Source organism: Epinephelus lanceolatus, chromosome 4 (genome assembly GCF_041903045.1).
Source record: "Epinephelus lanceolatus isolate andai-2023 chromosome 4, ASM4190304v1, whole genome shotgun sequence".
Lineage (NCBI taxonomy): Eukaryota > Metazoa > Chordata > Actinopteri > Perciformes > Serranidae > Epinephelus > Epinephelus lanceolatus.
The window spans coordinates 49792488-49864576 of record NC_135737.1 but is presented as its reverse complement, the minus strand read 5'-3'; the positions used below and the strand labels follow the sequence as shown (position 1 = coordinate 49864576).

At 42.6% G+C, this 72089-nt stretch overlaps 3 protein-coding genes across 5 annotated transcripts in view; all 3 read left to right on the top strand.

Annotated features, from left to right (window-relative positions):
* Window positions 1-9386, top strand: part of nyap2a (neuronal tyrosine-phosphorylated phosphoinositide-3-kinase adaptor 2a) — a 24050-nt gene extending 14664 nt beyond the window's left edge. The window contains exons 4-8 of one of the 2 annotated variants that reach the window (XM_033636423.2): window positions 1-472; window positions 2625-2756; window positions 2888-3000; window positions 5085-8319; window positions 8376-9386. The exon at window positions 1-472 is cut by the window's left edge and continues 596 nt beyond it. In XM_033636423.2, the coding sequence (XP_033492314.1) occupies window positions 1-472; window positions 2625-2756; window positions 2888-3000; window positions 5085-5315 (948 nt within the window). In that variant the 3' untranslated portion in view covers window positions 5316-8319; window positions 8376-9386. Of the gene's footprint in view, window positions 473-2624; window positions 2757-2887; window positions 3001-3127; window positions 4250-5084; window positions 8320-8375 lie in introns of those variants that run through there. The other variant, XM_033636432.2, reaches the window with a different exon arrangement.
* A 3788-nt stretch (window positions 9387-13174) lies between these two features.
* Window positions 13175-66970, top strand: LOC117262189 (uncharacterized). Of its 2 annotated transcripts, none has more exons than XM_078167461.1 (6): window positions 13175-13417; window positions 35308-35515; window positions 45111-45520; window positions 45859-45952; window positions 46284-47049; window positions 65464-66970. In XM_078167461.1, exons 1-6 carry the CDS (start codon window positions 13307-13309, stop codon window positions 66254-66256), a joined length of 2382 nt encoding a protein of 793 aa, XP_078023587.1. In that variant the 5' UTR covers window positions 13175-13306; the 3' UTR covers window positions 66257-66970. The 2 variants fall into 2 exon arrangements, with proteins under 2 accessions (XP_078023587.1, XP_078023586.1); XM_078167460.1 differs by having other exon boundaries at window positions 45859-45964.
* Window positions 30297-34424, top strand: LOC144462781 (E3 SUMO-protein ligase ZBED1-like). Its single transcript, XM_078167459.1, has 2 exons — window positions 30297-32735; window positions 33036-34424. Exons 1-2 carry the CDS (start codon window positions 32031-32033, stop codon window positions 33648-33650), a joined length of 1320 nt encoding a protein of 439 aa, XP_078023585.1. The 5' UTR covers window positions 30297-32030; the 3' UTR covers window positions 33651-34424.
* Window positions 66971-72089: the final 5119 nt, after the last annotated feature.

Below are 72089 nucleotides of genomic sequence, written 5' to 3'. Positions count from 1 at the left end.
GACAGAGACCGAGATCGGGACCGGAACCGGGACCGGGATCTGCCCTCCACCCACACCATCACATCCTCTGGCCGTTCATCAGCTCCACCTCTCCCCTCCAATCTCTACAAGTCCTCTGGTTCCACCCACAGTGGTCATGGTTACCCTCGCAGCCAATCAGCATGTCCGTCTCCGGTCAGCATGGGTCGCTCTCTGACTCCTCTGAGCCTTAAGAGACCGCCACCATACGATGCTCTGATGGCAGGAGGAAGTATGCCTCGTTCATCCTCTTCCTCCTCTTCATCCTCACAGAGGGCTGGTGAGGGCGGGGCAAAACTAAGTAACTCCTCCTCCACCCACGGCTCCATGCAAAATGTTTCGATGAGATCACAGACTCCCACCAGCCCATTGGATGAACTCAACAACCTGTTTACCTCAAGTAGACAGGTGACGAAGAAAGGATCAGGAGGCAGGAAGAGCCGAGGGAGTGAAGGTAAGACCGGCACCAGTACTGTACCAGTCCTGCACCAGTACTCCATCTGTTCCACAGTACCACAACAGTACTCCATCCTTATTAAATCAATTTTACATCAGGCAGACAGGTGATGAAGAATGGATCAGAAGGCAGGAGGGGCAGTTTAATTTAATCCACTAACTACAGGCTGGTCCAAGAAAACCCTGAGCCAGCCTGACAGTCCTGACTATAAGAGTCAGTCCTAACTATTAGAGCCAGTCCTAACTATAAAAGTCAGTCTTAACCATAAGAGCCTGCTGTAACTATAAGAGTCAGTCCTAACTATAAGAGTCAGCTGTAATTATGAGTCAGTCCTAATTATAAGAGTCAGTCCTAACTATAAGAGCCAGTCCTAACCATAAGAGCCTGCCGTAACTATAAGAGTCAGTCCTAAATATAAGAGCCTGCCATAACTATAAGAGCCAGTCCTAACTATAAAACTCAGTCTTAACCATAACAGCCAGTCTTAACCATAAGAGCCAGTCCTAACTATAAGAGTCAGCTGTAATTATGAGTCAGTCCTAATTATAAGAGTCAGTCCTAACTATAAGAGCCAGTCCTAACCATAAGAGCCTGCCGTAACTATAAGAGTCAGTCCTAACTATAAGAGCCTGCCGTAACTATGAGAGCCAGTCCTAACTATAAAACTCAGTCTTGACCATAACAGCCAGTCTTAACCATAAGAGCCAGTCCTAACTATAAGAGTCAGCCATAATTATGAGTCAGTCCTAATTATAAGAGTCAGTCCTAACTATAAGAGTCAGTCTTAACCATAAGAGCCTACTGTAACTATAAGAGTCAGTCCTAACTATAAGAGCCTGCCGTAACTATAAGAGCCAGCCCTAACTGTAAAACTCAGTCTTGACCATAACAGCCAGTCCTAACTATAAGAGCCTGCCGTAACTATAAGAGCCAGTCCTAACTATAAAACTCAGTCTTGACCATAACAGCCAGTCCTAACTATAAGAGCCAGTCCTAACTATGAGTCTGTCCTAACTTTAAGAGTCAGCCGTAACTATAAGAGTCAGCTCTTACTATAAGAGTCAGCCGTAACTACAAGAGTCAGTCCTATCTATAGGAGCCAACCATTACTATAAGAACCAGTCCTAACTATAAGAGTCAGTCCTAACTATAAAAGGCAGTCCTGACTATAAGAGTCAGTCCTAAGAGCCAGTCCTAACTGTAAGAGCCAGCCCTAACTATAAGACTCAGCTCTAACTATAAGAGTCAGCCCTAACTATAAGACTCAGCTCTAACTATAAGAGTCAGCCCTAACTATAAGAGCCAGCCCCAACTTTAAGAGTCAGTCTTGACTCAAACTGATGAGTCCAGCACTCAAATACTTAAGGTCGGTCCAAACAGAGCGAACAGATGCAGACAGGAAGATGACAAAATTGAAAGATAAAACCAAGGTTAAGTCATGAACCATAGAGACCTTTGATGTGAGGTAGAACCAAGAACAGGGAGAACAATTCAATTCAGTCAATTTTTTTTATAAAGCCCAATATCACAAATAACAATTTGCCTCAGAGGCTTTACAGCATACGACATCCCTTTGTTTTTTGGACCCTCACAGCGGTACAGCAGCGAACAGGGGGAGTTTATATATACAGGGTTCACAGGAGGTAAAATCAAGAGCAGGTGAGTAACGAGCTCAGGTGGGAGTCATCAGGAGAGACACACTGAAATGACAGTATGCACAGAGAATAGGATATCAAACTCTCCTGCCAACAGGTTGGACTGATAAATCAGGTTCTCTGTGACTTCCTCCCTGCGTTTTGTCACTTCCTGTGGCAGCCTCAAACACGTTCTAGGAGAAAAGTTCACTTTGGTTCAAATGTTGTGAGGAAGAACCTGGAGAGTTCTTTAGGTTTGTCTTCTTCCTGTTTCTCACCAGTTCTCATACGTTCTTTATTATTTAAAGTTATATTTTTCTTTTCTCAGATTTGCTTTGGTTCTGCTGCTTCTCTGAATTTGAGGGTTTTATTGATATCTCTATTGTGTTGGACAAATAAATCCTCTGAAACCTCCGAGGAAACAAGGCAGATGGTTTTATTGTTTCATCATGTCTGTGTCTGTCCCCTGTCTCTGTTTCCTGTCTCTGTGTCTATCTCTGTCTCTGTCTCTGTAGGAGACTCCAGGTCTCTGCCCAGACATGGCAGTAAAGACAGAGATGGACAGTCCAGTCCAGGATCCAGCAGGATGGGAAGATCGTCTGTCAGTCCGACTATGATGCTGTCTGGAGGAGGAGGAGGAGGAGGAGGTGACTCAAGCAGTTACAACATGAACTTTAAATCAAATAGTTTATAATTTAATTTTACAGAGTGGTCTCACTGATGTCCCTCATACAATCTGAAGATTTTAACATTTTGATATAAATATTTTTGTCTGCAGAATCGAAGTCAGTGTGTAAACTAGGCCGTTCAGCCTCAACATCAGGAGTTCCTTCTCCAGGTGGAACGCCACAACGCCATCAGCATGAACCACATCACCCCGCCCTCAGCCAGGTACCACACCTGTAAAACTGTCTGTCTGTCTGTTACCTGTCTGTCTGTTACCTGTCTGTCTGCCAGAGGACGAACATCAGTCTAATTAAAACAATGAAATAAACACAGACTTTATATTTTCACGCAGGATTCACCGTCGATGAACGACAGAACGTAAAATGTTTTACAGACGGACAGAAGCTTCGATCCATCAGCTGACTCACTTCTGAACTGTAAACATGAAAACTAGTAAACAAGTCAACATGTAAACAAAGTGTTTTCTTTGTTCAAAGGATCAGTGGCTTAGTTTTGTGTAAAATATTTCAACTAAATGTTTTTTGTATTGAAAATGAATCTGTAAATATGAACTGTAAAGCTTTAATAATCAGACAAAGTTTAGTTACTAACATTAACCTAACATGTAATTAGTTTCATGCTAACATAAAACTAACTTTTAACTAGCTTCACGCTAACATCAACCTAACATGTAATTAGCTCTATGCTAACATTAACCTAACATGTAATTAGTTTCACGCTAACATTAACCTAACATGTAATTAGCTTCACGCTAACATTAACCTAACATGTAATTAGCTTCATGCTAACATTAACCTAACATGTAATTAGCTTCGCGCTAACATTTACCTAACATGTAATTAGCTTCACGCTAACATTAACCTAACATGTAATTAGCTTCATGCTAACATTAACCTAACATGAATTTAGCCTCACGCTAACATTAACCTAACATGTAATTAGCTTCATGCTAACATTGAACTCACACTGGAGCACTTTATTAATTTGAATTTCTTTTAAAATGTATTTTTTACATGTATTTACACTGATACAAACTCTATTCTCACCTTATTCTAACCCAACCCACCCCATACTAACTCCACCTACCATCATAAAGACGCACCCCTCTATGCCATGTAGAGAGAATTCATTCATATTCTGATGTCCTTCATTGTTTGTTGTTTGTTGTTCCACCTTGTAAAGGTGCAGTGTGTAATTCTGGACATTGATCATTAAGAGTCATTCACAGGTCGTCTGTTACCGACGCTTTGAGGTACGGTCCAACTACCAGCGGTCATCTATATCTGTCGACTGCAACTCAACAATCAGCCATCAGAATCACAAACTGCTCCTTCAAAATAAAACCACACATTTGTCTGTTTTTAAATCTTTCGGCTCGAAATGATGATAAATGTCTAAATAAAGTCTGGAACTGTGTGTTTGTTAATAAATGCTTATGAGTCCAAAAATAAAATACTTAATGTCATAAAACTTCAGACTCAAACTACAAACTCAAGCTACAGAGTAAAACTACAAACTCAAATTTCACACTCACACTTCAGACTCAAACTCAAACATCAGACTCAAATGACAGAGTCAAATTACAAACTCAAATTTCACACTCAAACTACAGACTCAAACTTCAGACTCAAACGTGATGATTTTTACTTCCTGCTGACGATCTGATTAAAATCTGTATTTACTGTTTTTTAAACCTGTCATCATCATCTGTCAATAAACCAGTGTGACACTGACATCATACTGACAACCTGTCTGTCTGTCTGTCTGTCTGTCTGTCTGTACCCTTCCGTCTGTCTGGCTGTCTGTCTGTCTGTACCTGTCTGTCTGTCTATCTGTCTGTCTGTCTGTCTGTCTACCTTTTGAGACTTTAGAGCCTTTAATGGCAGTAAGCCCCGCCCATCTGAGATGAAGTCACATGACATACTGACAGTCCTCGGCATCCAATCACTAGACAATAAATAACATCAACACATATTTCAAACATCATGAACTCGTATAAATTAACATGTTCATATATTCATATTAACAAGTTTCAGTGTCAGAAAAACATGAATCTTTTTGTTAATGACTTTAATTTTTTACTGTTCACAACAGAAAATCTGATTAAATGAAAATTTAATTTACAAACTGATCAATGAAAAGACATAAAACAAACATTCAGACACTTCATATGACAACAAAGTCACGATCAGCCACTGCGAGCAGTGGTGATGAGTGATCAATAACTGATCAGTAATTGATCAATAACAAATCAATAAGTGACGAGTAAGGACTTGTTGCTGTTGCAGATGCCGTGGCTGTGTGGAGACGCCACCATGATGGAGATGATAGAGAAGAAGAGGATTCTGTGTCGTGAGATCAAAGCTCGCCAGCGGCCCGAGAAGAATCTGTGTAAACAGGACAGCATGCCCATCCTGCCCAGCTGGAGGAGGAAGCAGCCGCCGCCATACTCTGCCCCTCCCACTTCCTCTGGCCCCGGACAGACCAGCACCACCGTGTTCTGGGACACTGCCATCTGAACCACAGAGAGACATGATGATGATGATGGTGATGGTGATGATGATGATGGTGATGATGGTGATGATGGTGGTGGTGATGGTGATGGTGATGATGGTGATGAAGATGGTGCTGATGGTGATGGTGATGATGGTGATGAAGATGGTGCTGATGGTGATGATGATGATGATGATGATGGTGATGGTGATGGTGATGATGGTGATGAAGATGGTGCTGATGGTGATGATGATGATAATGATGATAGTGATGATGGTGATGATGATGATGATGATGGTGATGATGATGATGATGATGATGGTGGTGGTGGTGGTGGTGATGATGATGATGATGATGATGATAGTGATGATGATGATAATGATGATGATGATGATGATGGTGATGATGATGATGATGGTGGTGGTGGTGACGATGATGATGATGATGATGACCATGATGATGATGATGATGATAATGATGATGATGATGATGACCATGATGGTGATGATGATGATGATGACCATGATGGTGATGATGGTGATGATAATGATGATGGTGATAATGATGATGATGATGATGATGGTGATGATGATGATGATGACCATGATGTTGGTGATAATCATTATGATGATGATGATGATGATGAGGTGTCCGCACAGGTGGCCAAACACGTTCAAGTGGTCATACAGGTATTTATGCAGGTGTCCGCACAGCTGTCTGTACAGGTGGCCGAACAGATACACGTGTTCGTATGGATGGCTGAACAGATGTCTGTACAGGTGTCCGCACAGGTGGCCGAACACGTACAGGTTGTCATACAGGTGGTTGAACAGGTGTGGGTACAGGTGTCCGTACAGGTGTCCGCACAGGTGGCCGAACAGGTACAGGTACAGGTGTTTGTACAGGTGTCCGAACAAGTACACGTGTTTGTACGGATGGCTGAACAGATGTCCGTACAGGTGGCCGAACAGGTACAGGTACAGGTGTTTGTACAGGTGTCTGAACAGATGTCTGTACAGGTGGCTGAACAGGTACACATGTTCGTACGGATGGCCGAACAGATGTCTTTACAGGTGGCTGTACAGGTACAGGTGTCCATACAGGTGGCCGAACAGGTGTCTTTGCAGGTGACCGAACAGATACAGGTGTCTGCACAGGTGGCCGAACAGGTACAAGTGTCCATACAGGTGTCTGTACAGGTTCAGGTGTCCATACAGGTACAGGTGTCTATACAGGTGTCTGTTCAGGTGGCTGAACAGGTACAGGTGTTCGTACAGGTGTCCATACAGGTACAAGTGTCCATACAGGTGGCCACACAGGTACAAGTGTCCATACAGGTGTCCATACAGGTACAGGTGTCCATACAGGTGTCTGTTCAGGTGGCTGAATAGGTACAGGTGTTTGTACAGGTGTCCGTACAGGTACAAGTGTCCATACAAGTGGCCAAACAGGTACAAGTGTCCATACAGGTGTCCATACAGGTACAGGTGCCCATACAGGTGTCTGTACAGGTGGCCGAACAGGTACATGTGTTCGTATGGATGGCTGAACAGATGTCCGTACAGGTGGCCGAACAGGTACAGGTGTTTGTACAGGTGTCTGAACAGATGTCTGTACAGGTGGCCAAACAGGTACACATGTTCGTACGGATTGCTGAACAGATGTCTTTACAGGTGGCTGTACAGGTACAGGTGTCCATACATGTGGACGAACAGGTGTCTGTGCAGGTGGCCGAACAGATACAGGTGTCTGCACAGGTGGCCGAACAGGTACAAGTGTCCATACAGGTGTCCATACAGGTACAAGTGTCCATACAGGTGTCCATACAGGTACAGGTGTCCATACAGGTGTCTGTTCAGGCGGCCAAACAGGTACAGGTGTTCGTACAGGTGTCCGTACAGGTGTCTGTGCAGGTGGCCGAACAGATACAGGTGTCTGCACAGGTGGCCGAACAGGTACAAGTGTCCATACAGGTGTCCGTACAGGTACAGGTGTCTATACAGTGTCCGTACAGGTACAGGTGTCCATACAGGTGTCTGTACAGGTGTCTGTTCAGGTGGCAGAACAGGTACAGGTGTTAGCACAGGTGTCCGTACAGGTGGCCGTACAGGTTGCCGTACATGTACAGGTGTCCATACAGGTGACCGAACAGGTACAGGCATCTGGTTGTACAGGTGGTCATCAGGTGCCTGTACAGGTGGTCGTACAGGTGGTCGTCAGGTGGCTGTACAAGTCCGCACAGGTGGTTGTCAGATGGCCATACAGGTGGTTGCAGGTGGCCGTACAGGTGATCATCAGGTGGCCGTACAGGTGGTCGTCAAGTGGCCGCACAGGTGGTCATCAGGTGGCCATACAGGTGGTTGTCAGGTGGTCGTTGTGTGGCCTTACAGGTGGTTGTCAGGTGGCTGTACAAGTCCGTACAGGTGGTTGTCAGGTGGCCATACAGGTGGTCTTCAGGTGGCTGCACAAGTCCGTACAGGTGGTTGTCAGGTGGTCGTCAGGTGGTGGTCAGGTGTTCATACAGGTGACCGAACAGGTACAGGCACCTGGTCGTACAGGTGGTCGTCAGGTGGCCGTACAGGTGGTCATCAGGTGGCTGTACAAGTCCGTACAGGTGGTTGTTAGATGGCTATACAGGTGGTTGCAGGTGGCCGTACAGGTGATCATCAGGTGGCTGTACAGGTGGTCGTCAAGTGGCCATACAGGTGGTTGCAGGTGGCCGTACAGGTGATCATCAGGTGGCTGTACAGGTGGTCGTCAAGTGGCTGTACAGGTGGTCGTCATGTGGCCATACAGGTGGTCATCAGGTGGTCGTCATGTGGCCTTACAGATGGTTGTCAGGTGGCCATACAGGTGGTCTTCAAGTGGTTGTCAGGTGGCTGTACAAGTCCATACAGGTGGTTGTCAGGTGGCTGTACAAGTCCGTACAGGTGGTTATCAGATGGTCGTCAGGTGGTCTTCAGGTGGTCGTCAGGTGGTCTTTTGGTGGCCGTACAGGTGGTCATCAGGTGGTCTTCAGGTGGTCGTCAGGTGGTCTTTTGGTGGCCGTACAGGTGGTCATCAGGTGGTCTTCAGGTGGTCGTCAGGTGGTCGTCAGGTGGTCTTTAGGTGGTCGTCAGGTGGCCATACAGGTGGTCGTCAGGTGGTCTTCAGGTGGTCGTCAGGTGGTCGTAAGGTGGCCGTACAGGTGGTCGTCAGGTGGCCGTACAGGTGGCCATACAGGTGGTCATCAGGTGGTCTTCAAGTGGTTGTCAGGTGGTCATCAGGTGGCCGAACAGGTGATTGTCAGGTGGCCATACAGGTGGTCATCACGTGGTCTTCAAGTGGTTGTCAGGTGGTCATCAGGTGGCCGTACAGGTGTAGCAGAGCTTTTTTTTTCTTTGTGTTTTTACTGGTTATTTTTGTACCTGACCGCTGTAAAAGATTCAGATGTTTTTTTAAAGTCTGACAGTCGTGTAGCAGAGCGCTGTAAAAAGAGAAAAATATTTATAAACTGTTCTTGATGTGAAAAAAAGACCAAAATCTGTCGATCAAATGTTTTTATATTTACAAAAAAAGAATCTCTGATGCTCATCTGTATGGAAGAAAAACAGGAAGTGATGTTTTTTATATTTTAAAGAAAAAAAAACTATTTTAAAACAAAAATATTTTGGCACGTTGGTGGTGATTGGATGGTTTCAGCCATCGTTCCATAACACTGACTGGACTCTAATTTAACTACAGTTTAACTCCAGTTAAACTCCAGTTGTTTGATTTCTAAACAGAACAGAAACAGCCAGTGAGGGACAGGATTGGTTTTCAATCCAACTTTAGATAATCAGCTCACTGATCAATAATCAGCTGTGTGATCAATAATCAGCTGTGTGATCCATTACCTGCCTTAATGTGTGAGGGTCACCTGGAGGTAGAGTGTTTTGGGCACGGTGGCTGACAGGTGTCTGCAGACAGAGATGATGTGATGAATGCACTGAATTGATTATCGATGGATGATGAGCTGATTGATTAGCATGATGTCAGAGCATTCTGGGACGTGTTGGTGAATCCTGTGTTTGTGAATCAGCTCAAAGCCAAGGCGAGATTAAATGTTTTAATATGAATACACTGAGTTCAGTTTATGAATTATATGTCTGGTTAAATTTTAGACTCTGAAAAATTAATTCTCTCTGAACATTGATCAATTTATACTGATAAAAGAGGACCAGGACCAGGACCAGGAGGAACCCAGGGCCCTCTGCACCAGGAGGAACCCAGGGCCCACTGCACCAGGAGGAACCCAGAGCCCTCTGCACCAGGAGGAACCCAGGGCCTTCTGCACCAGGAGGAACCCAGGGCCCACTGCACCAGGAGGAACCCAGGGCCCTCTGCACCAGGAGGAACCCAGGGCCCACTGCACCAGGAGGAACCCAGAGCCCTCTGCACCAGGAGGAACCCAGGGCCCACTGCACCAGGAGGAACCCAGGGCCCTCTGCACCAGGAGGAACCCAGGGCCCTCTGCACCAGGAGGAACCCAGGGCCCACTGTACCAGGAGGAACCCAGGGCCCACTGCACCAGGAGGAACCCAGGGCCCTCTGCACCAGGAGGAACCCAGGGCACACTGCACCAGGAGGAACCCAGAGCCCTCTGCACCGGGAGGAATCCAGGGCCCTCTGCACCAGTGTAAGGTCTGACAGTCACTCTGAGGATTTCATCCTGGTACCTAACAGCTGTCAAGGTACTGTTGGCTATGACATGGAGGTCTGTGTGACCGTCCAAGGATCTGCCTCCCCAGACCATCACTGACCCACCACCAAACCGGTCACTGGACATTTCCTCTGTTTTCTTTCCAGATTCACTCACAGAAAAAAGATGCTAAACTATCGCTGTAGACCATGAGCTGGCCTGCACTCTGGGCCGTGGGCGTTAGACGCTGGACGCTGGATGCTGGACGCTGGGCGTGGGCAGAGCTCCACAGAAGATCAACCCGGCGTCAGTCATTACGAAAGAGTCTTTCTGGCTGCAGGGCATAATGTAATGAAGCAGGAAGTTCTTTTTTTCTGTGACTAGACTTAAGACTTTCCTCTTTGATAAAGCTTATAGTTAGGGCTGGCTCAGGCTTGCCCTGTACCAGCCCCTAGTTAGGCTGACTTAGGCCTAGTCTGCTGGAGGACCCCCCCATAATACACCGGGCACCTTCTCTCCTTCTCTCTCTCTCGTATTCTATTACTGCATCTTGCTAACTCGGCCATTCTGGATGTCACTAACTCGGCTTCTTCTCCGGAGCCTTTGTGCTCCACTGTCTCTCAGATTAACTCATATACGTGTGTGGTTGTGCTGCTGCCGTGGTCCTGCCAGATGCCTCCTGCTGCTGCTGCCATCATTAGTCATTAGTCATACTTCTACTGTTATTATACACATATGACTATTGTCACACATGTATACTGTCAGATATTAATACATACTTTCAACATATTGTACCACAGTAGCCAGAACTATAACTATAATATTATTACCTTCAATAATGTTGTAAGCTACTGTCATTACCTGCATCTCTCTCTCTCTCTGTCTCTGTCTCTCTGTCTCTCTCTCTCTGTCTCTCTCTGTCTCTCTCTCTCTCTGTCTCTCTCTCTGTCTGTCTCTCTCTCTCTCTGTCTCTCTCTCTCTCTGTCTCATTGTGTCATACGGATTACTGTTAATTTATTATGCTGATCTGTTCTGTACAACATCTATTGCACGTCTGTCCGTCCTGGAAGAGGGATCCCTCCTCAGTTGCTCTTCCTGAGGTTTCTACTGTTTTTTTTCCCCGTTAAAGGGTTTTTTGGGGAGTTTTTCCTGATCAGCTGTGAGGGTCATAAGGACAGAGGGATGTCGTATGCTGTAAAGCCTGTGAGGCAAATTGTGATTTGTGATATTGGGCTTTATAAATAAAATTGATTGACTGATTGATTGAAGTTGTAATCACACTGTTTGGCCATTATGACAATTGTCTTCAAAGACGTTGTCCTGTCAGGAGTCACTGATGAATGATGGGAAAATGAAGGCGTCCACTGAGTTGTGGAGCGAATAAAACTGAGCTGCGTTCAGCCCCGATGAAATGTATCAGAATGTTTAAAGAGAAAAGGCAGCATGATGAACTATCTGTGTCTAATTAAAGTCTAAGTCTAATTAAAACTTTGATGATTTTAATTTATTTATTTTATTAAAACACAAACATGATTTAATTTATTTATTTTATTAAAAGACTTTCAATTTCAATTTATTTGAAGAGGACAGTGCATATTAATGAACAATCGGTACAAATACATGACGTCATGTAAATATGCCGGATTTAGCTAGAAGCTAATTTCCATCCGTAGTCCTCACATTAAAAGACAGACAGACATACCATAAATAACAGTTAAATCAACAACATATAAAGTGCAACAAATATGATTTAATTTATTCATTATATTAAAATACAAATATGATTTTAATTTATTTATTATATTAAAACACAAATAATATTTAATTTATTATATTAAAACACAAATATGATATAATTTATTCATTATATGAAAATGCAAATATGATTTTATTTTATTTATTGTATTAAAACACAAATATGATTTTAATTTATTTATTATATTAAAAGACAAATATGATTTTAATTTATTTATTATATTAAAACACAAATATGATTTAATTTATTTATTACATTAAAACACAAATATGATTTTAATTTATTTATTATATTAAAACACAAATATGATTTAATTTATTTATTATATTAAAACACAAATATGATTTTAATTTATTTATTATATTAAAACACAAATATGATTTAATTTATTCATTATATTAAAATACAAATATTATTTTAATTTATTTATTATATTAAAACACAAATATGATTTTAATTTATTTATTATATTAAAACACAAATATGATTTTAATTTATTTATTATATTAAAACACAAATATGATTTAATTTATTTATTATATTAAAATACAAATATTATTTTATTTATTATATTAAAACACAAATATGATTTAATTAATTATATTAAAAGACAAATATGACATCATTTATTTATTATATTAAAAGACAAATATGATTTTAATTTATTTATTATATTAAAAGACAAATATGATTTTAATTTATTTATTATATTAAAATACAAATATGATTTAATTTATTTATTACATTAAAACACAAATATGATTTTAATTTATTTATTATATTAAAAGACAAATATGATTTCATTTATTTATTATATTAAAACACAAATATGATTTAATTTATTTATTTCATTAAAACACAAATATGATTTTAATTTATTTATTTCATTAAAACACAAATATGATTTTAATTTATTTATTATATTAAAACACAAATATGATTTAATTTATTATATTAAAAGACAAATATGATTTTAATTTATTTATTATATTAAAAGACAAATGTGATTTAATTTATTTATTATATTAAAACACGAACATGATTTACATTTATTTATTATATAAAACACATTATATATTTATTTATTTTTAATATTTCTCTGACATTGATTTGTCTGCAGAACACCAGACTCAGATTCAGGGTCTGAGACCAGGGTCTGGTGCTTAGACCAGGGTCTGAGATCAGGGGCTGCGTCCGAAAGGCCCGCTGGCATACTGCATACTACTACTACGTACTACCACTAGATACTACATACTACTACGGACATACTACATACTAATTTGGTTTACTACAATCCATACTACTTGGCCTTTCGGACGCAGCCAGCGTCTGCGATCAGGGAATCTTTCCCCTGAATCTTTCCGGATATTTTATACTTTCGGTGAAGACCTTCAAAATAAAATATTCCAGCGGTCATCTCCCCACAGCACTTTACTTTGAAAAGTCGGTGCCTGGCGGTGAACCGGATGTGTATTTCGGCGCCATATTGGAGAGAAAGACAGAAGACAATCATCCGAACTTTGTCCCACAGTTAGAGACACTCAGCCGAAGTGGGACGGTGCAACGACCCGGTGTCTCGGTAACCCTTTGAGTTTACCGTCATGGAGCGGACACAGACCTTCCTGTGTCAGGCCGAGCTGATCATGGAGACGGCGGTGGAGTCAGCCGTGTCCGTGCTACACCAGGAGGGAGAGGACGGCGACCAGAGGAGGGTGAGGAGACACTGTCACAAACATATAAACATGTAAACATATATACACACACACGTATGTGTGTGTGTGTGTGTGTGTGTGTGTGTGTGTGTGTGTGTATGTGTGTATGTGTGTATGTGTATGTGTGTGATTGATTGATTGATTGATTGATTATTTTTATTTACGTGTCATGCACAAAATGCCCAACCCTCATGGGTTTATAAGACACCAAAAAAAAAGTACAGTTGCAGTGTACATTATTATCATTATTATTATTATTATTTATTTATTTTTTTTTTTTTTTTTCCATTTCATACATAATTACAGCCCCTTTTACAGCTCAGACTTTAAACAGAATATTCTGCCTTCTCTTCCAGCTTTACAAATAAAATCAGCAACAAAAAAGATTCCCTTTCTAAAACACAACTCAAGTTTCTCATACTCATCCAGCCAAAAGAAATCAGCATAAATAGAAGACATTTTAATAAAAAGTACATCCCTCAAGTCCTCATAAACAAGACAGTAAAACAGAAAATGGACCTCACTCTCAATTTCACCGAGCTCACACACCTGACAAAGTCTGTCCTCCTCTGGAATGACATTAAACCTGCCAGTCTCTAAAGCCAAGGGTAATGTTCCTGAACGTAACTGTGCACATAATGATCTTTGTCTTTTGTTTAAATTATACTTCACATACATTTCAACATCATAACAGTTTTTTATGAGACAGTAAGTTTGTAATTTTGGTTTATACCATATATCGACAGACCACTTTTCCTTATACTTGAGAAACATATTATTCTTTAACTCCTGAATATTACAAAGTAACCTGTTATGAAAGATAAATGAAAAATCATTCAAATTAAATAAGGATTTCATCTCGTTAGCCCAGGGATGACCATGTAAAATGTCCCAGATAAAAATCTTTTTAGTGAGTCTCTGATCTGACATCCTTACAAGTCTATTCCACAGTCGAAGCATTTCACATTTATGTCTGATGTTTGGAGGTTCCCATCCCATATTTCCACAAATAGCTAAAACTGAAGTTAATTTATGCACTCCTAAAAAAGATCGAATAGCTCTATAGTGCACAGCATTACAACTTGAGTATTCCCGGAAACCCCAAACACCAGAAGCATAATCAGACACAGGACAAACACATGAACTGTAGAGCTGTGTATAAGTGTGAAATCCCAGATTACCACAGTATTTGGCTTTATTAAGCACAGATCCCAAGGCTCTACCTGCTGACTGAGATAAAACACCAACAGCATCTCTAAATGTCATGTGCTCATCCAGTGTCATACCAAGATATTTATATTGATCAGTATATGACAGCACTATTGAACCAAGATTAAAAACCACTGGACTTCTAGACAGCGATTTTTCGCCTAAAGTGTACTATTTGTGTTTTGTCTTCATTAACCACCAGTCTCCATTTCCAGCACCATTCCACCACAATGTTCAGCATGAACTGTAGATCTTTTTCGTGTTCCGCCATTAAAACTACATCATCTGTGTATAATAATATTCCTACAGTTTGATCTTCAACTTTAACTCCCAAATTACATGCTTTAATTTGAAGAGCTAAATCATTTACATAAATGGAGAAAAATGTTGGAGACAAAACATCTCCCTGCTTCACACCAAATTTTTGTGAAAACCATCCAGTTGTATATTCATTAACCTGAACACAAGCAACAGGTGCTTGATAAAGAGACTTGATGGCATAATAAAACTTTCCATTAACACCAGAATTTAACAACCTATACTGAAGAAGTTCCCTATTAATCCAGTCGAAAGCCTTTTTAAAATCAATAAAGCAAACAAAAGTGGACTTATTCAACTTAATTCTTGCACGTATAATGGAAGTTACTGCATATACAGTACAGGCCAAAAGTTTGGACACACCTTCTCATTCAATGCGTTTTCTTTATTTTCATGACTATTTACATTGTAGATTCTCACTGAAGGCATCAAAACTATGAATGAACACATGTGGAGTTATGTACTTAACAAAAAAAGGTGAAATAACTGAAAACATGTTTTATATTCTAGTTTCTTCAAAATAGCCACCCTTTGCTCTGATTACTGCTTTGCACACTCTTGGCATTCTCTCCATGAGCTTCAAGAGGTAGTCACCTGAAATGGTTTTCCAACAGTCTTGAAGGAGTTCCCAGAGGTGTTTAGCACTTGTTGGCCTCTTTGCCTTCACTCTGCGGTCCAGCTCACCCCAAACCATCTGGATTGGGTTCAGGTCCGGTGACTGTGGAGGCCAGGTCATCTGCCGCAGCACTCCATCACTCTCCTTCTTGGTCAAATAGCCCTTACACAGCCTGGAGGTGTGTTTGGGGTCATTGTCCTGTTGAAAAATAAATGATCGTCCAACTAAACGCAAACCGGATGGGATGGCATGTCGCTGCAGGATGCTGTGGTAGCCATGCTGGTTCAGCGTGCCTTCAATTTTGAATAAATCCCCAACAGTGTCACCAGCAAAACACCCCCACACCATCACACCTCCTCCTCCATGCTTCACAGTGGGAACCAGGCATGTGGAATCCATCCGTTCACCTTTTCTGCATCTCACAAAGACACGGCGGTTGGAACCAAAGATCTCAAATTTGGACTCATCAGACCAAAGCACAGATTTCCACTGGTCTAATGTCCATTCCTTGTGTTTCTTGGCCCAAACAAATCTCTTCTGCTTGTTGCCTCTCCTTAGCAGTGGTTTCCTAGCAGCTATTTGACCATGAAGGCCTGATTGGCGCAGTCTCCTCTTAACAGTTGTTCTAGAGATGGGTCTGCTGCTAGAACTCTGTGTGGCATTCATCTGGTCTCTGATCTGAGCTGCTGTTAACTTGCGATTTCTGAGGCTGGTGACTCGGATGAACTTATCCTCAGAAGCAGAGGTGACTCTTGGTCTTCCTTTCCTGGGTCGGTCCTCATGTGTGCCAGTTTCGTTGTAGCGCTTGATGGTTTTTGCGACTCCACTTGGGGACACATTTAAAGTTTTTGCAGTTTTCTGGACTGACTGACCTTCATTTCTTAAAGTAATGATGGCCACTGGTTTTTCTTTAGTTAGCTGATTGGTTCTTGCCATAATATGAATTTTAACAGTTGTCCAATAGGGCTGTCGGCTGTGTATTAACCTGACTTCTGCACAACACAACTGATGGTCCCAACCCCATTGATAAAGCAAGAAATTCCACTAATTAACCCTGATAAGGCACACCTGTGAAGTGGAAACCATTTCAGGTGACTACCTCTTGAAGCTCATGGAGAGAATGCCAAGAGTGTGCAAAGCAGTAATTAGAGCAAAGAGTGGCTATTTTGAAGAAACTAGAATATAAAACATGTTTTCAGTTATTTCACCTTTTTTTGTTAAGTACATAACTCCACATGTGTTCATTCATAGTTTTGATGCCTTCAGTGAGAATCTACAATGTAAATAGTCATGAAAATAAAGAAAACACATTGAATGAGAAGGTGTGTCCAAACTTTTGGCCTGTACTGTATATGATCAATACATGCTCTGGATTGTCTAAATCCGTTTTGTTCATCTACAAGCAAACCTGTCCTCTCAAGATGGTCTGCAAGTCTGTTATTTTAAAGTGAAGAGTACAATTTATAGACACAGCTAATGAGGCTTATTCCCCTGTAGCTGAGTGGCAGTTTGGGATCATTTTTTGAAGATTTTGGAATAGGTTTAATAACAGTCTTGTGCCACTGTGTCGGAATAATGCCACTGTCAAAACAGGACTGAAATAACTCATATAACACATCAAACAATCTCGGCGACTTCAACATTTCATTCGAAATTTCATCAATTCCAGGCTTTTTTCCGTTTGCATTTATCCACAACATTTTTTACCTCTTCAACAGAGAAATTTGCATTCAAAAATGAGTTACAATTATTTACATCAACTCTCATTTCAGTTTCCATAACCTCATTTATACTAGTTACTTCACTCAAAAAAGTATCATCAAAAGAACTTTTGCAACCACAAAATAAATCTGTGAAGTCTTTCTCCCACTTTTGTAATACTACTACTCCTAAAACAGAACTATATTCACCATTCTCGAGTTTAACCTCCATGGGTATTTCCCTAGACTTTCTGGAACCTAATCTATTGATTTCATTCCAGAACTTTTGGGGATTGTGGGTTTGTAAATAATCAATATGCAATGACAGACCTCTATTAAAACTGCGTTTCACTGTGCGTGTATCAAAATTAGTTTGGCTTTTCTTAAATTCTATCTTCCGCCCTTCCCTCAGATTTTTGATTTGGATCTTAGAAATCTTTTCTCTGCTGTTCTTAGATTGTCCCATAGGGTCTGCAAATCTTGATTCCAATAGAGTTTGTAGATTTTACTAAAACCTTTATGAGGATTACATTTCTTTTTAACACATTTATTCAATTCTAAATGGACACAGCCACACAGTCTATCCTACCAGGCATCCAGACTCCTTTGATTGTTTTTAATACCTCCCAGTTGCACACTTAAGTTAAGCAAAATGTTGTTACATTGGCTAGAGGATGAATATGAATCAGGGAGGTGTTTTTGTGTTACTGCTTTTATAGTGTGTGGTAGATATAAGTCATCCTCAACAAAGCTTAGTCTTACTTGAACCTTTAACCATGATAATGAATGATCGGGTAATTTACATCTATCACCCAGTAGAGAAAACCCCTGTTCCCCTAATCTCTCAATTAACTCATTTGGGGTGAAAACACAAAATGTATCACAAATGTTTAAACATTCATGAGGAACAATAATATAGTCTACTACCGTCTTTCCTTTAACTGAAACAGAGGTGAAGTTATCTTTGCCAAAAGGTATTCTTCCATTGATCACACAGCATTTTGCATCTCTCAAAAATCAATTAAAATTTCCCCATAGTTATTAATGGTGCTGTCTAAATTATTTCTGTTAGGAATATTATCCACATTACTTATACAATCATCAAGACTATCAATGCGGCTATTGAAATCCCCACACAAGTAAACAGCATCCACATTAGACAAACTAAACATCTGAGTCGTTAAATGCCCGAAAAAAGAATGAGAGCCAGCAGATCTTGTGGAACCTTCAGGAGGTAAATAACAGGTAAATATTACAAAACAATATCCAGAAAACCTGTTCTTAAATTGCAGTGCTAGTATCCCTTCCACTGATTTATCCTTTACAGTAATTTCATAGATATTAAACAATTTATTCCTAACTAGAAAACCAACCCTCCCAGATCCTTTAACTGCTTTTATATGCATGGGTCGGTGTGTGTGTGTGTCTGTGTGTGTGTGTGTGTGTGTGTGTGTGTGTGTGTGTGTGCATACACATATATCTATACAAATATATATTTATGTGTGTATGTATACATACACATGGAGGCTCCGCCTTTTATTGACCTGTTGTCATGGTGACTGGACATATCACAGCTGTACTGATGACGACAGAGAGCTGAGCTCAGAGTTTATATCCACAGTCAGATGTTTCAGTATGTGATGAATGTGTTTTATTATCTGACGGCAGAAATCAGTCTGAACATGGACGGAAACTTTAAAGGTTTCAGATTTATTCAGTGATGTCTGTCAGCGACAGTGTTGGGCATGTTACTTTTAAAAAGTAATTAGTTATAGTTACTAGTTACTTCTCCTAAAAAGTAACTGAGTTAGTAACTGTGACTCCAGTATAAAAGTAACTATTTACCAGGGAAAGTAACTATTGCGTTACTTTTTCTTTTTTTTTTTTCTTTTTTTGGTTTAAATATGTCTAAGAATTTGGATTTTTTTCTAAGTGGGTTTCACAAGCCAGTTGCATAGAGTAGAACTGCATAGACAGCTACTTACACAGAACTTTTAATATTTATTGCACCTCAACAGACCACAACTGGTAGACATACTGTACTTCAAGTATTTTAAAAACAAAAGAAACAGTTTAGCAATATGAATTACTTGACAAATCCAACTGTAGCTCCTAAACATTCATTCATTCATCTGTCCATCCATACACTCCTTCCTGACACTCATCCATGCATGCATGCATGCATTCATTCATCCACCCAGCCAACCCAGTCATCTACTGTGACCATCTTAGCCCTTACACCAGTGATTGTATCTTAAAAGTAGAAGCTTTTCAAACTTCTGGTCAGAGAGCCTGTTCTTCTTTGGAGTGAAGACGAACTTCCCCAGGCTAAACAGTCTCTCCACGGGGGCACTGGATGGAGTGGCTGCATTGTATTTGAGTGAAATTTTCTTTACTAGTGGAAATCCATTAAGACTGTCCATCCCTTGTGCTCCTGATTTGAAATAATCCGCGACTTGACTTTCAGCAGTAGCAGAGGTGTCATCCTCATCCTCAAAGGAAAAGAACTCATCCTCTGTGGTAGGGCTGGGTGGTATGACCTAAAATTCATATCACGATATAAATCGAATCCCTTCACAGTAACGGTATATATCGCGGAATAAATTTAAGTGTAAAAGTTATAATAGAAGTGTTTCTGAATGGGTTTTGTAGTCCCTTAGCAAAGCTAAATTGATTAAAAAAAACAACAAAAGCAAAGATATAATGTATTTTTTAGAGCATTTATTGTGCAGAATGCAATGCAATCACGGACGTGAACCAGCTCCTCTTGCTCCGCTGTCTTTGTGCTCGCAGCCATTTTCACACTGAGGCAGGTGCGATGACGTCATCGACGATAGGACGGTAGAGCGCAAATCTCTACCGTGGGCCAAATTTATATCATTTCTACAGTCTACTGCATATACCATGCAGCCCTACTCTGTGGCTGAGTCAGTGCGTGTTGGTGTGCTGGTAGCACCTGTTTGCTGGTCTTCATCTCGAGCACTTTCCTGGCACTCTGCCAGCAGACTTGCCTTGGCCTTGTCCTTCCTGTCCTGTGTCCACAGCCAACGTAGTTTAAACCTGGGCAGAGTCACAGCAGCCAAGACGCCATTCTCGCTTTCCAGCACCTCTGCAAATCTCGTTTTGATTGCCTGCAATGATATATAATGCAAAGGACATATTATACTGACTACCCCCACACACACACAGAGCATTACACATTGTGAGTATGTTTATAAATATATTTCATTTTACATTATATTTTCTTCATAATATATGGATGTATTTAAAGATAAAAACTAGTTCTTACTGTAACAATTGCCTCTGGAAGGTCGATGAGGATTTGCAGACCACTCTTCAGATCCAGGGTCTTGAACATCAATGTCTCCAGCATGGGTAGGAGTGTGCCATGGAAACAGTTGTCTCCTCCCTGAAGAATGTCTAAGGCTACTGTTAGTGGCTTCATTACCATACAGTACTCCCTGAGGAACTGATGCTCTCGTTCTGTGATGGCTTTCAACCCGAACTTGGAGGAGATGGTGTTCAGCTCGACTATATCTCACAGATGCAAGCAAGGGCATTATAAAATGAGTTCCATTTCGTAGTGCAAGGGACTAGCAGCTTTCTTGTGATGACATCATCGACAGTCTCTGCAGCCACAGTTGAACAGCTAGCCTTGTTCCATAAGGCTGTACGTTTGGTCGTGGCACTTCTGTATATCGCTTTTGTTTCTGGTCTTGACAGTATCCACTTGTCAATATCAGTACATGAAACAAGGTTTAAGGTGTGCGATGCACATCTCTGATGTGGCGGCAAAGTAATTACAACATCATCATCATTATCATCACCAACACTGTTTTGCAAGACATCATTAATGTTCATAAAAGTCCTCATCATCCCGAGACTCATCCTCCTCGACTGGCTGGTACTTTTTGAAGGCCTTGATGAAATTAGAGCCATTATCCATGACAGTTGATGTTATTTTGTGGGATATGCCATAGGATGAGTAAATGTTGTCAAGTTCAGTTGCAATACTGTCATGTGTATGACAGCCTTTAAATCGTCTGCATGCCGGGGCTGCTTTCCTTCGTTCCATGCTATGTGGATGTATCCAAAGGGCAGTTACGCCAAGATAGCTTTTATTATGTGCAGTCTAAATGTCTGCAGTAGTAGAGACATATTCTAATTCTTCCAATCCCCTTTTGAGTTCGGCATTCATTTTAGTGTACTCGGCATCTATGTATTTAGAAAATGTCTTTCTGCATGGCGGACCGGCGCCTGCTTTCCCCGGTATTTTGCCAATGAGGGCTCTGAAGGAGTCTGAGTCAGCTGTTGATAACAGGAGCATGTTCTCAACAACATAACTGCATATCATTCCATTCAGTTCAGTCTGTGTCATAAGTTTTTGTGAAGCTGGAGCAGAAAATCTCCCCATCCTAGAGAGGGGGAGACATGGTAAAAAAAACTGCTCAAAAGAGAGGCTTTGTGGATATACACCCTCAAAACAGTTGAACCACATGAAACCACTGAATGAGGAGCTTAACCTCTCTTGCTTCCTGTAATGCAATGCTAAGATTGTATATATTGTATATATTTGGATGGGACTGTTTTTACTGCACTGGTGGTGTATTCTGGTACTGACGAGCTGTGCGAGTGCTGTCACAGTACTATTGGCTAATTGTTGGTTTACCTTCCACTCTCTGTAAACCAATGAGAAGAGTCTCTATGTGACCTGGAGGATATTTAACCTTCTTACCTGGTACTTGTACTGTTTGACTCTGATGAAGACGCAGTTGGCGTCAAAACGTTAGTCATTAATTAATTCATCACAAGTGATCTGAGTGCTCCAGTGCTTTTCTTGTGGATTCTTCCACGGGGTTATTTTGATCTATATTGTCCTGGTCTGAGAAGCACCGACCTCCAATTGCGGAAGGGCTGAAGCGCAAGAGATTCCCTCTACCTGAATATACCTGGAGACCCCCCTGGACGTTCTCCCTCTCTGTGCAGCTCGCCTCACTTGTGAAAGATGAGTACTTTTGCATCTATCAATGCAACTACTGATATCCGTTCAGAGACTCTGTCATACACGGATGAACAAGGTGCAAGCATTATTCTGCTGCACTCACTATTTGAAGAAGTCATTGCCACACCAGAGCCATGTATCCTGTCCTTTAGCAGAGACTTGGAAGATTTGAAAAAGAGAGATGTTAGACTCATCTGGCACTCAGTTACTCTCTCCGAATATTGGAGGAATAAGCGAATCCCTCGCGGGCTTCGCTTGAAGAAAACTCCCTCATTTGGCCTGAATGATATGGAGTTTATGCACAAATGGGAGCAGATATTAAATAAATGTTCTCTCGACTTGATGCTCCTGATCATTGACAAAACTAAGACTGAGAAAGAAAAGACAGCTGCACTTATCAACGAGCTGGAATCAAAGATCACAGCACAAGTGGACACAGAAACTTTCAAAACCATCACTGAGAAAATCTCAACCTCCCTCATATCCTTCCAAAAAGATTTACAAAGTTACAAACTGAAGAAATATGAGAGGGACACGAAGGATTACGCTGATGTTGAAGTTTATGAATGGAAAGATGAGAGTAAACACCTTCGAAAACCCCGCCCAGCCCGACATCCACCAACCTACGCAAGGCTTTCCACCTCCGCGAGTGATTGGGAATCCTCGCAGGCCAGTGACGCAGACAGCCAACGTAGCAGCAACCCTTGTTTGGGCAACGCCAAGCATCACCGTGGCTCACAGGGAGGCGGACGAGGCGGGGCACGAGGGGACAAAGGACACGCAGCGGCTCCTCCCGAACTCCCGCGGCGCTCCCAACGCAACCGGAGCAGACGGTAATCAACATATCCGGACTGCATCTGAGTAATGAAGAGACTGATGTCTTAAGCAGGGGTTTGTCCTTCTGTCCCACCAACACTGTTGATCCATTCACATTAAAAGTTGACACATTCAAATTTTTCCGCTCCTTTCAGCTTAAGCACTTCTTTTCCTCCAGACCAAATGTGTTGACTAAGAGGATGTCATTTTGAGAAACACCACAGTAGACATTAATGTAACAACTGATAGAGAGGCCACACCTTTCAAAAAGAAATCGAGGTTCATTCCCCACTCCAACCTCAATCAAAGAAAAATCGATCAAAGGCTGAAATCACATGTCTCAATGAAATTGAAAAAAGAAATGACATTATCATTCGTTCTGCTGATAAAGGAGGCTCCATCATAGTCATGAGTCTGGAACAATATGATCAAAGCATTAAATCACAACTTACAGATGATAATTGTTATACTTTGCTTGATCGTAATCCAGTGAAGGAATATAAAGCTGAAATCGATCAGACTTTGCATTCAGGACTTTCCAGAGGCTGGATTACAGAACAAGAAAAATAATTTTTGTCTGTGCAACACCCCATATGCCCAGTCTTTTACGGCCTTCCAAAAATCCACAAAGCACTTAATAATCCGCCTCTCAGACCCACAGTATCCAGCACTGGCTGTCTCACAGAACCTTTATCACAGTATCTGGACTTTTTCCTAAAAAAGATGGTTGTCAAACTCCCCTCCTATCTTGGTGATACGACAGACGTTTTGAACCTTGTGAACGGTTTTGTGACTGAAAAAGACTTTATTTTAGTCACGTGCGACGTCCAAAGCCTCGACACATGCATCGAGGCGTTAAACCACTATCTGAACACACGCTCTCCTGACGTGCTTCCAGTAAACGGATTTTAAAAACCCTTACTGAAATAATCCTGTCAAAAAACTATTTCCAGTATGTAGGATCTTACTTTCTGCAAAAACAAGGGATGAGCATGGGCAGTTCGTTTGCACCATCATATGCATGTCTCGTTATGGGAGGAAAAATTCATTCATAACTCCATGACCATGAAGCCTTCTGTGTCCCAGGTCGCATTGTGGAAAAGATACATTGATGATATCTTTTTTATATGGACTGGTACTACTGACGAAGTAATTGATTTTGTGGGTTACATTAATTCCACCACACAGTACCTGAGATTCACAGTTGAACAGTCTAATGAGAGAGTGAACTTTTTGGACCTCACAGTCTATAAAAACATGAGAGGGGGTTTGGACAGCACTATTTACTGGAAACCATTAAGCAGGAACACACTTCTCAGAGCTGACAGTCACCATCCAAAACAACTCATCAAAAACATCCCAACAGGACAATTTCTTCATCCAAAAAGAAATTGCAGTACAGATGAGGAATTTGAACTGAAAGCAGATGAGATGAGCGCTTCCACAGCAGAGGCCATCCACCTTATTTTTCACGGAAACACGGAGGCAAAACAGAATGCAGCCAACTTCCGTTTTTTTGTGCGACACTTCCTGTCCAGCACTCTTGACCACTGTGTAAATGGGAATCGCCTTGTTGTTTACCTTGAGTTTAGCTATATATATACAGTACAGGCCAAAAGTTTGGACACACCTTCTCATTCAATGTGTTTTCTTTATTTTCATGACTATTTACATTGTAGATTCTCACTGAAGGCATCAAAACTATGAATGAACACGTGGAGTTATGTACTTAACAAAAAAAGGTGAAATAACTGAAAACATGTTTTATATTCTAGTTTCTTCAAAATAGCCACCCTTTGCTCTGATTACTGCTTTGCACACTCTTGGCATTCTCTCCATGAGCTTCAAGAGGTAGTCACCTGAAATGGTTTCCACTTCACAGGTGTGCCTTATCAGGGTTAATTAGTGGAATTTCTTGCTTTATCAATGGGGTTGGGACCATCAGTTGTGTTGTGCAGAAGTCAGGTTAATACACAGCCGACAGCCCTATTGGACAACTGTTAAAATTCATATTATGGCAAGAACCAATCAGCTAACTAAAGAAAAACCAGTGGCCATCGTTACTTTAAGAAATGAAGGTCAGTCAGTCCGGAAAATTGCAAAAACTTTAAATGTGTCCCCAAGTGGAGTCGCAAAAACCATCAAGCGCTACAACCAAACTGGCACACATGAGGACCGACCCAGGAAAGGAAGACCAAGAGTCACCTCTGGCACGGTAACAGACCCAGAAGGCCGCTACATCATTGTTCAGGCAACAATCTTTAACAAATTATATACAATCGTTAATCTGTATGCCCCTAATAATGATGATCCAGTCTTCTTTCACACAATCTTCTCTTTACTATCTAACCTATCAGACAGCTCGACAACTATAATTGGAGGAGACTTTAACACAGTCCCAAATGCTTCATTAGACCGATCTAGCAACTCAGTACACACAAAGCAATCACAATCGGCTAAGGTAATACAGGAATACATGGATGATTTTGGGCTTGGCGATGGCTGGAGACTCAAATACCCATCTAAGAGGGAATATACTTTCTTCTCTCCTGTGCATCGCTCATTTTCAAGAATTGACTTTTTTCTCTTAAATAACTCCATCTCACAAAAAATTACCACAAAAATACACCCGATCATTATCAGCGATCATGCACCAATATCACTCAATCTGCAAATAGAAACCATCCATAAACGGCCCCCAACATGGCGCTTTAATATCTCTTTACTCAAAGACCCAGACTTTGACAAAATGGTGAGACGGGAGTGGGCAAACTTTCTTGAAGACAATGACTCTCCAACTTTATCTCCATCTTTAATATGGGAAACTGGGAAGGCAGTAATCAGAGGAAAACTTATATCATACTCCTCCTACAAGAAGAAACAGGAATTGCAAGCAGAAAAAAACATTGAGGAAAAAATTAAACAACTAACACAGGAATATGCAAACAATCCAAGTGATCAAGTATGGACCCAATTACAGTGTACAAAATCGCAACTGGACAATATTCTATCAAAGAAAACAGAATTTATCATACAGCAACTAAGATATAATCATTTTGAACACAGTAACAAATCAGGAAAATTTTTGGCTAATCAGCTCCAACACAATAAAGAAAAATCTCTGATACCAACAGTCCAGGGGCCGTCCGGAAATTATACACAGTCTCCTCAGGAGATCAATCAGATTTTCTATTCTTTTTACCATAACTTATATTCAACAGTAAACAATCCAAACCCAGAAGAAATTCAGGCTTTTCTCGATAACCTAAATTTACCTCAGTTATCCACGGAACACAGAAATATGTTAGACGCCCCCCTGACTATTAATGACCTGCAGAGCGCATTAGACAAAATGCCAACAGGTAAGGCTCCAGGTCCAGACGGCTTTCCTGCCGAATTTATAAAACATTTCTGGACAACATTAGCACCACTTTTCATCAGGACAGTGACAGAGATCAAAAAGAACGGAGGTATAAGACCTCACATGAATACAGCAGCAATCAAATTATTACTAAAGCCAGACAAAGACCCCACACTTCCTTCTAGCTACCGTCCTCTATCACTAATTAACAGTGATATCAAAATGATCTCAAAGGCACTTGCTTCTAGACTGAAGAAAATAATCGCATCAATAATTCATAATGATCAAACGGGCTTCATTAATGGCAGACACTCAAGCAATAATGTCAGAAGAGTTCTTAATCTGATAAGTAAAGCACAACGCGTTAATACAAAAGCAATTATTTTGTCACTTGATGCAGAAAAAGCCTTCGACAAGGTCAACTGGTCCTTCCTATTTGCCACCCTGAGTGGATTTGGCTTTGGAGAGTCATTTATCCAGTGGGTATCAGCCTTATACAATTCCCCTAAGGCCACAGTCACCACCAACGGGATCACATCTAAAAGCTTCATTTTGCAGAGAGGAACCAGACAAGGGTGCCCACTCTCGCCTCTACTGTTTGCAGTATTCATCGAACCATTGGCTATGGCAGTTCGTCAGAACAGCAAGATCATAGGTATCCATTCCGCCAATTCAGAGCATAAAATTAATCTATATGCCGACGACATTTTACTTTATCTACAAGAACCGAAATCGTCTTTACATGAAGTATTTAATCTCATAACACATTTTTCTAAACTTTCGGACTACTCCATCAACTGGTCCAAATCGACAATAATGCCAATAACGGAGAACTCTTGGAATCCTGCAGACCAAAAATTTTCTCTCCCTGCGGGCAACATAAGATATCTTGGCATAAATATTTCACCCAAACTATCAGACTTGGTCCACCTGAACTTTAGCCCGCTGCTAGATAAGATCTGTGGTGACCTGAAGCGCTGGAATAATCTTCCCATCTCCCTCCTGGGACGAATAGCCACAGTTAAAATGAAAATTCTACCCCAAATTAACTATTTTTTTTCCATGATTCCATTCACACCCACATCAAAATGGTTCCTGTCATTAGATTCTGCAATTATAAAATTCTACTCAAAGAACAAAACAGCAAAAATTAGCCTAAGCACCCTTCAGAAAAACAAATTGGAAGCGGGATTGGACGCTCCTAACTTTAAACATTACTATTTAGCTAACCAGCTACAGTACCTATTGAAATGGTTATATCCTAACAAAGACTACAACTCCTGGCTCGAACTAGAACAGGCGGACTGCAACAATATAAAACTCTCTGATCTCCCGTTTATCACCACTACACTCAGACGTCATAACTGTTTTAAGAACCCAATGATTGCTTCCACCTTATCAGCCTGGTGGAAAACACTAGAAATCACAAACTCTCCGATAGAACCTTGCTTGCTCTCTCCAATTTGGCACAACCCGGACTTTGAAATTAACAAAAGACCTCTCCATTTTAGCACATGGGAGATGAAGGGAGTAACTCATCTCCATCACCTTTTCCAAGACAATATACTTATGACATACACAAACTTATTTCAAACTTTTGAAATAAGAAATGGCAATTTTCTACAATATTTACAATTGATAAAAACAATCAAGAGGAGAATTCCAGCGCCTCAGGACACTTTGCAGCCACCAGAATTTGCCAAACATATTACAAAGCTTTCTCCGAGTAATAAGAAGAACCTTTCTAAGATTTATAAATTACTGTCAAAGACCAGTTCTATACTTTAAAATGGGAAAAAGAGCTGGGTGTATCACCGGACCCTGACTTCTGGATTCAGATATGCAAAAATACATTTAAGATGACAAGACACACTAATATACAACTTATCCAATTTAAAGTACTCCACAGAACACACATCACCCAACAAAAGATGAATAGAATGGGCTTTAGTCAATCTGACACATGCACTCAGTGTACTCAGAACACTGCAGACACCTACTTTCATCCACTGTGGTTATGTTCACCCGTCCAGCACTTCTGGTCTACAGTCACCCAAAAACTCTCCTCCATTTTGGACTGCAGGATCCCATTATCTCCCAACCTGTGCTTAATTGGTGACCTGATGACAATTGACCTCCCAAACAGCCACTGCAACTCTCTTCTTGTAGCTCTCGCCATCGTCAAGAAAACAATCCTAGTCAACTGGAAAGATAAACAGACCCTCAACATCAACCATTGGCTGAATCTCCTTGTAGAACATATTTCGTTGGAGAAAATATCTGCTGGCCACAGAAACCAATTAACATACTTTACAGAAAAATGGTCACCATTTATTCACTCACTAAACGTGTCTGTATAGTGCCACTCAGCCTGTGAGCATATGCCACCTGTACATATAAATATTACAACTCAAGAAAGACTGTTGTGTAATATGTAACGTGTTTCTGTTAATGATGTAACCCCTAATCCCTCTATCTCTCTCACCACAATACACCACAGCGGTTCATCAGAACTCAAGGTCTTAAGCATGTGTTGGGTGCACCTTCTTCCCCTTGAATCCGGCCCTGCTCCCTGGCTCTGTGGGGGATTGCGGGGCCGGGTGGTTTCCCCTGGGGGCGGGTGCGTCTGGACTGCTCGCCCTGTGTGCCTGGGGGGGGTGGGGTCTCCTCGTGCTCCCTGGGCCTGGGGCGGCGTGGCCGGTCCCCCCTGGGGGGCTGTTTCCGCCCCTGGTGGTGCGGGGTGGGCTCCCCCCCCCTTCGCTCCACTCCTGCCCTTCCCCCTCCCTCCTCCCTTCCTCCTCTCCCCGTCCCTCCCTGCTCCTCTCTCCCGGCCTCGGGTGGGCCCGGGGTCCTCCCCTGGGTTGCGGGGCCTGGCGTGGGGGCAGGGTGCTGCCCGCGGGGGGTGTTCTGGTGCTGCACAGTGTGGGCCTGCCCGTTGGTGTGCGGCCGCCGGTGGGGGGCGGGTCGGATGGGCTGGGAGTCCGGCTTTGGGTCTGTGGTGGTCTGGGGGGGTACTGGCGGGGTTGCGGGTTGGTCTGTGCTCCTGCGCATCGGGGTTCGGGGGGGCTGGGTGGAGCCCGGCGTCCATGCACCCTGGTGGCGCGCCTTGTCCTTCTGCTGGGGGCCGATTTGCTGCGGGCGGTGTGGCCCAGGTCGGGACCACTGCGGGGGCCCGACGCTGCAGTTGCCAGGGGGGCGGGGTTGATTCACACCAGGAAACACAGGTTCACAGTCAGCTGTGTTTCTCTGCTGATTATGAACACATGAATGTCTCTGTCTAGAGTCAGTGTTTGGTTTGTCCGCTCTGGGCTCCTGTAGAAACATGGCAGAGCAACACGAGGACCTGCTCCCTGTGTATTCATTCAAATAAACTCAAGAAGTTAGTGCTCTACTATGTTGGCTGTAGGTTGTAGTAAGGCTGCTAGGCCTCACCACTGCTACCATGGGTTGCTAGCCCATGCCAGCACCTTTGGGGTCTGCTGATCAACCCTATGGGCCCTAGGCGTTTTTGGGGTATTTTACTGCCTTTACTTTTAAGCTCATATCACAGTCATTATAAAGGCTACATACACATGCTATATCTTGTTTTTTTCAGGACAATGTGGGCTAACCAGATTTGCCATCATCTCATGTCCTTCTATGTGCCTGTATTTTATATTAATTTCTATATCAATGAAAAAAACAAATCCGTGTGACTAAATTCTTACATTTTTACATGTATCTCAGCATAGCAAGTTGGAAGTTGACATATTCTGCCATATATAAAGAGGGGAGACTCTCTGGAACCATGAAGAACCATGATGGTGGGACATTCTGTCACTGCACAGCTGTCTAAAACATGTGGTTTGTGCCAGGCGGACATGATTGCCAGTATTTTTTTATTATTGCAAGAAATTCCATAGACTCATTCACAAGTCAAAAATGTGTTTTATCTGAAAGAAACATGCAATATTTACATCTAAGATCATAGAAAAATAGTAATAATATTATTACTCACTATATGAAGTGACTGATAACAAGATCTGTATAATGGATTGTAAAGAAATTTTGTAGACAATTGATCTGTATTTATAGCGTGATGAGATGACAGTACAATGATGTGTGTGGTCCTGCGCTTTTATGTGATATGCGTGGCATTTCTGTGCAAGCCTGCATTTGCGAGTAATCCATCCAAGAGTAATGTGTGTGCAAAGCTATATGAAAGCTCTATTATACATAATTTTAGTGTAACTTTATCATTTTTTTATATCACGAGAACATTGGACTACCGACAAGTGGCCTTGTCAGAAAGCTGTGGTTCCGCTGTTTCACATGATATGAGTGGCTTCTTGCTTTGACGCACGGTAGCGGAAAATCCATAGAGAAGAACAGGTGTGAATTTGGACGCACTTTGCGTTGTTCGGGCCCATAGGCAGGGGTTAAACTTCTCCGGCACAGCGCCGGATTCCCGGCGTGGCAAAGTTTCTGTCCGGCACGGGCAGAAGTGCTCTGCAGTGCAAGCATTTCACTTGCATTTGCCCCTAAAAATATATATATATGCGAACCAGGAAAATGATTTAGACACACAGTGTGCGAGTAAACACAACCTATTGTTTACCATAATCGGCATCGGACGTTTTTTCATCGATAACCGATCAAATAAATGTATTTTAAAACTCGCTCCTTTGGCTCTGATACAGCCGTCTCCCTCCCTGCCTGCAGTCCCCGCTGCGCTGGGCCTTGTAACAATGTCCCGCCTACAGTCCCCTCTGATTGGTTACACGGCACAAGTGATAGCCAATCAACACTGATGCCTGTGCATGCTTTCACATCATGTCACATTGAGAGACAGAGCACAGATGGAGCGGGAGAGGCTCCGGTAAGCCAGCGGTAATTTTGAAGGTAAGGCAACAGAAACCAGACTGAAACGAAAGTTGCAACAAAAATGCTATATGCTGAAGTTTTAAAGTCACCACCACAACATTATATGATCCTTTTCAATGATGACATGCTTGCCCAGAGGCGAAATTTCGACGTTACTGCTAGGCCTGTCGCGATAATCAATAAATCAATTAATTGCACGATAATTAAAAATGAGCTCGATAAGTTTGCCGGGCTCGATAATTTTTCATTTACCAAAGACACTGGATAATGAGTTAACTTCGCTGCATCCATCTCAACTGACTCCTCTCGGTTCCTTAGCGTAATGAGGAGTGAACCCTCCTGTCAGTCACTCTGTCTCTGTGTGGAGAGGCGGGGCACCTGGCGCACCACAGAGTGCAGTATGAGAGGCCCGTGAGGAGTAGAGGGAGAGATTTGGAGGAATAAATAACAATGGAATTGGTTTCTAAGCCGAAAGCAACAGCTGACGTGTGGGAACACTTTGGATTTAAGCCAAATGACCGCGGTGATCCACAGAACATAAATGAGCCAGTATGTCGCATTTGTTTCAAAACAGTTGATGCTAAAAGCGGCAACACGACAAACATGCACCTTCACCTCAAACACAACCACCTGTTGCAGTTTTCCCAGCTGGGAAAAAAAAAAGGTCTACCAAAGAGGCAGAGGGGCCGTCAACGTCTTCCCGACAGTCCACCATCACTGGGGCGTTTATGAAGCAAACGAAATATAAACGTGACAGTGCCAAATGGTGCACACTCACAGACGGTGTAGTTCGCTACATCACCAAAGAGATGCAGCCCTTTAACACCGTCGAAAAGCCGGCATTTCGACAAATGTTACAAACATTTGACCGGCAGTACGAATTGCCAGGGAAAACATACATGTCACAAACGGCAATTCCACAACTGTACAACAACGTGAAAGACGACATACTGAAGGAGATCAAAGACATCCCATTTTACTCTGCCACTACGGACATGTGGTCAAGCTCAAACATGACCTCCTATATGAGCTTGACCATACACTACATAACTGCTGACTGGACCCTGCACTCCAAGTGTTTAGAGACCAGATATGTTCCAGATAACCATGCTGCTGACACCCTTGGAGAAAACTTGAAGTCTGCTTTAGCAGACTGGGAACTGGATGAGCACAAACTAGTCTGCATCACTACAGACAATGGTGCTAACATTGTTGCTGCAGTAAGGAATCTTGGCTGGCCATGGCTCAATTGCTTTGGCCACAACCTCCATCTTGCTGTGTCCCATGGTCTGGACAGTGACAAAGATCGGACAGCGCGTGCCATAGGACTCTGTAAAAGTTTGGTCAACACATTCAACCTGAGCTGGATTAAGAGGAGAGACCTGAGGAAGGCACAGAGTGAGGCTAATCTTCCCCAACACAGTCTAATACTGGTGAGTAGTTCGTGTTTAATTCATCATTGATAGTTTTATTTAACAAAATATTAAGAGTTGTTATTTTTATTTTATAGCAGCCTGTAATGTCTGTATTTTCATGAGCATGTTTATATTTATATATAATCAGAATCTAATTGAGACTGTAGTATTTTAGTATGTATATATGTCCTAGCATATATAAAATAACACACAAATATTGAAATTAATAATGCTAAATAATGGAAATGTAAAAAGTTGTATTTAAGAATGTTGATATAGACTAAGTAATGAACAAGAACAATATTATCTTTCCCACAGGATGTTGCAACACGATGGGGCACTAAGCAGAAGATGGTAGAGAGGGTGCTGGAGCAACTCCCAGCCATAAGACATGTCCTGGTTCAAGACAGAAAACATAGCCACCTCAACCCAACCTGGCAGGATGTTTCTGTGTTGGAGTCCATCAACGCAGCAATGAAACCACTGGCTGACTTCACAGATGTGCTCTCAGGGGAAAAGTACGTCACAGTGTCCTCAGTTAAGCCTGTGCTGGAACTGATTAAAGGCGACCTTCTTTCTCCAGGCCCTGACGACACTGCACTGACAGCCAGTATTAAACAAAACATTTGCAAGGTACTGACTGAAAAATACAGCTCACCTGCAATCCAAGTCCTCCTGAGAAAGGCCACCATCTTGGATCCAAGGTATCGTGGCAGCATGGAGAAGGCAGATGCATTGGATGATGTCAAACATCAGCTTTTGCAAGAGCTACAGGACTTAAAAGAGCCAGAAGGAAGTGGAGAAGGTGCCAGTGGTGAGAGCTGCAGCAAAGCTGCTGGAGGAAACGAAGATGAACCTCCTGCTGCCGTGCCCACCAAGAAGAAGAGGCTGAGGTCAGGCCCAGGCTGCAGTTCCAAAAAGAGTGCAGGCTGATGCAGAGCTGACCAAGTTCCTCCAAGAAGATGCACTTGATGCATCTTGTGATCCCTTGATGTGGTGGTATGACAATCAAAGAAGATATCCTTTGATGGCTAAGTTGGCCCAAAAATACATGTGCATTTGTGCAACAAGCACCAGCTCAGAAAGAATGTTTAGCCCAGCTGGCAACATTGCTACTCCTGAGAGATGCTGCCTTAAGCCACAGAAGGTCAACATGTTGGTCTTTCTTGCTTGAAATCTGCCAAACTAAAGTAGCTACAGATTTGCATATGGCCTGTTGAGACACCTGCTTTTATTCATATGGAGTGTTTTTGTTGTTAGTTTGCACTTTTTGTTTACAAAGGTCCTAACTGGATTGGAAGTTTTGCCTGTTAAATATCTTAATGTCTGAGCCTAATGTTTAATATATATTGAAGTGCAATTTTGTTTACAGAGACTTTATACTTTAGCCTATTTATTGTTTCAGTTGTGTGTGGTTTTTATTTGAGTTTTTTTTTTCTTATCAGCAACAGGGTCTATTTTATATATTGCTTTTGGTTGTGTGTGTTTTTTATTCAAGTGCATTTTTTGTTTACAAAGGTCCTAACTGGATTGGCAGTTTTGCCTGTTAAATATCTTGTCTGAGCCTAATGTTTAATATATATTGAAGTGCAATTTTGTTTACAGAGACTTTACACTTTATTTATTGTTTCAGTTGTGTGTGGTTTTTATTCAAGTGTATTTTTTGTTAACAGAGACTGACAGTCCATTTTATTTATTGTTTTTGGTTGTTTTGATTATTTATTTTGGATATTTACAATGTCTTTTTTCATAATACAATTCCAATTTTAAATATTCTTAAGAAATAAAAGTTTTTTATCTTTAAAAGGGTGTACTTGCATTATTATACCATTATTATTATATTAGTTGAAAAATGGTATCAAAACGGCAATATTATTGTTTATCGCAATAATTTCTGGGACAATTTATCGTCCAGCAAAATTTGTTATCGTGACAGGCCTAGTAACTGCCTGTTTAATTCACATCAAGCGCGATACAATTTTGCAAACAGCCTAAATGATTTATCTTCTAAGAATAAATAGCACCAAGGCAAAAAAAGAGATGTAGGAGCTATACGTCAAACAGTCTGGTAACCACTGAAAGTTTAATCTTTATTAATAAACTCGTTATGCTATAAAAGTTTAATCTGAAAAGTAACGACTAAAGCTATAATCTTTTTGTTCGTTTTGATAATAAACACGTTCCTTTGCAACACATACATTTGCGTTTCTTCATTTTGTGACTGCAGCACCAAGCCCCCCGCTCCGGAAAAGATTTCACATTTCAGGCACACAAATCTTCCGTGCTCCACATTTCAGGCACAAATTTTTTTCTTGCTTTAACCCCTGCATAGGGTTAAAGAAAAACCCAGTCATCAGATTAGATATTTAAATCTGATTAGATACTTAAATCAGACTCTCTGAAGATTTATGTCTGAATATGTGCTTTTATTCTGAAGGTCTTTGTTTACATGCTCAGAGGAAACAGTGAAACTGATCTGCAGATTGATTTTTTATGAATCACTTCATGACGTGATAAAAGAATAAAATGTTTTCTTTGACCAACATTTACTGTGAAAAGTCAGATAAAGTGACTTCCTGTTTTCTCTCAGGCTCAGCTGAGGGCCGTCCTGACGGTGATGACCAGAGAGGCGGTCCGTCAGATCTGCAGAGTCTTCAGAGAGCTCTGCGTCAGCTTAGTGAAGGAGAACCAGAGTCTGAAGGACACCGTAAGACACCTGGAGACGGAGCTGAGGTCAAAGGTCGACACAAATGCCGCAGCCGACAGGATGCAGACCCTCTATAAGATCAAACCGTCAGGTGAGGACAGAGACAGAGACGGACAGAGAGACAGGAGGAGGACAGACAGACAGGTGGACATTATGTTTAGTTTTAATGAAACTATGAAACTAATGAACTTTATTTTGAAGGTCTGTATTTTTAACTTTAAAAACAGGAAGTTAATTTTGTCTCAACACATCAAAGACTGAACACGTCGCCGCCTCAATGACATCTCCTTGGACAACTGTCTCCATGACCCACGCTGTAACGCAGCACAGTGTGATGACATCACTTCCTGTCATAGTTTGGCCAGCTGTTAAAGTCCGATACAAAACATCTTGCTGCTGTGTGTCGTTAACAGTGATGTTAACAGTTAGCCCTGTGACTGTGTGTGTTTCCCCGGATGGTGAAGGCATGCCCCGCCCTCCCCACCCTCTGATTGGCTGCTGCTCGTTACATTTGTTGGTTGGGATCGTCATGTTTAGGCAGGAGGAGTGTGATTTATCAGGTTGAAGGTCAGAATGTCAGGGTAAGCCAATCAAGGTCATGTCTTAACCCAGCCCACTCTGCTGTGATTGGTCTAAACTCTAGATCGCACAGGAACAACAAGGACTGGCTGAGTTTGTGACATACTTCCTGTCTCTTACCCTGACCCTTGTGACATACTTCCTGTTTCTAACCCTTGTGACGTACTTCCTGTCTCTTACCCTTGTGACATACTTCCTGTTTCTAACCCTTGTGACATACTTCCTGTCTCTTACCCTTGTGACATACTTCCTGTTTCTAACCCTTGTGACATACTTCCTGTTTCTAACCCTTGTGACATACTTCCTGTCTCTTACACTGACCCTGGTGACATACTTCCTGTCTCTACCCTGGTGACATACAGTACAGGCCAAAAGTTTGGACACACCTTCTCATTCAATGCGTTTTCTTTATTTTCATGACTATTTACATTGTAGATTCTCACTGAAGGCATCAAAACTATGAATGAACACATGTGGAGTTATGTACTTAACAAAAAAAGGTGAAATAACTGAAAACATGTTTTATATTCTAGTTTCTTCAAAATAGCCACCCTTTGCTCTGATTACTGCTTTGCACACTCTTGGCATTCTCTCCATGAGCTTCAAGAGGTAGTCACCTGAAATGGTTTCCACTTCACAGGTGTGCCTTATCAGGGTTAATTAGTGGAATTTCTTGCTTTATCAATGGGGTTGGGACCATCAGTTGTGTTGTGCAGAAGTCAGGTTAATACACAGCCGACAGCCCTATTGGACAACTGTTAAAATTCATATTATGGCAAGAACCAATCAGCTAACTAAAGAAAAATGAGTGGCCATCATTACTTTAAGAAATGAAGGTCAGTCAGTCCAGAAAATTGCAAAAACTTTAAATGTGTCCCCAAGTGGAGTCGCAAAAACCATCAAGCGCTACAACCAAACTGGCACACATGAGGACCAACCCAGGAAAGGAAGACCAAGAGTCACCTCTGCTTCTGAGGATAAGTTCATCCGAGTCACCAGCCTCAGAAATGGCAAGTTAACAGCAGCTCAGATCAGAGACCAGATGAATGCCACACAGAGTTCTAGCAGCAGACCCATCTCTAGAACAACTGTTAAGAGGAGACTGCGCCAATCAGGCCTTCATGGTCAAATAGCTGCTAGGAAACCACTGCTAAGGAGAGGCAACAAGCAGAAGAGATTTGTTTGGGCCAAGAAACACAAGGAATGGACATTAGACCAGTGGAAATCTGTGCTTTGGTCTGATGAGTCCAAATTTGAGATCTTTGGTTCCAACCGCCGTGTCTTTGTGAGACGCAGAAAAGGTGAACGGATGGATTCCACATGCCTGGTTCCCACTGTGAAGCATGGAGGAGGAGGTGTGATGGTGTGGGCGTGTTTTGCTGGTGACACTGTTGGGGATTTATTCAAAATTGAAGGCACACTGAACCAGCATGGCTACCACAGCATCCTGCAGCGACATGCCATCCCATCCGGTTTGCGTTTAGTTGGACCATCATTTATTTTTCAACAGGACAATGACCCCAAACACACCTCCAGGCTGTGTAAGGGCTATTTGACCAAGAAGGAGAGTGATGGAGTGCTGCGGCAGATGACCTGGCCTCCACAGTCACCGGACCTGAACCCAATCCAGATGGTTTGGGGTGAGCTGGACCGCAGAGTGAAGGCAAAGGGGCCAACAAGTGCTAAACACCTCTGGGATCTCCTTCAAGACTGTTGGAAAACGATTTCAGGTGACTACCTCTTGAAGCTCATGGAGAGAATGCCAAGAGTGTGCAAAGCAGTAATCAGAGCAAAGGGTGGCTATTTTGAAGAAACTAGAATATAAAACATGTTTTCAGTTATTTCACCTTTTTTTGTTAAGTACATAACTCCACATGTGTTCATTCATAGTTTTGATGCCTTCAGTGAGAATCTACAATGTAAATAGTCACGAAAATAAAGAAAACGCATTGAATGAGAAGGTGTGTCCAAACTTTTGGCCTGTACTGTACTTCCGGTCTCTTACGTCCAGGTGGCCTTGGGGTTTAAGACATTGATTAGGTAACAGACCACTGAGACCTCGGAGATGTTTTCTTTTCATTTTAAGGAGCCTGACAACTCACCATCTTGAGGGCATGGCGTCTCTGTGACAGCGCATTGGAGTTACTCTGCGATATGATGAGTAAAACTTAAACTCTATGAACATTTATTCTCACCTAAGGGCCAGATATGCCTACCTGAACTGTTATAAAGTAAAGATTGAGCAAAGAGAGACGTGTTTCCACCGCTCCACCTGCTGAATTGAAGCCAGCTACAGCTGATTGAACAGCTGATTGAACACAAGGCCGGACCAAACTTTTACCTGCATCGGACCTCTGCACTGCACCTGTTGGTCAGTTCATTAAACATTTTGATAGACATGAAGAAAAACTTCTTTCATGATAACATGCATTCATATGCACAAAAAGCAGTGGAGGACCAGCTGGAAGTTATGGATAGGCTACTGAATTCAGAGGGGTCACCCTCGGAGTCCTCTCCCGAAACTCCAAATCAGAGGCCACCATCTAAGAAATCAAAGACACTGATTAGTGAGGAGGATGAGCAGCCTGAGCTCAATTCTCGCTTGCTGTCAGCCATGGAACGAGTTGAGAGGATGCAAGAAGAGTCCCTCAGACGGCTACGGTCTCTAGAAATACCTGTTAAAGGCAACACAGACACTTTGAAAAGTGTCACAGACTCCCTTGAGTTTTTGGGAAAACAGGTGGAGGATGTAACAAAAAAAGCTGACAACCTCCAGACCAGAGTTGAAACTCTGGAGAAAGAAAATACAACCCTTTGCGAAAAATGCAACGACCTGGATGCTTACAAGAGGAGATGGAACCTCCGGGTTGCAGGGATCCCCGAGCAGACCGGAGAAAACGTCAAGGAGGTCGTCATCGGCCTCTTCAGCCAGATCTCGCCCGACATCGGCAGGGTCCCCGCTCCGGAGAAGCTCGCTCCAGCCGCCGGATCGTCGTCCAGTTCCTGTCACGGTCCCACAGGGACAAGATATGGAAGGACGCCAGAACCTCTGGCTTACTCAAAGAAAAGAACATAAAAATAATGGAGAACCTGATGCAAGAAGTTAAAGACGCGAGGAACAAGCTGTGGCCGCTGGTGAAGCAGGCGAGAAAGGAGGGGAGGAGAGCAGGCTTCAGAGGTGCTTCGGCACTTATTGATGGTAAAAAAGTTACAGTGAAGGACATGCAAGTGTTATTAGGCTATTTCTATACAATATCGCTGGATGGTGGTTGATTATAGACCTACATGATGTGTTAAAGTGGATATAGTTTATCAGGATTCACAGACTTTGATGAATTGTAATATTATCCCTTTCATGCCATGAACACCTGTGAACGGGTAATGTTGCATAGGTCTACTACAGTAACTTAGAGCCGTGGTTCAGATTAAAATTTAACTTTTTCGCAAGGCTTTAACCGCTGAGATGATGGGCGATTTTTTTAGCTCTTCAGAGAGGATCATAAATGATAGGCAATATATTTGATTTGTTGTATTTTCCAATATCAGCCCACTTTTTTTTCCTTTCTTTCTCTCTTATTAGCTTGGTGCTTCAACTAAATTAAAATATAGCCTCTGTGATAAGGGCAATTGAGGTAACGTCTTTCTGTGTTCTTGTCATAAGTTTAGATAGTCAAGCCAATACATATTTCGGAAAATGAATTTTAATAAGCCCTGTAAGATCTAGTAGGGCTGCACGATATATGCGGTAGATGGTAGAAATGATATAAATTTGGCCCACGGTAGAGATTTGCGCTCTACCGTCCTATCGTCAATGACGTCATCGCACCTGCCTCAGTGTGAAAATGGCTGCGAGCACAGAGACAGCGGAGCAAGAGGAACTGGTTCACGTCCGTGATTTAGCGTAGCACGTGCAACATGCGTTGCTGGAGAACTTGTGAGTGAGTGAGTTAATGTCTTATGAACAGCCCCGGACTTCTCAGACTCTTTTAGCGACTTACCGCTCAGAGGGAACTCATTCAGTGTCTCCTCTGGCAGCAGCACAGCGTCTCTCCTCTCTCGCCGTACGCACATGGGAGTTGGTTTTCGGCAAGAGAGTTTGTCATAAACCTTTGGTAATGTAAACCTATGTGACGCTAGGGGCTCCACAAAAAACTCCATATGTGACTGTGTGATAGTTGTGGTATCATAGCAGCCTGTCACAGGTTACAGCGTGATGATTAGAGGAGAAATGGCAGAGCATAAAGGTCCAGGTGGAAAAAACACAACTCAGTCATTTAGGATTTTGCTAAAAGAAGGAAATTACCTTTTTATATAGATCCCAGGGAGTGCTGGGTTTTAATTTTGAGTTTTGAGATCTGCGTTCTGCACAATAAATGCTCTAAAAAATACATTATATCTTTGCTTTTGTTGTTGTTTTTTTTTTTATCAATTTAGCTTTGCTAAGGGACTACAAAACCCATTCAGAAACACTTCTATTATAACTTTTACACTTAAATTTATACCGCGATATATACCGTTACCGTGAAGGGATTGGATTTATACCGTGATATGAATTTTAGGTCATACCGCCCAGCCCTAAGATCTAGATTCATCTGTCGCAGACACAACAGCAGCTCATATCCTAAGAGAGGATTTTTGAGTGTTTTTTGATTTATTCTCTTGGTGGGTTTTTTCTCATTTTGTTTCTGCTTTTGTTTTTTGTTTTTTTGTTTGTTTGTCTTTTTTCTGTCTTGTTTAGTGTGGTGTTGAATGTCAATTTCTGTTTTATCTGTTAACGCCAGGGGTATCAGAAATGAGTTGAAGAGAAAAAGTATTTTCTTATAGTGCCAGAATAAAGGTGCAGATTTTTACTTTATTCAAGAATCTCATGCCTCAGACACAGATTTATCATATTGGAGGAGTCAGTGGGGAAAAGATGTGTGGTTTTCATGTGGCAGCAGTCAGTCAGCAGGGGTAGCTATGCTGCTCGGCAAGTTTAAAGGCCATGTAATTAAACACCTTACAGATACAGAAGGGAGATGGATAATTCTGATTGTTGAGATTGACCATCAACAGTTCATTCTTGTAAACATCTATGTCTCCAATAATAAAAAAACGAATATGACTTTATTTTTAATAATAGAAAAGAAGCTCAGTCAGTTAACAACTTTCCCTGCGGCTAAGGTCTTATGGGGGGGGACTTTAACACTGTGATGGATGAGAGTATGGATAGGTGGCCGCCCAAAGATAAACAAACACATGAATTAGAAAACATATGTAGCAGGATAGGTTTAATTGATATCTGGAGACACAGGCATTCAAATGAAAAAGCATATACTTGGAGTAACAAAGATAGGTCTCTTCAGTCTCGTATAGACTTCTGGTTAATTTCATTAGATATTGAGGATAAAGTAGATTCAGTTATAATAGAACCAACAGTTCTTACGGATCACAATGCTGTAACCATCAGAATAAATATGGGGGTAAGGAAACATAACTTTAACAGAGATCACTGGAAATTAAACAAGACACTGTTACAGAATAAAGAATTTCAAAAAGAAACTCAAAAAATTATAGATAAACACTGGAAACAAGCCAAATTGTTTAATAGTTTTAGCAAATACTGGGAGTTAATGAAATTTGAAGTTCGGAATTTTGCGATATTAATGAGTAAAAAGATTTCTAGAACAAACAAAGAGAGAGAATCTCAAATGGTCACAAAAATTAGAAAATTATCAACTAAACTAATCTGTCTGAAGAAGAAATGAAAAATCTGACTATTGCACAAGCTGAACTGGACAAAATATATGAGGAAAAAGCCAAGGGTGCTTTTGTCAGATCTAGGAGAAGGTGGCTAGAGCATTTTTTTAACTTGGAAGAAAGAAATTATGAACAGTCGTCTCTGGGCAAACTCAGAATTAATGAAGCAATATGTGATAATGAAAAGGAAATCTCACAATATGTGGCCAAGTTCTATGAAACACTGTACAGTGCTGACTCAGTAGTCCAAGATAGTATTGCAGTGTTTCTTAAAGGCTTAGAACCAGGTATTTAAAAAATTGATGACAACTTTAAGTTAATCTGTGACCAAAAAATTATTTTAAAGGATGTGCAAACTTGCATTAAAGCTTCGAAAGACAATAAATCACCTGGAAATGACGGGTTAATAGGAGAATTCTACAAAGATTATAGCAAGACATTAGCACCATTTTTAGCAGCAATGGTTGAAGAAGCTTTAGAAAAAGAGGAGTTATCTCCAACCCTGAAACAAGGGCTAATTAAATTAATTCCAAAACCAAACAAGGACAAACTTAGCATTGAGAACTGGAGACCGATCAGCCTGCTGAATAACGATGCCAAAATATTTGCCTCAATTTTTGCCAAAAGGATAAAGCTTGGACTAAATGACATTATTGATGAGGAGCAATCGGGATTTATGCCTGGAAGAAACATAGTCAATAATATAAGATTAATATTGGACATGATTGATTATAATTGTTATATTCCTGATGAAAGCCTTATTTTGTTTGTTGATTTCTATAAAGCATTTGATACAATCAGTCACCAGTTTATGTTTAGAACTATTCAGCTACTGAACTATAAAGCTGAAGGTATATCCAGTTCCATATATGTGTCCCTGTCTCTGGAAATGCCCCCAGCAATTTACAAAAAACTAGATCAGACTGTATTTAATTTTATCTGGAGGAATAGATGTCACTATATAAAGAAACAAATCTTATGTAACCCTAAAAGCAAAGTAGGCATGGAGGTGTTAAGTTTTGAAATGCTGAACAATACTTTCAAAGTGCAGTGGTTAGCAAACCTAATCAAAGAGAGAGACAACATCTGGAATATTTTTCCAAAATTTGTGTTTAATTCTGTTGGTGGAATCCACTTTTTATTGAAATGTAATTACAAAATAGAAAAACTACCGTTTAAACTGTCAAACTTTCATAAACAACCTTTACTTGCCTGGAAACTGATTTATAAGCATGGCTTCTCACCAACTAATCTCTACATCTGGAACAATGAAAATATTCTCTATAAAAATAAATCGTTATTTTACAGGAAGTGGTTTGATCATGGGATTATATGTGTTAAACAACTTATTAATGATGGGGACAGTTACTCTCTTACCAAGAATTTATGAATAAATTTCAGTTTCCAGTCCCACCCAAAGAGTATGCAGTAGTGTTTGATGCTGTACCAAGGGGTGTACTGCAGCTTCTGAGAAGCTCAGAAACTTGTGATTTTTTTTTCCTACTGCTGGATCGTTTAATAATCAGATTTTTGTGGGGGAAATCGATATAACAAAGAAGAGATGTTCAAACAAATATATTAGAAATTGTATTCAAACCACAACTTTACCATTAGGACAATCTTATTGGAACTCATTTTATGGAGAAATTAGCTGGCAGAAAGCGTGGACGGTTGATGAGAAGTTTTGTTTAAACAATAAAGTTAAAGAAGTTTCATTAAGATATTACATAAGATTTATCCAACACAAAAATACTGGCAAGGTTTAATATTGATATTGATTTGTTATGTAAATTCTGTGGGAATGAAGAGGAAACAATTCATCATCTGTTTTATCAATGTGCATTGTCAAAAGCATTCTGGACTGATTTACAGCATTATATAAGGACAATAACAGGACAAGTAATTCTTTTAAAAGAAAATGACATTTTCATTTATTTTGAGGAAAATCTGGCTGTTAATACAGTCTTTTTTGTTCAACTAATCCTGATGCTTGGGAAATTCCACATTCACAAGAAAAAATGGACAGACACCAAACGAAACGCTGATCTCTTTCTTTTGGAACTGCAGCAATACGCCACAACAGTTAAAGACTGTAAAAACAAGAAAGCTGTCAGAACAAACCGTGTACTTCAAAATCTCAATATTCATCCCAGTTAATGAGGTATGTGTACACCCTCACTGGTAAACCCTGGCAATAATGGTTGTAATATTGTGTTCTTGCATTGTTGGTTTTTTGTTATTTTTGTTCTGTTTGGTTTTTTTTGTTTTGTTTTTTGTTGGTTTTTTTTTTTTTTCTCTTTCTTTTGGGGGGTCTTGTTTGCTTGTCTGGTTGTTTGTATATATATATATGTATTGGATGTGATCTGTAGCTGTGTCAATAAAATAAAAAATAATAATAATAAAAAAAATAAATAAATAAATAAAACTTCCTGTCTCTTATACTGACCCTGGTGACATACTTCCTGTCTCTACCCTGGTGACATACTTCCTGTCTCTTACACTGACCCTTGTGACATACTTCCTGTCTCTACCCTTGTGACATACTTCCTGTCTCTACCCTGGTGACATACTTCCTGTCTCTTACACTGATCCTTGTGACATACTTCCTGTCTCTACCCTGGTGACATACTTCCTGTCTCTTACACTGACCCTTGTGACATACTTCCTGTCTCTACCCTGGTGACATACTTCCTGTCTCTTACACTGACCCTTGTGACATACTTCCTGTCTCTACCCTTGTGACATACTTCCTGTCTCTACCCTGGTGACATACTTTCTGTCTCTTACACTGATCCTTGTGACATACTTCCTGTCTCTACCTTTGTGACATACTTCCTGTCTCTACCCTGGTGACATACTTCCTGTCTCTTACACTGATCTTTGTGACATACTTCCTGTCTCTACCTTGTGACATACTTCCTGTGTCTAATCCTTGTGACATACTTCCTGTCTCTAATCCTTGTGACATACTTCCTGTCTCTAACCCTGACCCTTGTGACATTCTTCCTGTCTCTTACCCTTGTGACAAACTTCCTGTCTCTAACCCTGACCTATGTGACATACTTCCTGTCTCTTACACTGACCCTGGTGACATACTTCCTGTCTCTACCCTGGTGACATACTTCCTGTCTCTACCCTTGTGACATACTTCCTGTCTCTACCCTTTTGACATACTTCCTGTCTCTTACACTGACCCTGGTGACATACTTCCTGTCTCTACCCTTGTGACATACTTCCTGTCTCTACCCTTTTGACATACTTCCTGTCTCTACCCTTTTGACATACTTCCTGTCTCTTACACTGATCCTGGTGACATACTTTGTGTCTCTTCCCTTGTGACATACTTCCTGTCTGTTACACTGACCCAGATGGCCCTGCCCTCTCACTGGACATCAGTCAACCAGCTGCCAACCCAGCTGCCCTGGCCATGGCCATCCTCAGCTCCGCCAAATCCAGACACAGAGCTAGCAGCAACCCTCAGGTGCCACTGGTCATCATTAGCCAGCCGCTGCGAGAACCAATCACAGGCCAGAGTGTCATCAGCCAGTCGCTGCCTGGGCCAGTCGCAGGCGAGAGCAGCCCAGCCCCCCAGGTACCGCCAAAGAAACTGGATCAAAGTGGTGCAGAGCTTCAGACTGAGGTGGTGTTAGAAATTAACCAGATGTCTTCAGATCCTGAAGAATCACCTGGAGACATGACATCATTTCCTATGGCTCATGACCTGCCCACAGATGAAGACCTGCCCTCAGCAGAGGCGGAGCCAGCTGTTGTTGTTGTTGTGAGTGTTTTCCTCCGACACATATTACCCCTCATGTCAGGACACTTCCTGTTTCACAATAAAAGCCTCTGAGACAAGCTTTTAATGTGAAACATCAACAGGAAGCAGTTGATGTCTGTATTTTCATTATCGATCAAGTCTATTAATTCTGTGGTCAATGAAAATATTCACAGGAACATTTATTGGTCAGCTGCTGCAGGAAGTGACATTGATCAGAGGAACTGATCAGTCCTGACTGTTGTTCATTGATTATTGTCTATGATTACACACTGATCAATAATATTAAATCATGTTTATTAACAGAACTGATGATCAATAACATCTGACCATGTTTACAGGAAACTGAAATAAAGATGGAGGCTGTCCAACAGATGCTCACCGACAGCAGACACGCTGAGACACCAAGGGAGACACCAGCAGTGACACCGACAGGTGAGACAGCAGGTGAGACAGCAGGTGAGACAACAGGTGAGACAGCAGGTGAGACAGCAGGTGAGACTGTTGTCCCTGTTGTATTGTGTCCTTAGATGAAAAAGACTGATGTGTCTCTTCAGGATTGTGTCTTTATGAGTGAACAGCAGACTGTTGTCTCTGCAGTATTATACGATGAGACAGACTGTGACATGTCTGTGTCCTATGTTTAGCGAGGAGCGAGAAGGAGCAGCAGGAGCGAGGAGGAGGAGGGAGCTGTTGTCTCTGCAGTGTTGTGTTTTTAGATGAGACAGACTGTAAGGTCTCTATCCTGTCTCTGTCCTGTGTGCAGCGTGGAGCGAGGAGGAGCAGAAGGAGCAGGAGCGGAGGAGGAGGAGGGAGCTTTACAAAGACAAGCGTTTCTTCTGTGAGCTGTGTAACAAAGGTTTCCATCAGAAACACCAGCTGAGGAAACACGTGTCATGTCACCTGAAGCCGTTTCCCTGCAGCTCCTGCGACAAAGGTTTCTACAAGGCCAAGAGTCTGCAGAGACACCAGCAGAGTCACCAACTGAGGGAGGCTCAGGAGAATGACCCCGACAAACTGCTGCACTGCGACCAGTGCGACAGGAAGTTCAGGCTGCTGCGCCAGCTCAGAGTCCACCAGGCGTCACACCGGCTGGAGAAAATGCCGCTCAAGTGCCACGTGTGCGAGCGCACCTTCACCTCGGCTGGCGCACTCAGGTACCATGAGGTGTCACATGCCCAGGTTAAGCCCTTCATGTGCGACGTCTGTGGGAAGGGCTTCACCAGGAAGAAGAGCCTCCGTGAGCACCAGACCGTCCACACCGGTGCCCGACCATACCCCTGCCCCACCTGCGGGAAGAGCTTCTCCACCGCCAGCAACCTGCGCGTCCACAAGAGGTCGCACTCAGAGGAGCGGCCGTACAAGTGCTGCGAGTGCGACAAGGCCTTCAAGTGTAAGATGGGTCTGCTACAGCACCGAGTGGTTCACTCCGGAGAGAAACCCTTCATGTGTCAGACCTGTGGACTGAGCTTCGGCCTCAAGTACAACTTCCAGAGACACCTGCGCCTCCACAATGGCGAGAAACCCTTCAGGTAAACACACCACAGAGCTCAGATTCGACTTCCTCCGGCCGCAGGTTCATAGCAGTTGTTTAAAGACGTCACAGTGGACTTTAGAGATCTGACGTTGTGTCTGCCGGTCCTCGTTAGTTTTATCTGATGATGACAAACAGCAGCTGTTGTTGTTGTTCTTGTTGTTCATGTTGTTTACTCCCACAACATGTTGATCCAAAGCTTTGCTCCTCACGGCGCCATTAATCATTTCAAAATACAAACACCACAGCAGATTCAGTAAACAACAAACAAACAAACAGTTCTAATAGTCCTTTGAAGTGTTACTGTGATCCACACATTGATAAATTATCAAACAAACAAACAAACAGTTTTAAAGGTCCAGACAATCCAAATAAGATATTTCGTCCAGTCACGTGATGACATCACAGACATCCACCAGCTGCTGCTGTGTCCTCTCAGACTGTCAGAGTTCTCCACATGTTCTCCATCATGTCACCATCATGTGTGTAAACAAATCGACCAGCCGGGATCTTAAAATGGAGGCCAGCTCCTGACCTTTTGATTGACACCTCACTGGGCCAGTAAGAGCTATTGTTATGGCCTTGACAACTGTTGGGAAGAGGAGGAGCTAAATATGATCATTGGCAATAATTCATAATTATTAATATTAATTATGGATTATTAAAATATTTGATTAATTAATTAATAACTAATTAATTATTACATAAGCATAATAATCAAATTAGCTTACAGCGGGGCACCACCGAGAAAACCCGGACCAATGATCAGACATAAATTCAGTCTCAAGAGTGCTCACTTAGGAAGCTAATTCTAGGGAGATATCAGCAACTGTAAGATGAACAGGAAGGAGTGGAGCTCAGGCACTGACTTTGTCAACCAGCTTCATCACAGTATACGATGAAAAACCAGAGCAACCTCTCTTTGCAGTATAACAGGGTTTATTCACACTGATGACATTAATTTACAACCAACATCAACATTGCTCTATAAACCCCATCAACTATAAAACATTACCGAATCAACCAGCAAGCATCAAGAAGGGTGTGTGCGTGTGTGTGTGTGTGTGGGTGTGTATGAGGGTGTGGGAGAAAGTGGGTGAGTGAGCGAGAATGTGTGTGTGTGTGTGTGTGTGTGTGTGTGTGGGTGTGTATGAGGGTGTGGGAGAAAGTGGGTGAGTGAGCGAGAATGTGTGTGTGTGTGTGTGTGTGTATGTGTATGTATGTGTGTGTGTGAGAGAGGGCGTGGAAGAAAGTGGGCGAGTGTGTGAGTGTGTGTGTGTGTGAGCGTAGCAAGATGGCGGCTGTGACGCTGCAAGCTATGTCACGCAATGGCGGCTCGCCAAGAAAGCACGTGACTCAAGAAAAAAGGAGGGGAGCCAGTAGAGAGGGAAGTTCAAATTGCTCGGCTCCAAGTGTAGGTTAGTGGAAAAGAGGAAGAGAGAAAGGGGAGCACTCAGAAGTGTGGTCACGCAGGCGGTATTGAGATGCAGTAACCCGTCTGTGTTACGCAGAGACGCGCTCGGCTCAGCTGGTGAGCGGCATGAATCTGGACATTGAACCAACACAGCCGAAGTACTGATCGATCCCGCATGCGGGGCGACACAATAGCGGTCCGACGAGGTCGGATCACTACGTATTACAAGCAGACACAAACGGGCAGAAGAATAACAGACAGCAGCAACACAGGCAATATTTTTACAATATCAATGCAGCCAAAATCGGACACGGCGGTCCGTATCAACAAGCCCTTACAAAACTTAAAAAGAAAACACACACTAACTAATATCTGCCCAGAGCTAAAGCCTCTTACTGTTGCAGAAGATGGAGTGATGTGTCGGTCGTTCCTTGTGCGTCCTTTGTTGCGGCAGAGGTGAAGTGGTTAGCGGCTCACAGCGGCTAACGGGTCCTCAGCGAGGGGGTGAGTCTCTGGCGAGGTGAGTTAATTCCGGCTCGTAGCGGGGAATCACTCGGGGAAAGAAGGGGGTCCTTGTCCTTCTTCTTGAAGCAGGCAGTCCTTGTTATCTACCAAACTTCGCATCCGCGGGCATCCGGGTGAGAGGGTCAATCCGTGGTCTCGTACCGGGCTACTCTGTGTTCCTCGGCGCACAGAGTGAGGGAGAGGAGAGGAGATCAGCTCAACCAGCGAGGGAAATCCGTAGGCCTAAAACGCGTCTAACTGTGCACAGTAATAACTCTTTCTAAAGCGTTCGCCGTGTGGGACGAGTTGCTAAGCTTTAGGAACAGTTGTGGGTACTTCTATTGGCTATGAGGATCGCAGCCAGAAGCGTTTCCCTCAGGCACGCTTTGTGATGATATACCCCGGCGTGACGTCATCGGTGCGGGGTTGGCCATAGCGGATTTCACCCAATGGGAGCTGTGTATTTCAATTCACACAGAGAAAGGGGGTTGACTGATTCCTTTGTTCTTTTGGGCGCCAACATGTGGTCTCAGGCTTTGATTGTTACATGTAGGCCCAAAAGTTTATGGATAAAGTGTAGGCCTTTGTTAGAAATCTTTGTACGGCACAACACAACCAATCAGAGCCTGACGTATATCACTGATGTTTCTTGTAGTGTAGAGGTATCTGAAGAGTCAGTGAAGGATTATGAGTGTTGTAGTCAGTGAGAGCAGAGTTTAACCCCTTGTTGTCCCCACAGATTGTTGTCCATGTAGAGACATGTCCACCAGACATGTCCTCTGCTGTCGTCAGGGTAACAACAGTCTGTTTTATGACTGTCTGAGCAACCAAACACCTCACAATCACTGTGAACTCTGACGATGAGGATTCATGATCTGGTTTCACTGTTTTTTCAGTGTAATACCTCCCAGTTCTCCCAGTCAGCTGCAGCAGCTTTGTTCAAGATAATATTCAGGCCAAGATTTTTAAAAAGACTTTTAGTATTTTGGTGTTAACACCTGTATAATATTTGGACAGTGAAGAAAAAGTGAAGTGTAAATGATGTTTACTTTTGAAATAGAGAATATGTGTCACGGATCACACACACTGCTGGAGTCACATGTCAATCATGTCAAAACCAAAATATCAAAGTCCAGGGGGGTATTCCAGAAAGCGGGTTTAGTAAAAACTCTGAGTGTGTTAACCCTGAGATGAGGGAAACTCTGAATATGTTAACCCTGAGATGAAGGACACTCTGAGTATGTTAACCCTGAGATGAGGGAAACTCTGAGTGTGTTAACTCTGAGATGAGGGAAACTCTGAGTGTGTTAACCCTGAGATGAGGGAAACTCTGAGTGTGTTAACTCTGAGATGAGTGACACTCTGAGTGTGTTAACCCTGAGATGAGGGACACTCTGAATATGTTAACTCTGAGATGAGGGACACTCTGAGTGTGTTAACCCTGAGATGAGGGAAACTCTGAGTATGTTAACCCTGAGATGAGGGACACTCTGAGTGTGTTGACTCTGAGATGAGGGACACTCTGAATATGTTAACTCTGAGATGAGGGACACTCTGAATATGTTAACCCTGAGATGAGGGACACTCTGAGTGTGTTAACCCTGAGTTGAGGGACATTCTGAGTATGTTAACTCTGAGATGAGGGACACTCTGAGTATGTTAACCCTGAGATGAGGGAAACTCTGAGTGTGTTAACCCTGAGATGAGGGAAACTCTGAGTATGTTAACCCTGAGTTGAGGGACACTCTGAGTATGTTAACTCTGAGATGAGGGACACTCTGAATATGTTAACTCTGAGATGAGGGACACTCTGAATATGTTAACCCTGAGATGAGGGACACTCTGAGTGTGTTAACTCTGAGATGAGGGACACTCTGAATATGTTAACTCTGAGATGAGGGACACTCTGAATATGTTAACCCTGAGATGAGGGACACTCTGAGTGTGTTAACCCTGAGATGAGGGAAACTCTGAGTGTGTTAACTCTGAGATGAGGGAAACTCTGAGTGTTTTAACCCTGAGATGAGGGACACTCTGAATATGTTAACCCTGAGATGAGGGAAACTCTGAATATGTTAACCCTGAGATGAGGGACACTCTGAATATGTTAACCCTGAGATGAGGGACACTCTGAGTGTGTTAACCCTGAGATGAGGGACACTCTGAGTGTGTTAACTCTGAGATGAGGGACACTCTGAGTGTGTTAACCCTGAGATGAGGGAAACTCTGAGTATGTTAACCCTGAGATGAGGGACACTCTGAGTGTGTTAACCCTGAGATGAGGGACACTCTGAATATGTTAACTCTGAGATGAGGGACACTCTGAATATGTTAACCCTGAGATGAGGGACACTCTGAGTGTGTTAACCCTGAGATGAGGGACACTCTGAATATGTTAACCCTGAGATGAGGGACACTCTGAGTGTGTTAACCCTGAGATGAGGGACACTCTGAGTGTTTTAACCCTGAGATGAGGGACACTCTGAGTGTGTTAACCCTAAGATGAGGGACACTCTGAGTATGTTAACTCTGAGATGAGGGACACTCTGAGTGTGTTAACCCTGAGATGAGGGAAACTCTGAGTATGTTAACTCTTAGATGAGGGACACTCTGAGTATGTTAACTCTGAGATGAGGGACACTCTGAGTGTGTTAACCCTGAGATGAGGGACACTCTGAGTATGTTAACTCTGAGATGAGGGACACTCTGAGTATGTTAACCCTGAGATGAAGGACACTCTGAGTGTGTTAACTCTGAGATGAGGGAAACTCTGAGTGTGTTAACCCTGAGATGAGGGACACTCTGAGTGTGTTAACTCTGAGATGAGGGAAACTCTGAGTATGTTAACCCTGAGATGAAGGACACTCTGAGTGTGTTAACTCTGAGATGAGGGAAACTCTGAGTGTGTTAACCCTGAGATGAAGGACACTCTGAGTGTGTTAACTCTGAGATGAGGGACACTCTGAGTGTGTTAACCCTGAGATGAGGGACACTCTGAGTGTGTTAACTCTGAGATGAGGGACACTCTGAGTGTGTTAACTCTGAGATGAGGGACACTCTGAATATGTTAACTCTTAGATGAGGGACACTCTGAGTGTGTTAACTCTGAGATGAGGGACACTCTGAATATGTTAACTCTTAGATGAGGGACACTCTGAGTGTGTTAACCCTGAGATGAGGGAAACTCTGAGTATGTTAACCCTGAGATGAGGGACACTCTGAGTGTGTTAACTCTGAGATGAGGGACACTCTGAATATGTTAACTCTTAGATGAGGGACACTCTGAGTGTGTTAACTCTGAGATGAGGGACACTCTGAATATGTTAACTCTTAGATGAGGGACACTCTGAGTGTATTAACCCTGAGATGAGGGAAACTCTGAGTGTGTTAACTCTGAGATGAGGGACACTCTGAATATGTTAACCCTGAGATGAGGGAAACTCTGAGTATGTTAACCCTGAGATGAGGGAAACTCTGAATATGTTAACTCTTAGATGAGGGACACTCTGAGTATGTTAACCCTGAGATGAGGGACACTCTGAGTGTGTTAACCCTGAGATGAGGGACACTCTGAGTGTGTTAACCCTGAGATGAGGGAAACTCTGAGTGTGTTAACCCTGAGATGAGGGAAACTCTGAGTGTGTTAACTCTGAGATGAGGGACACTCTGAATATGTTAACCCTGAGATGAGGGAAACTCTGAGTGTGTTAACCCTGAGATGAGGGAAACTCTGAATATGTTAACCCTGAGATGAGGGAAACTCTGAGTATGTTAACCCTGAGATGAGGGAAACTCTGAGTGTGTTAACTCTGAGATGAGGGAAACTCTGAGTATGTTAACCCTGAGATGAGGGAAACTCTGAGTATGTTAACCCTGAGATGAGTGACACTCTGAATATGTTAACCCTGAGATGAGGGAAACTCTGAGTATGTTAACCCTGAGATGAGGGAAACTCTGAGTATGTTAACCCTGAGATGAAGGACACTCTGAGTGTGTTAACTCTGAGATGAGGGACACTCTGAATATGTTAACTCTGAGATGAGGGACGCTCTGAATATGTTAACCCTGAGATGAGGGACACTCTGAGTGTGTTAACCCTGAGATGAGGGAAACTCTGAGTATGTTAACCCTGAGATGAGGGAAACTCTGAGTATGTTAACCCTGAGATGAGGGACACTCTGAGTGTGTTAACCCTGAGATGAGGGACACTCTGAGTATGTTAACCCTGAGATGAGGGAAACTCTGAGTATGTTAACCCTGAGATGAGGGACACTCTGAGTGTGTTAACCCTGAGATGAGGGAAACTCTGAGTGTGTTAACTCTGAGATGAGGGACACTCTGAGTGTGTTAACTCTGAGATGAGGGACACTCTGAGTATGTTAACCCTGAGATGAGGGACACTCTGAGTGTGTTAACTCTGAGATGAGGGACACTCTGAATATGTTAACTCTGAGATGAGGGACACTCTGAGTGTGTTAACTCTGAGATGAGGGAAACTCTGAGTATGTTAACCCTGAGATGAGGGAAACTCTGAGTATGTTAACCCTGAGATGAGGGACACTCTGAGTGTGTTAACTCTGAGATGAGGGACACTCTGAGTGTGTTAACCCTGAGATGAGGGACACTCTGAATATGTTAACTCTGAGATGAGGGACACTCTGAGTGTGTTAACCCTGAGATGAGGGACACTCTGAATATGTTAACCCTGAGATGAGGGACACTCTGAGTGTGTTAACCCTGAGATGAGGGACACTCTGAGTATGTTAACCCTGAGATGAGGGACACTCTGAATATGTTAACCCTGAGATGAGGGACACTCTGAGTGTGTTAACCCTGAGATGAGGGACACTCTGAGTATGTTAACCCTGAGATGAGGGACACTCTGAATATGTTAACCCTGAGATGAGGGACACTCTGAGTGTGTTAACCCTGAGATGAGGGACACTCTGAGTATGTTAACCCTGAGATGAGGGACACTCTGAATATGTTAACCCTGAGATGAGGGACACTCTGAGTGTGTTAACCCTGAGATGAGGGACACTCTGAGTATGTTAACCCTGAGATGAGGGACACTCTGAATATGTTAACCCTGAGATGAGGGACACTCTGAATATGTTAACCCTGAGATTAGGGACACTCTGAGTGTGTTAACTCTGAGATGAGGGACACTCTGAGTATGTTAACCCTGAGATGAGGGACACTCTGAATATGTTAACCCTGAGATTAGGGACACTCTGAGTATGTTAACTCTGAGATGAGGGACACTCTGAGTATGTTAACCCTGAGATGAGGGACACTCTGAGTGTGTTAACCCTGAGATGAGGGACACTCTGAATATGTTAACCCTGAGATGAAGGACACTCTGAATATGTTAACCCTGAGATGAGGGACACTCTGAGTGTGTTAACCCTGAGATGAGGGACACTCTGAGTGTTTTAACCCTAAGATGAGGGACACTCTGAGTGTGTTAACCCTGAGATGAGGGACACTCTGAGTGTGTTAACCCTGAGATGAAGGACACTCTGAGTGTGTTAACTCTGAGATGAGGGACACTCTGAGTGTGTTAACTCTGAGATGAGGGACACTCTGAGTGTGTTAACCCTGAGATGAGGGACACTCTGAGTATGTTAACTCTGAGATGAGGGAAACTCTGAGTGTGTTAACCCTGAGATGAGGGACACTCTGAGTGTGTTAACTCTGAGATGAGGGAAACTCTGAGTGTGTTAACTCTGAGATTAAGGAAACTCTGAGTATGTTAACTCTTAGATGAGGGACACTCTGAGTGTGTTAACCCTGAGATGAGGGAAACTCTGAGTGTGTTAACTCTGAGATGAGGGACACTCTGAATATGTTAACTCTTAGATGAGGGACACTCTGAGTATGTTAACTCTTAGATGAGGGACACTCTGAGTGTGTTAACCCTGAGATGAGGGAAACTCTGAGTGTGTTAACTCTGAGATGAGGGAAACTCTGAGTGTGTTAACTCTGAGATGAGGGACACTCTGAATATGTTAACTCTTAGATGAGGGACACTCTGAGTATGTTAACTCTTAGATGAGGGACACTCTGAGTGTGTTAACCCTGAGATGAGGGAAACTCTGAGTGTGTTAACTCTGAGATGAGGGACACTCTGAATATGTTAACCCTGAGATGAGGGAAACTCTGAGTGTGTTAACTCTGAGATGAAGGACACTCTGAGTATGTTAACCCTGAGATGAGGGAAACTCTGAGTGTGTTAACTCTGAGATGAGGGACACTCTGAATATGTTAACCCTGAGATGAGGGAAACTCTGAGTATGTTAACCCTGAGATGAGGGAAACTCTGAGTGTGTTAACCCTGAGATGAGGGAAACTCTGAGTGTGTTAACCCTGAGATGAGGGAAACTCTGAGTGTGTTAACTCTGAGATGAGGGACACTCTGAATATGTTAACCCTGAGATGAGGGAAACTCTGAGTGTGTTAACCCTGAGATGAGGGAAACTCTGAGTATGTTAACCCTGAGATGAGGGAAACTCTGAGTATGTTAACCCTGAGATGAGTGACACTCTGAATATGTTAACCCTGAGATGAGGGAAACTCTGAGTATGTTAACCCTGAGATGAGGGAAACTCTGAGTGTGTTAACTCTGAGATGAGGGAAACTCTGAGTATGTTAACCCTGAGATGAGGGAAACTCTGAGTATGTTAACCCTGAGATGAAGGACACTCTGAATATGTTAACCCTGAGATGAGGGAAACTCTGAGTATGTTAACCCTGAGATGAGGGAAACTCTGAGTATGTTAACCCTGAGATGAGTGACACTCTGAATATGTTAACCCTGAGATGAGGGACACTCTGAGTGTTTTAACTCTGAGATGAGGCACACTCTGAATATGTTAACTCTGAGATGAGGGACACTCTGAATATGTTAACCCTGAGATGAGGGACACTCTGAGTGTGTTAACCCTGAGATGAGGGAAACTCTGAGTATGTTAACCCTGAGATGAGGGAAACTCTGAGTATGTTAACCCTGAGATGAGGGACACTCTGAGTGTGTTAACCCTGAGATGAGGGACACTCTGAGTATGTTAACCCTGAGATGAGGGAAACTCTGAGTATGTTAACCCTGAGATGAGGGACACTCTGAGTGTGTTAACCCTGAGATGAGGGAAACTCTGAGTGTGTTAACTCTGAGATGAGGGACACTCTGAGTGTGTTAACTCTGAGATGAGGGACACTCTGAGTATGTTAACCCTGAGATGAGGGACACTCTGAGTGTGTTAACTCTGAGATGAGGGACACTCTGAGTGTGTTAACCCTGAGATGAGGGACACTCTGAATATGTTAACTCTGAGATGAGGGACACTCTGAATATGTTAACCCTGAGATGAGGGAAACTCTGAGTGTGTTAACCCTGAGATGAGGGACACTCTGAGTGTGTTAACCCTGAGATGAGGGACACTCTGAGTGTGTTAACCCTGAGATGAGGGACACTCTGAATATGTTAACTCTGAGATGAGGGACACTCTGAGTGTGTTAACTCTGAGATGAGGGACACTCTGAGTGTGTTAACCCTGAGATGAGGGACACTCTGAATATGTTAACTCTGAGATGAGGGACACTCTGAATATGTTAACCCTGAGATGAGGGAAACTCTGAGTGTGTTAACCCTGAGATGAGGGACACTCTGAGTGTGTTAACCCTGAGATGAGGGACACTCTGAGTGTGTTAACCCTGAGATGAGGGACACTCTGAGTGTGTTAACCCTGAGATGAGGGACACTCTGAATATGTTAACCCTGAGATGAGGGAAACTCTGAATATGTTAACCCTGAGATGAGGGAAACTCTGAATATGTTAACCCTGAGATGAGGGAAACTCTGAATATGTTAACCCTGAGATGAGGGAAACTCTGAATATGTTAACTCTGAGATGAGGGACACTCTGAATATGTTAACCCTGAGATGAGGGAAACTCTGAGTGTGTTAACCCTGAGATGAGGGACACTCTGAGTGTGTTAACCCTGAGATGAGGGACACTCTGAGTGTGTTAACCCTGAGATGAGGGACACTCTGAATATGTTAACCCTGAGATGAGGGACACTCTGAGTGTGTTAACCCTGAGATGAGGGACACTCTGAATATGTTAACCCTGAGATTAGGGACACTCTGAGTGTGTTAACTCTGAGATGAGGGACACTCTGAGTATGTTAACCCTGAGATGAGGGACACTCTGAATATGTTAACCCTGAGATGAGGGACACTCTGAGTGTGTTAACTCTGAGATGAGGGACACTCTGAGTATGTTAACCCTGAGATTAGGGACACTCTGAGCGTGTTAACTCTGAGATGAGGGACACTCTGAGTATGTTAACCCTGAGATGAGGGACACTCTGAGTGTGTTAACTCTGAGATGAGGGACACTCTGAGTATGTTAACCCTGAGATGAGGGACACTCTGAATATGTTAACCCTGAGATGAGGGACACTCTGAGTATGTTAACCCTGAGATGAGGGACACTCTGAATATGTTAACCCTGAGATGAGGGACACTCTGAGTGTGTTAACCCTGAGATGAGGGACACTCTGAATATGTTAACCCTGAGATTAGGGACACTCTGAGTGTGTTAACTCTGAGATGAGGGACACTCTGAGTATGTTAACCCTGAGATGAGGGACACTCTGAATATGTTAACCCTGAGATGAGGGACACTCTGAATATGTTAACCCTGAGATGAAGGACACTCTGAGTGTGTTAACTCTGAGATGAAGGACACTCTGAGTGTGTTAACTCTGAGATGAAGGACACTCTGAGTATGTTAACCCTGAGATGAGGGACACTCTGAGTATGTTAACTCTGAGATGAAGGACACTCTGAGTGTGTTAACTCTGAGATGAAGGACACTCTGAGTGTGTTAACTCTGAGATGAGGGACACTCTGAGTATGTTAACTCTGAGATGAGGGACACTCTGAGTATGTTAACTCTGAGATGAAGGACACTCTGAGTGTGTTAACTCTGAGATGAAGGACACTCTGAGTGTGTTAACCCTGAGATGAGGGACACTCTGAGTATGTTAACCCTGAGATGAAGGACACTCTGAGTGTGTTAACCCTGAGATGAAGGACACTCTGAGTATGTTAACCCTGAGATGAGGGACACTCTGAATATGTTAACCCTGAGATGAGGGACACTCTGAGTGTGTTAACCCTGAGATGAGGGACACTCTGAGTGTGTTAACCCTGAGATGAGGGAAACTCTGAGTATGTTAACTCTGAGATGAGGGAAACTCTGAGTATGTTAACTCTGAGATGAGGGACACTCTGAGTGTGTTAACCCTGAGATGAAGGAAACTCTGAGTGTGTTAACCCTGAGATGAAGGACACTCTGAGTATGTTAAGTCTGAGATGAGGGACACTCTGAGTATGTTAACCCTGAGATGAAGGACACTCTGAGTGTGTTAACCCTGAGATGAAGGAAACTCTGAGTGTGTTAACCCTGAGATGAGGGACACTCTGAGTGTGTTAACCCTGAGATGAGGGACACTCTGAATATGTTAACCCTGAGATGAGGGACACTCTGAGTGTGTTAACCCTGAGATGAGGGACACTCTGAGTATGTTAACCCCGAGATTAGGGACCCTCTGAGTGTGTTAACCCTGAGATGAGGGACACTCTGAATATGTTAACCCCGAGATTAGGGACACTCTGAGTGTGTTAACCCTGAGATGAGGGACACTCTGAATATGTTAACCCTGAGATGAAGGACACTCTGAGTGTGTTAACCCTGAGATGAGGGACACTCTGAATATGTTAACCCTGAGATGAAGGACACTCTGAGTGTGTTAACCCTGAGATGAGGGACACTCTGAATATGTTAACCCTGAGATTAGGGACACTCTGAGTGTGTTAACCCTGAGATGAGGGACACTCTGAATATGTTAACCCTGAGATTAGGGACACTCTGAGTATGTTAACCCTGAGATGAGGGACACTCTGAGTATGTTAACCCTGAGATGAGGGACACTCTGAGTGTGTTAACCCTGAGATGAGGGAAACTCTGAGTATGTTAACCCTGAGATGAAGGACACTCTGAGTATGTTAACCCTGAGATGAGGGACACTCTGAGTGTGTTAACCCTGAGATGAGGGAAACTCTGAGTGTGTTAACTCTGAGATGAGGGACACTCTGAATATGTTAACTCTGAGATGAGGGAAACTCTGAGTGTGTTAACCCTGAGATGAGGGACACTCTGAGTGTGTTAACCCTGAGATGAGGGAAACTCCGAGTGTGTTAACCCTGAGATGAGGGACACTCTGAGTGTGTTAACTCTGAGATTAAGGACACTCTGAGTGTGTTAACTCTGAGATTAAGGACACTCTGAGTGTGTTAACTCTGAGATGAGGGACACTCTGAATATGTTAACCCTGAGATTAGGGACACTCTGAGTGTGTTAACTCTGAGATGAGGGACACTCTGAGTATGTTAACCCTGAGATGAGGGACACTCTGAATATGTTAACCCTGAGATGAGGGACACTCTGAATATGTTAACCCTGAGATGAGGGACACTCTGAGTGTGTTAACTCTGAGATGAAGGACACTCTGAGTGTGTTAACTCTGAGATGAAGGACACTCTGAGTGTGTTAACTCTGAGATGAGGGACACTCTGAGTATGTTAACTCTGAGATGAGGGACACTCTGAGTATGTTAACTCTGAGATGAAGGACACTCTGAGTGTGTTAACTCTGAGATGAAGGACACTCTGAGTGTGTTAACCCTGAGATGAGGGACACTCTGAGTATGTTAACCCTGAGATGAAGGACACTCTGAGTGTGTTAACCCTGAGATGAAGGACACTCTGAGTATGTTAACCCTGAGATGAGGGACACTCTGAATATGTTAACCCTGAGATGAGGGACACTCTGAGTGTGTTAACCCTGAGATGAGGGAAACTCTGAGTATGTTAACTCTGAGATGAGGGAAACTCTGAGTATGTTAACTCTGAGATGAGGGACACTCTGAGTGTGTTAACCCTGAGATGAAGGAAACTCTGAGTGTGTTAACCCTGAGATGAAGGACACTCTGAGTATGTTAAGTCTGAGATGAGGGACACTCTGAGTATGTTAACCCTGAGATGAAGGACACTCTGAGTGTGTTAACCCTGAGATGAAGGAAACTCTGAGTGTGTTAACCCTGAGATGAGGGACACTCTGAGTGTGTTAACCCTGAGATGAGGGACACTCTGAATATGTTAACCCTGAGATGAGGGACACTCTGAGTGTGTTAACCCTGAGATGAGGGACACTCTGAGTATGTTAACCCCGAGATTAGGGACCCTCTGAGTGTGTTAACCCTGAGATGAGGGACACTCTGAATATGTTAACCCCGAGATTAGGGACACTCTGAGTGTGTTAACCCTGAGATGAGGGACACTCTGAATATGTTAACCCTGAGATGAAGGACACTCTGAGTGTGTTAACCCTGAGATGAGGGACACTCTGAATATGTTAACCCTGAGATGAAGGACACTCTGAGTGTGTTAACCCTGAGATGAGGGACACTCTGAATATGTTAACCCTGAGATTAGGGACACTCTGAGTGTGTTAACCCTGAGATGAGGGACACTCTGAATATGTTAACCCTGAGATTAGGGACACTCTGAGTATGTTAACCCTGAGATGAGGGACACTCTGAGTATGTTAACCCTGAGATGAGGGACACTCTGAGTGTGTTAACCCTGAGATGAGGGAAACTCTGAGTATGTTAACCCTGAGATGAAGGACACTCTGAGTATGTTAACCCTGAGATGAGGGACACTCTGAGTGTGTTAACCCTGAGATGAGGGAAACTCTGAGTGTGTTAACTCTGAGATGAGGGACACTCTGAATATGTTAACTCTGAGATGAGGGAAACTCTGAGTGTGTTAACCCTGAGATGAGGGACACTCTGAGTGTGTTAACCCTGAGATGAGGGAAACTCCGAGTGTGTTAACCCTGAGATGAGGGACACTCTGAGTGTGTTAACTCTGAGATTAAGGACACTCTGAGTGTGTTAACTCTGAGATTAAGGACACTCTGAGTGTGTTAACTCTGAGATTAAGGACACTCTGAGTGTGTTAACCCTGAGATGAGGGACACTCTGAATATGTTAACTCTGAGATGAGGGAAACTCTTGAGTGTGTTAACCCTGAGATGAGGGAAACTCTGAGTGTGTTAACCCTGAGATGAGGGACACTCTGAGTGTGTTAACCCTGAGATGAGGGAAACTCTGAGTGTGTTAACCCTGAGATGAGGGAAACTCTGAGTGTGTTAACTCTGAGATGAGGGACACTCTGAGTGTGTTAACCCTGAGATGAGGGACACTCTGAGTGTGTTAACCCTGAGATGAGGGAAACTCTGAGTGTGTTAACCCTGAGATGAGGGAAACTCTGAGTGTGTCAACCCTGAGATGAGGGACACTCTGAGTCTGTTAACCCTGAGATGAAGGAAACTCTGAGTGTGTTAACTCTGAGATGAAGGACACTCTGAGTGTGTTAACTCTGAGATGAAGGACACTCTGAGTGTGTTAACTCTGAGATGAAGGAAACTCTGAGTGTGTTAACTCTGAGATGAAGGAAACTCTGAGTGTGTTAACTCTGAGATGAGGGACACTCTGAGTGTGTTAACTCTGAGATGAAGGAAACTCTGAGTGTGTTAACCCTGAGATGAAGGAAACTCTGAGTGTGTTAACTCTGAGATGAAGGAAACTCTGAGTGTGTTAACTCTGAGATGAGGGACACTCTGAGTGTGTTAACTCTGAGATGAAGGAAACTCTGAGTGTGTTAACCCTGAGATGAAGGAAACTCTGAGTGTGTTAACTCTGAGATGAAGGAAACTCTGAGTGTGTTAACTCTGAGATGAAGGAAACTCTGAGTGTGTTAACTCTGAGATGAAGGAAACTCTGAGTGTGTTAACCCTGAGATGAAGGAAACTCTGAGTGTGTTAACTCTGAGATGAAGGAAACTCTGAGTGTGTTAACCCTGAGATGAAGGAAACTCTGAGTGTGTTAACTCTGAGATGAAGGAAACTCTGAGTGTGTTAACCCTGAGATGAGGGAAACTCTGAGTGTGTTAACTCTGAGATGAGGGACACTCTGAGTGTGTTAACCCTGAGATGAGGGACACTCTGAGTGTGTTAACTCTGAGATGAGGGACACTCTGAGTGTGTTAACCCTGAGATGAGGGAAACTCTGAGTGTGTTAACTCTGAGATGAAGGAAACTCTGAGTGTGTTAACCCTGAGATGAAGGAAACTCTGAGTGTGTTAACTCTGAGATGAAGGACACTCTGAGTGTGTTAACCCTGAGATGAAGGAAACTCTGAGTGTGTTAACTCTGAGATGAGGGACACTCTGAGTGTGTTAACTCTGAGATGAAGGAAACTCTGAGTGTGTTAACCCTGAGATGAAGGACACTCTGAGTGTGTTAACCCTGAGATGAAGGAAACTCTGAGTGTGTTAACTCTGAGATGAGGGACACTCTGAGTGTGTTAACTCTGAGATGAAGGAAACTCTGAGTGTGTTAACTCTGAGATGAGGGACACTCTGAGTGTGTTAACTCTGAGATGAGGGACACTCTGAGTGTGTTAACTCTGAGATGAGGGACACTCTGAGTGTGTTAACTCTGAGAGGAGGGACACTCTGAGTGTGTTAACTCTGAGATGAGGGAAATTCTGAGTGTGTTAACTCTGAGATGAGGGACACTCTGAGTGTGTTAACCCTGAGATGAGGGACACTCTGAGTGTGTTAACTCTGAGATGAGGGAAACTCTGAGTGTGTTAACCCTGAGATGAGGGACACTCTGAGTGTGTTAACTCTGAGATGAGGGACACTCTGAGTGTGTTAACCCTGAGATGAGGGACACTCTGAGTGTGTTAACTCTGAGATGAGGGACACTCTGAGTGTGTTAACCCTGAGATGAAGGAAACTCTGAGTGTGTTAACCCTGAGATGAAGGAAACTCTGAGTGTGTTAACTCTGAGATGAAGGAAACTCTGAGTGTGTTAACTCTGAGATGAAGGAAATTCTGAGTGTGTTAACCCTGAGATGAGGGACACTCTGAGTGTGTTAACTCTGAGATGAAGGAAACTCTGAGTGTGTTAACTCTGAGATGAAGGAAACTCTGAGTGTGTTAACCCTGAGATGAAGGACACTCTGAGTGTGTTAACCCTGAGATGAGGGACACTCTGAGTGTGTTAACTCTGAGATGAAGGAAACTCTGAGTGTGTTAACCCTGAGATGAAGGACACTCTGAGTGTGTTAACTCTGAGATGAGGGACACTCTGAGTGTGTTAACTCTGAGATGAGGGAAACTCTGAGTGTGTTAACTCTGAGATGAGGGACACTCTGAGTGTGTTAACTCTGAGATGAGGGAAACTCTGAGTGTGTTAACCCTGAGATGAGGGACACTCTGAGTGTGTTAACTCTGAGATGAGGGACACTCTGAGTGTGTTAACCCTGAGATGAGGGACACTCTGAGTGTGTTAACTCTGAGATGAGGGAAACTCTGAGTGTGTTAACTCTGAGATTAAGGACACTCTGAGTGTGTTAACTCTGAGATGAGGGACACTCTGAGTGTGTTAACTCTGAGATGAGGGACACTCTGAGTGTGTTAACTCTGAGATGAGGGACACTCTGAGTGTGTTAACCCTGAGATGAGGGACACTCTGAGTGTGTTAACTCTGAGATGAGGGACACTCTGAGTGTGTTAACTCTGAGATGAGGGACACTCTGAGTGTGTTAACTCTGAGATGAGGGAAACTCTGAGTGTGTTAACTCTGAGATGAGGGAAACTCTGAGTGTGTTAACTCTGAGATGAGGGACACTCTGAGTGTGTTAACTCTGAGATGAGGGACACTCTGAGTGTGTTAACTCTGAGATGAGGGACACTCTGAGTGTGTTAACTCTGAGATGAGGGAAACTCTGAGTGTGTTAACTCTGAGATGAGGGAAACTCTGAGTGTGTTAACTCTGAGATGAGGGACACTCTGAGTGTGTTAACTCTGAGATGAGGGAAACTCTGAGTGTGTTAACTCTGAGATGAGGGAAACTCTGAGTGTGTTAACTCTGAGATGAGGGACACTCTGAGTGTGTTAACCCTGAGATGAGGGACACTCTGAGTATGTTAACTCTGAGATGAGGGACACTCTGAGTGTGTTAACCCTGAGATGAGGGACACTCTGAGTGTGTTAACTCTGAGATGAGGGACACTCTGAGTGTGTTAACTCTGAGATTAAGGACACTCTGAGTGTGTTAACTCTGAGATGAGGGACACTCTGAGTGTGTTAACTCTGAGATGAGGGACACTCTGAGTGTGTTAACTCTGAGATGAGGGACACTCTGAGTGTGTTAACTCTGAGATGAGGGACACTCTGAGTGTGTTAACCCTGAGATGAGGGAAACTCTGAGTGTGTTAACTCTGAGATGAGGGACACTCTGAGTGTGTTAACTCTGAGATGAGGGACACTCTGAGTGTGTTAACTCTGAGATGAGGGACACTCTGAGTGTGTTAACTCTGAGATGAGGGAAACTCTGAGTGTGTTAACTCTGAGATGAGGGAAACTCTGAGTGTGTTAACTCTGAGATGAGGGACACTCTGAGTGTGTTAACTCTGAGATGAGGGACACTCTGAGTGTGTTAACTCTGAGATGAGGGACACTCTGAGTGTGTTAACTCTGAGATGAGGGAAACTCTGAGTGTGTTAACTCTGAGATGAGGGAAACTCTGAGTGTGTTAACTCTGAGATGAGGGACACTCTGAGTGTGTTAACTCTGAGATGAGGGAAACTCTGAGTGTGTTAACTCTGAGATGAGGGAAACTCTGAGTGTGTTAACTCTGAGATGAGGGACACTCTGAGTGTGTTAACTCTGAGATGAGGGAAACTCTGAGTGTGTTAACTCTGAGATGAGGGAAACTCTGAGTGTGTTAACTCTGAGATGAGGGACACTCTGAGTGTGTTAACCTTGAGATGAGGGACACTCTGAGTATGTTAACTCTGAGATGAGGGACACTCTGAGTGTGTTAACCCTGAGATGAGGGACACTCTGAGTGTGTTAACTCTGAGATGAGGGACACTCTGAGTGTGTTAACCCTGAGATGAGGGACACTCTGGGTTTTCAGTTCCAGACAGAGAGGTAAGTCAATCACCATGGCAACTGACTCTGTGAACCTAATCTGCTTGCTGGCAGGTTTTCTTTAAGAAACCCTGACTTCACCCTGTCTCCTCCCTACTGCCAAGCCCAAAGCAAGCTGGCAGACACACATGGGTTGTTCATATGTAGGAAATGTGATTGATATCGAGGCAGAATTAATTTATAATGACACACTCGGTTGGTTGCAGCTCTGCAGTTGTAAAAGTCTTCTTTGTTCTGGTGGAGAAGTTTGTTTTTGTTTTGTAACGAGGATGACAGTCATTTTTTTTTATGACAGTACATCATTGTGACTTCATAATGAATCTCCTCCGTCTTGTCTCCACTTCCTGTCTCAGGTGTGATAAATGTGGCGAGGGTTTCACGGGAACGTGGGCTCTGAAGACCCATATGCTGGTTCACGGCATGGAGAAGCCGTTCATGTGCGACCTGTGTGGGAAGACCTTCTTCTACAACTGTCAGCTGCAGAAGCACCAGCAGCTGGTCCACAATAGCAACAAGGATGGACAGGCGGCCGGAGGTGTGGCGGGTAGACGGCGACAGGGCGCGGTTAAGCCCTACAGCTGTAAGATCTGCCTGAAGAGCTTCAGCACCAACACCACGCTGAGGACGCATGAGAAGAGCCACGCCGAGAACAAAGAGTTTACCTGCGACACCTGCGGAAAGTCCTTCCATCTGCGCCACCTGTACCTGTACCACATGAGGCAGCACAGCGGCGCCCGGCCATACGTCTGCAACGTCTGCGACAAAGGTTTCCTGCTGACATGGCAGCTGAAGCAGCACGAGCTCCTGCACACTGGCGTCAAACCTCACAAGTGTCAACAGTGTGGCAAAGAATTCAGGACTCCGCAGAACTACCACCGCCACCTGCTTGTCCACACCGGAGAGAAGCCCTACGAGTGCGTCGTGTGCGGCAGGAAGTTCAGGCAGTCCAACCAGCTCAAGTCTCACATGCAGATCCACACCGGCGTCAAGCTATACGCCTGTGAGCGCTGCGGCCATGGCTTCTCCGACTCACGGCAGCTGAAGAAACACCGCTGTGGAGAGGACTTCCAGAGCAGTGAGCCTGGCGGCAGGCGCAGGAAGCAGAAGAACGCCTTCCCCTGGACCGAGGGCTTCACGCACGAGTGACATCATCAATCGTTAAGTCACACGGGTCTGTGTGTTAGCTTAGCATAAAGACTTGAGGTGGGGAGAAACTGTTAGCTTAGCTTAGCAGAAAGACTGGAGGCAGGGGGAAACTGTTAGCCTAGCTTAGCAGAAAGACTGGAGGCAGGGGAAAAGTGTTAGCTTAGCTTAGCATGAAGACTGGAGGCAGGGGGGAACTGTTAGCTTAGCTTAGCAGAAAGACTGGAAGCAGGGGGGAAACTGTTAGCTTAGCTTAGCATGAAGACTCGAGGTGGGGGGAAACTGTTAGCTTAGCTTAGCAGAAAGACTGGAGGCAGGGGGAAACTGTTAGCTTGGCTTAACATGAAGACTCGAGGTGGGGGGAAACTGTTAACCTAGCTTAGCATGAAGATGACTAGCAGGGGGAAACTTAGCCTAGCTTAGCATGAAGATGACTAGCAGTGGGAAACTGTTAGCGGGGCTCAGTCCAGAGTTCTGACTGATAAAACCAGAGACGTGTTTCTTGTATCGATCCAGAGACATGAGATAAATATGTTTAACTATTCCTTTAAATGAATCTTCTTTACTTTTAATATTTGAAAACAAAAAACAGACTTTAATGAAACAGAAGATAATATTGTTTATAGTTTGACTGAAGAAGAAAGAACTTTGACTTCTGTTTGTTTAAATGTTTCAGCTTCACTGTTTTACTGTTGAATTAAAGGGCTGTTACTCAAATGACCTGTCTGTCTGTCTGTCTGTCCACACAAACACACTGGAGGACAGTCAGTCTTAGTCTTGCTTAGTCTTGTAAAAACTGTTAACAGTGGGATGTCAGTAGCGTAGTGGATAGTGCCGGCGCCCCACTGTACAGAGGCAATGCTTGGCTGGGCTAGGGGTAGGGTTAGGGCATGTCACCCCCCCCCCCCCCCCCTCTCTCCATTTCACACTGTTCTGTCAATTAAAGGCAAAAAGCCCAAAAAATAATCTTTAAAAAAAAAAAAAAAAAAACGTGGTGGAAAGTAGTAGAGTACTGAGATTGAGTATTCAGGTACTTTAACAGAGCATTTATACATCACTACATGTATCTAACAGTTATATTGAAGTCACATCACACACAGTAACATATATATAAAGATATATTATTACGACAACAAACGTTTTGTATATAACATGAAAACATTTTGTAAAACCATCTCATAACAGAAACTCTTCCTGTTGGCACATGATCAGTTCTGTCACTGACTTGCCAGGGGCAGCAGTGAGCCTCTGCTCCGTCCGCTCTGCTGGAAATTCAAAAGAAGAAGAAGGAGGAACTGCAAAGCATAGACGTACTGTATATACCAGAGATATTGGATAGTGCGAGATACCCCACTCAGCTCACTTCCTGATTCAGTGACGTCAGCGCCACGCCCCCGTAGGAGACTTGCGGCAGCTCTGAATGTATTGTCGTCAATGAGGAAAATGAACGTGATCACAATTTATGGTCAATTCTTTCGCCCAGTAGTCACTAAAGTAAATATTGGGTTCATTTTCCACAAGCCACACATCTTACCAACATTCTGACACTAAAGCTGCATTTTTCATCCGCACAGATCAAGAGAAAATTAACTTTGTTTGAGCCCTGTCCGTCTCAGAAAACAAGTTCTCGCGAGATCTTGTGATCTTGATAAACAGGCGGTAAAATCACAGTTAGCTTACAAACAGTTATTTACCGCTAGTAATAAATAAAAAATGCCCAAGCATTGTGCAACAATAGGCTGCAATAATAGGAAGAATGTATTTTCATTCCACCTGCTTCTCGATCCGCATACACAGACATCCACAGAGCCTCTGTTCAACACGGTGGTGGGGAGCATAGACATATATACGTAGACGCCGCATCGAGCACTGAGCCGTACGTCAACGTTGCCGCCATATTGGATGTGACAAGGCTGCGCTGTAAACTAATACAAGTGAATGGACTTAATTTCATAAAGCACCTTCCTTCAAAGAAATTTACGTTAATGCCTCTCGTTTATTCATTCACACACACACTAATATACTTGGGAACCAGTTAGGCACCAAAACAATGTATTTGATCTTCTCAGATGGCTTTTAACTGATTTTCAGGCGATTTGGTTTGTTACAAACGGCACACATGTAGTTATGATACAGGATGCTTTCGTACATTAAAAATACAGGATTTCATGCTTTAATACTTTCTGCAGATAGCAACAGCATGTTATTTAGGTCACAACACAGTTCTTTTATTCACCTCAACCCCAGAGTGGGATATATATATATATAGATATATATATAGTACAGGCCAAAAGTTTGGACACACCTTCTCATTCAATGCGTTTTCTTTATTTTCATGACTATTTACATTCTAGATTCTCACTGAAGGCATCAAAACTATGAATGAGCACATGTGGAGTTATGTACTTAACAAAAAAAGGTGAAATAACTGAAAACATGTTTTATATTCTAGTTTCTTCAAAATAGCCACCCTTTGCTCTGATTACTGCTTTGCACACTCTTGGCATTCTCTCCATGAGCTTCAAGAGGTAGTCACCTGAAATGGTTTTCCAACAGTCTTGAAGGAGTTCCCAGAGGTGTTTAGCACTTGTTGGCCCCTTTGCCTTCACTCTGCGGTCCAGCTCACCCCAAACCATCTCGATTGGGTTCAGGTCCGGTGACTGTGGAGGCCAGGTCATCTGCCGCAGCACTCCATCACTCTCCTTCTTGGTCAAATAGCCCTTACACAGCCTGGAGGTGTGTTTGGGGTCATTGTCCTGTTGAAAAATAAATGATCGTCCAACTAAACGCAAACCGGATGGGATGGCATGTCGCTGCAGGATGCTGTGGTAGCCATGCTGGTTCAGTGTGCCTTCAATTTTGAATAAATCCCCAACAGTGTCACCAGCAAAACACGCCCACACCATCACACCTCCTCCTCCATGCTTCACAGTGGGAACCAGGCATGTGGAATCCATCCGTTCACCTTTTCTGCGTCTCACAAAGACACGGCGGTTGGAACCAAAGATCTCAAATTTGGACTCATCAGACCAAAGCACAGATTTCCACTGGTCTAATGTCCATTCCTTGTGTTTCTTGGCCCAAACAAATCTCTTCTGCTTGTTGCCTCTCCTTAGCAGTGGTTTCCTAGCAGCTATTTGACCATGAAGGCCTGATTGGCGCAGTCTCCTCTTAACAGTTGTTCTAGAGATGGGTCTGCTGCTAGAACTCTGTGTGGCATTCATCTGGTCTCTGATCTGAGCTGCTGTTAACTTGCCATTTCTGAGGCTGGTGACTCGGATGAACTTATCCTCAGAAGCAGAGGTGACTCTTGGTCTTCCTTTCCTGGGTCGGTCCTCATGTGTGCCAGTTTCGTTGTAGCGCTTGATGGTTTTTGCGACTCCACTTGGGGACACATTTAAAGTTTTTGCAATTTTCCGGACTGACTGACCTTCATTTCTTAAAGTAATGATGGCCACTCGTTTTTCTTTAGTTAGCTGATTGGTTCTTGCCATAATATGAATTTTAACAGTTGTCCAATAGGGCTGTCGGCTGTGTATTAACCTGACTTCTGCACAACACAACTGATGGTCCCAACCCCATTGATAAAGCAAGAAATTCCACTAATTAACCCTGATAAGGCACACCTGTGAAGTGGAAACCATTTCAGGTGACTACCTCTTGAAGCTCATGGAGAGAATGCCAAGAGTGTGCAAAGCAGTAATCAGAGCAAAGGGTGGCTATTTTGAAGAAACTAGAATATAAAACATGTTTTCAGTTATTTCACCTTTTTTTGTTAAGTACATAACTCCACATGTGCTCATTCATAGTTTTGATGCCTTCAGTGAGAATCTAGAATGTAAATAGTCATGAAAATAAAGAAAACGCATTGAATGAGAAGGTGTGTCCAAACTTTTGGCCTGTACTGTATATATACATACACAGTATTTATATACTGTATAAACACAATATACACAATACAAAACACAGTATAGCATATTATGTATAGCACACCTTTGTGCACATATTCACTTTTCCACCAGCTGTGCTGCAAATATCCCCTGCTGCTCATCCTTCTGTATCTTTTTCAAATTATCTTGACCACAGTCCCATTTTCATAGTTATAATACCAATACCAAAATTAATTTCAGTGTTTATGTAAATATTGAAAATGTTTTTTTTACTACTTTTGAGGGATCACAGCAGTCAGTGTAATAAGAATAAGAACAACTTAATTAATCCCCAAAGGAAATTTCAAAGAAGTCTGTAAGATCATCTATTTAACAAAGAATTATTAAGTCTGATGGCTGTGGGTATAAAAGAGAGTGTGCGTGTGTGAGAAATAAACTCAATCAACAATCAAGCTTTTTCTTTATTAAAATATATTAATACATTTATTAATGTGCTATACTATGTTTTGTATTGTGTATATTGTGTTTATACAGTATATACAGTATAGCCTACATATATATATATGTGTGTGTATATGTGTGTGTATAGCTATATCTATATCTATATCTATATATATGTATATATCCATCGCACTCTGGGGTTGAGGTGAATAAAATAAGTGTGTTGTGACCTAAATAACATGCTGTTGCTATCTGCAGAAAGTATTAAAGCATGAAATTCCGCATTTTTAAGGTACGAAAGCATCCTGTATCATAACTACATGTGTGCCGTTTATAACAAACCAAACCGCGTGAAAATCAGTTGAAAATTCAGTGAGTTATTCTATTTTACTTGTGCATACAGCTCCTTCCTCAATAGAAGTGAATGCACTGTGGAGGCGAAGCGAGACCCATCCAAGATGGCGGCCGGCGAGGACGCGCTCAGGCACTCGATGCAGCATCTGTGTATATATGTCTATGGTCTCATGTCTCTTAAACCAGAGATATTGGATAAAGGAGATACCCCACTGTAGGCCTTTTTTTTTTTTTTAATCCTTTATTAATAGACTTGACATTGCATTACATTAAATGCAATTATAACAACGTATTGCAGAACATTGGATGTGTATTCATAACAACGCATTGTTGATTAACATGTTGCTACTCTGTAACATTCTTCAAAAAGACATTAATAACATGTAAAATGACATAACTAAAAAGAAGATAAAATGGACCAAAAGGAACAGAAAATAACTCATATGCTAAAAACATAAGAAGGAAAAGAAAACATGTACCAACAATAAGGTGTATGAGGGAAAAACTATACCATATGCCGAACAGCCTCATCAGTTTTGTTACATATCACACATTTAGATCATTCAATAGGTACATAGGATTTTACCAATTATTTGAGAGGTCTTAAAAGCTTTCTTGTTTTTAGTTATTTTGGAGACAAAAGCAAAGAGATATTGTAATTCGACTCGAAATAAATTTATGTTAGGTTTAGTCTGAGTGATTCTAGATTTATGAATGTGAAACTTGCCAGTAAGGCAAAAGGAACAAGTGTAGAATAGATGAGAAATCGATTCGCTTTCAGCTTTACAGAAAGAGCAAAGTGGAGAGACATCTGCTTTAAATTTATGCAATAGTTCATTACAAGGATAATACCTATGTAAGATCTTCAGATGGACTTCTTTTATTTTGTTTGGTAAAAGGAACTTATGATGGTCTGTCAAAACTTTTTCTGCTGAGATAACGGGAAAAGTTATTTTCCATAATAGAATAGATTTGGGAAAGCAACTCTGATATGAAGTAAGTCTTTTTCTGATATGCAGATTGCTACACATACCACCCGAAATATCTTTTCCTCCAATTAAAAGCTTGGGGATTTCTGAATTCAAAGAACCATATATTACTGCATTTTGGATAAGGAACAGTAACTTAGGAGATATACTTTTAATAACATT

Bases quoted from the DNA above. Each gene is read 5' to 3' on its own strand.
- LOC144462781 (XM_078167459.1), top strand. From the start codon at position 32,031: ATGAAGCAAACGAAATATAAACGTGACAGTGCCAAATGGTGCACACTC. The intron at 32,736-33,035 runs GTGAGTAGTTCG...TCTTTCCCACAG, and splicing joins CCCAACACAGTCTAATACTG to GATGTTGCAACACGATGGGG.
- LOC117262189 (XM_078167460.1), top strand. From the start codon at position 13,307: ATGGAGCGGACACAGACCTTCCTGTGTCAGGCCGAGCTGATCATGGAG. The intron at 45,965-46,283 runs GTGAGACAGCAG...TCCTGTGTGCAG, and splicing joins ACCGACAGGTGAGACAGCAG to CGTGGAGCGAGGAGGAGCAG. The intron at 47,050-65,463 runs GTAAACACACCA...TTCCTGTCTCAG, and splicing joins AATGGCGAGAAACCCTTCAG to GTGTGATAAATGTGGCGAGG.